This window comes from Lepeophtheirus salmonis, chromosome 13 (assembly GCF_016086655.4).
Source record: "Lepeophtheirus salmonis chromosome 13, UVic_Lsal_1.4, whole genome shotgun sequence".
Taxonomy (NCBI): Eukaryota; Metazoa; Arthropoda; class Copepoda; order Siphonostomatoida; family Caligidae; genus Lepeophtheirus; species Lepeophtheirus salmonis.
Genome location: NC_052143.2, coordinates 28,920,385 through 28,992,473, shown reverse-complemented (window position 1 = coordinate 28,992,473; position 72,089 = coordinate 28,920,385). Strand labels below are relative to the sequence as shown.

The window sequence follows — 72,089 nt, the reverse complement described above, 5'->3', positions numbered from 1 at the left end:
TAGTTCAATTATGTAGAAGTATAAGATGATTCCGTAGAAGATCTGGAGGAATTTATGTTTTCTTGGGTATATATGTAATTATTCAAGATGTCAGAAGTCACTATCACAGACCTTGATGTGAAGAGGCATCTGCATAATGAAGGATTACTCCATTTCAGACCGTGAGATCCTCCGATTTTAACCTTTTTTTTTTTTTTTTACTCCTCCGGAGCTTATTTTGACTTTCTGTAACAAAACCATTGTCTTGAAAATGAAGAAAAAAAACTCGTGAATTGTCAGAAGATGCCTAGACTCCACCAGATTGCCTAGGAAAACAAGCCACTTTCCTCGAGTGTTGAGACACAGTAGGGTCCTTTGGTGCATTTTAATATACACTGTGACTATTGGGTACACAACAACAGGCTGGAATTAGGAATAAGATCTGAAACATGATTTCCAATTGATGAGGTACGTATATTATATAACTACGACATAATAATTGTCTCTTTTATTAATTATTATCATTAATGTAATAATAATCGTTATAAAAAGTAATTATGGAGTCAATTTAATCCATTTTCTTAATAGCTTCCTTTAAATTCAATCTCAACAATATTAGCTTCATTATTATTAGAAGATTAAGTGATATGAAGTGAATTATCAAGGATTCAATCTTTATTTGAGTCTTTCTAATAGTATCTACCTACAATTGTTATCAAAAATGTATGAAGTTAACAGTAAATATAACGGAACAATTTAGTATTATTCGTAACAAAACCTAAACCCTTTTCATTTTGAAAAAATATACTAGAATTGTGTATAATATAATGTACCTATATTATTGTCACATAGATCTAATAAATTATTAAACTTTATGCAGTAAAAATTTTCATTATGCCGCATGTAACGTTTTCTACTGTTTTCAGAACTTACTTGGTTAATTCACTTAAGAAATTAAATTCACGGAGACTGCGTAGTTATTCATGACGTAACACACAACGCTGCTAGTGGGGGGAAAAAAAAGTGTTACAACGATAACCACATTGTACAAATATTGATTTCGAATACATACACTCTCTCTTTCATTGTTCTCGCTATGTATAGGACACAATATTATTGGACTTTTCATTTTTTACAACAGCTGATACACATTTTGTGGTTCTTATCTTTTAAGAAAGATAGATATAGACATAAGAAACTATCACAATTTGTCAATTCTGCAACGTTAAAACATTAACAATCTTAACTGTCCTTTAGTAAGCTCGGATTTTTCATTACTTGAGATGTATAAAAATGCTTGTAATTTTCTGTCTACAATTTATCACCAATGCTTTTCTGTATGCTCTTGAAAAAGTAAATCAGATTATATGATTTGATTATATTTCTTAATAACCCCTTATTAAAGATTTGTTCGTATATTTAAACTCTTTTAACCCTGTAACGTCTAGGTTGATCGTTGCGTCCTGTTTCAAAAAAGGATTATAAATATAAAACTAGCCATTCTTTAGTTTTGATATTTGACTGAACATCTCCTTAGTAGTCGAGCTGTCAATAAATGCACTATGACTAGGACCTCACTTTTCTTTGTTAGTATTAATTTGTCCTTGATAGCGCATGATTGAATTTCTTATCAATATTTCATTTATCTGTTTTTGAAGAATTGTGGCATAAAAACTAGGTAAGATTATTATTTAAAAAAAAATATATATATCCATATATAAACTAGGAGTGTATATCGATGCTTTTATTTTACACTTCACTTGTATGAATAAATAAATAATTTGAGTTTTCTAAATAGGACTGTAGGGTCCGGCAAAGCATTGGATTGGTTATTTGAAACAATCCCATTTGGCGTGTAGGCAAAGACTTAAAAATATTCTGCATATTTTTTGTTTAAGTTTTCAAATTAAATGCCTTCTGGTACTTTTGTACTGACAATTAGGAATTAAATGTGTGAGCCTGAAATGTTTTATGAGAAATTTGATACCAATGCCAATGTCTTTTTATATAAAGAAGATGCCTTTTTTATCAATAAATAATTCATTCATTTGATAAATGGTACACAAGTTAGATCTAAGTTCATTTATTGGTGACCTGAGACTGTTATAGCTCGAGAAGCTCCGGCTCTGGATATTTCGATCGGCTTGTTGCAAAATTTAGGTCCTTTCAAGTACCTTGCAGCTCGATAAGCTCCGGCCCGGTAGGTCCTACCGGCTTGTGGCACTGTGCATACTTCGACAGTTGCCCCTTAGACGTCTCACTACCATTCATCGCCGTCTGGCTTCAATCCAATCTTCTCGTCCGAGCTACGCCACTTCGCCTTCTATATCTACACATACTGCTACCCTTTTGAGAACGAATTTTAAATTTCTAGTCCTAGAGATGATGTATAAATATCAGCATTCAATGCACCACCATTCTCCCCTCAAGATTCTAAGATGTGGTTTGACATTTTATAAATAAGTTTTTAATCAAACAAATTAACTCGTTTTGTCACAAAATTTGCACATACGACAAGTCTCCTACCTACAGACATCCTCTCAAATGTCTCTGATGTAATTTCCAGCCTCGGCAAGTTGGAGACACCCTATGAAGCTTTGAAGACCGTAATCCTAGAGATATGCCAAGCCACCCTCACTGCCCGTCTACAAGAAGTACTCTCCAGGGAAGAACTGGGTGATGAGCACCTGTCCAATCTTCTCAGTCGCATCATGAAATAATTAGAAGAGAATCACACGTCGTTTGACCAGCAACTCTTCAGACAACTTTTCTATATACCACTGCCACATTACGTTCAGAGAGGTCTCATCACCGTCAAAGATAAGTTAGAAAGGGAGGAATTGTCAAAACTGGCTGACGAGTTATTGATAACCAACTCAAAAACTGCTCCCAACACGGTTTATGCTCTGTCTGCAACCCCTAAAAATGTTGGAGAATTGTGCAAACTAATTCAGAAACTTACTGAACGTGTAGAAAGATTAGAAATGGCTATGAGGGGCATTGTAAACCGACGACCACGTTGAAGGTCTTCCTCCCGTCCTCAAGTAACACAAAACGGCTATTGCTTTTATCATTATAAATATGGAGCCAAAGAATTTAAGTATGTGCAGTCGTGCAAATTCCAGGGCAAGAATAACATGGTAAACTCCAACGGAGAGCAGTAACTGCCCATTCTGCTTGCCCCACTAGACAATAAGCCCCTCGACACATTTGAGACTCTCTCACGCGTTACAACTTCCTTATTGACACGGGTCAGTTTCATACAAGCTGGTAGTCCCTATTGTCTTAAACAACCAAAATCGTACCTTTTTACAGCAAACAGCTCCAGGATTCCTGTTTATGATCAAACTTCTCTCGAATAAACCTGGGATTGAGACAAAAATTCGTGTGGCTTTCAATATCGCTGCAGTGATTCAGCCAATCATAGGAGCGGATTTCTTATAGTAGCATGGTCTCCTTATGGATTTGAAAAGAAGAAAGCTTAGAGACTATACCACACTCCTTTCAACAATTTGAACAATTAAACAATGCCTTACTCGTGGGATTAGTTAGGAAACCCAACTAGTTTTCAGAAATCATAAAGGAATTCCCAATTTTATCTCAGCCTCAATCAGCATTAACTCAACTCAAGCATACTGTCTCTCATCAAATTGATTGTAGACGACGCACAAACGCCAAAGCCCGACGACTTGCTCCAGAGCGCTATTGCATTGTTAGAGAAGAGTTCAACTCCCAACTTCAGCAAGCTATAATGCGCCCAAGTTTCAATTCCTGGTCTTCAGCCCTACATGTCGTCGCCAAAAAGAATGGTGGTATTTGTCCTTGTGAAGATTATAGAGCTCTACCATGCACCGCTATCCCATCCCAAACATACAAGAACTTACATTCCAACTAACGAATTGCAAAGTATTTTGTCAGATACACCTCATCAAAGCGTTTCACCAAATATACTTCTGCCAAGAAAATATCCCGAAGACAGCCGTTATAACACCTTCTGGTTTTTTTAGTATGTAAGAATGGCATTTGGATTATAAAATGCTGCTCAGACGTTTCAACGATTCATAGACCAGGTCATACGTGGACTTCTATTCTTCTGCGCTTACTTAGATGACCTTCTAGTCACCAGTCCTAACAAATCAACTCATGAAACTCACCTCTGCTTGCTTTTTAAGCAACTAAAAGACTATGGTATACAGGTGAACATCGAAATATCTGCATTCGAGGCTTCTTCTGATTGCTTTCTTGAACACACTGTTACGGGCTCTGGGATAACTCTACTGAAAAATAAATGCCAAGCCATCTGTAAATTTTCTAAGCCAGCCACACAACATCATTTGAAACAAATTCTCGGAATGCTAAACTAGTATAACCATTTAATTCCAAATTGCTCTGATTTTTCGTTCCTCCCTATAATATGCTTAAACCTGCAAAACGAGGACGATGCATTCTACTCGCATGGAATGAAGAATCTAACGCCGCATTTAAAGCAGCCAAGACAACTTTAGATTAAGCTTCAAACCTCAGTTTACCTTTACACAATGCACCAACCTCTATTGCAAAGTATGCATCCGCCGATGGCATTGGTGCAGTCCTTCAATAAAATGATTAAATATCATGGAAGCCTTTAGACTTCCTTTCAATACGTCTTTCTTCTGCTGAAAAAAAATAGTGCCTACGACAGAGAACTTCTTGCAATCTACAATGCTGTTAAACATTTTGCATACTTCATTGAAGGCAGAGATTTTCATATTTTAACTGATCACAAGCCACTTACCCCTGTTTATGTAAGAAACAGATTTACACATTCTCCCACACAACTACGCCACTTCGTATTTATTTCCCGAGATACCACTGACCTGCGCCACGTGAAGGGTGAAGACAACCTCCCTGCAGATGTGTTATCAAGAAATATACTATCTCTCTCAAACATTCATCCAAATGACTACGCTCCTATATCCAAAGTTCAAGCAACGTCAACTGAACTCGAGGAAATTAAACAAAATTCTGAATTAAAAATGAAACAAGTAATCATTGCTGGTACAGAATTCTCTTTTTTACTGAAATGCCTTCCACAACTCCCAAACATATTTATTTACAGAGTTTCGTCGCAAAGTATTTGAGCATATCCACGGCCTTTCTCATCCTGGTATTCGTGCAACACAAAGAATGTTAACATCAAGATTTATTTGGCCCAACATAAATAAAGATATCTGCCAATGGGTTAGGTCTTCCATTAAGTGTCAACGCTCTAAAGTCAACAAGCACACCGTCTCACCACAACAAGCCTTCCAACCAACGAGTGCTCGTTTCAGCCACATTCACATTGATCTTGATGGTCCTCTTTCTTGCTCAGATGGTTATAGATATATTTATTCTATGACATTGGATTTTCCTCAGCCGAATTTGTATTAGGCTATACAATTTGCCTGCTGGTGAACTTTTAACATATGCAGAACAACCTAATCTAATTTCTACTTGCGATTTCGCTCGGACCCTTCAAGAAAATATGGCCAAGCTCCGCCCTGTACTACTGCGAACTCATAAATAACTCAAGACCTTTGTCAGTAAAGATCTTCCACAATACTCTCACGTCTTTGTACGAGTCGATACCTTACAAAAGTCCTTACAGCCACTATACCAAGGTCCCATTCCAGTTTGGCGTAGGACTAGAAAAAACTGTCACTATAGACCGGCAAGATAAACAAAATACAGTCTCCATCAATTGGGGCAAAGCAGCATACATACTAAAAACACTAACAGAAACTCCTTGCCCAGCACCATTTACAAAGAAAAGTGTCGAAAGAAAGATTTGTTCCTCACTTCGATCATCACGGGGAGGGGGGGAAGTGATATAGTGACAAGAATATTATTACTCCCTTTTTTTCTTTTTACCTACATATAAAGGGGTGAAGAAAAAGAGAAATAAAACAAGTTTTTCTTTGCTTCCATTGAAAGGCGCAACATTCTAGCATATAACACATATTTCAATTAATTACATTTGATTATGAAACTATTAGCATATTTGTATTTTTAACCTCGTAACAAATTTTAAAACTTATTTTGAATTATTATTATTAGAGAAATTATATTTTTAAAATATAATTAAATGTGTGAGCCTTAAATGTGTTACAATAAATTTGATGACAATACTAATGTCTTTCTATATAAAGAAGACGATGATTTTTCTAATCAATAAATGAATTATTCATTGCATAATTGGAATAAAAGTTAAATCTAAGTTATTTATTTACCGTAAGATCAACACTTTTTACTCAAAAACAGTAAAATCTACTCGCAATCAGACCTTGATTGCACATATTGCATGCAATAGAAACTTGGATTCGGATTGGTCTGATTTTGATTTTTGAGATCCAGACTGTCTCTTGCCTAACGAAAAATTTCCTGAAGACAAGATTGAAGAAACTGAAACCTAGAAAAATTCGGAAAAAGATATGGGCTCTACTGAAAACTGTGTAAGGAAACCTAGAAACATATAAATCACCGTCCTTATTGGGAAAAAGTAGTCTCCAGAGATGTTGTACCATCATTAGTCCTTTAATTTCTTGATCAGAATGAAGAAAAAACTGATGAACTGATTATTTCAAGAGTTTAATTCTTGATGACCTTCTGAACAAAATACCTGTGAACAATAGAATGTTTATCCAATCCAAAAAGATTAAAAATAAGCCTCTAGCGTTGAAATGGGATTAGTTTTTTGGATTGCAACAAAGTTATGACCAAAGCAAGATGTGAGGCTAAATGGCATGGGGTACTTTTCAGAAATAACTCATAGAAAGGGTTTCTGCAAATACCCTGGATGTAAGGGTAAAATTATTATATCTTGGGTAAAATGTAAAGTTCACTTATACTGTGAAAAGAAATCAAAATTGCTTCCTTTGGTTCCATATAAAATAAATGACATTATTTTTGTAGTGTTATTAAAAAATAGTTTCTTATTATACAAAGATGTATTGTGATAGGTCATAATTAATCATTTAAATAAAGACTAAGAGTAATTAAGTTAAATGTGTGTTTTCTACAGCTTATATTAAAATTAATTACCCTGGATTTTATTTGTTCATATAACTTAGTGCATTAAGAGGATTTATTGAGTCTAATCATGTCACGTACATATCAAAAATGTACCATTATTTTCTTTTTCATTTTTTATGTGATGAGTCTGAGAGGACTCCATGCTCCCATTTCAGTATTTTATCATAATTATATTTATAGTCCAAAATGGAGTCCCAATATTTTCATATGGCCTTCAACAAACAAAAAAAATAATAAAATAAATAAATTATGTGCAGGAAAAAAATTGGGCGTTAAAGAGTTAATGCTTAATGAGTTTAATTAATTGTGGTGCTTCAAAATTGTTCCTTTGTTGTTTCGCTTGGATTTGTAATATTTTTCTTTTTTTTAATATGAAGACTAAGGCCAAAAACAGTACCTACAAAATTATGATATTACAATTACTATTTTATTAAATACACGAAACCTTCTTAAAAGAACTGATAGGTACTAATTTGATTTCCAAAATTTGCATTTAGTAATAAGTATTTTATAAAAAAACCTTTCATGTTTTTACTGTAAGAATATCAAGTTATATCATATTATAACCTCAAATTCATGCTGAAGAAGATTATTTTAAAATAAAAAATTATTTTTCTTGATGTTTTACATTATTACAAGAAGTTTAAGGGTTTTAATTGATATTTACGAATGAAAAATGGATGGAGTATCAAAATAATTAAACAAAATATAAAATATTATTATAATTATTTAACTGTTCATCATTTAATAAAACATTTCCTATTTTTGGGGGTAATTATTTTACCTGGTTTGCTAACCGTGTTGTAAATAAAATATTAACTTACGAAAGGTTAAACTATCGTTAAAGAAGTACTTAAAATAAACATAAGTTATTTTGAAAGTGAATAATTTTTCTATGTGGGAAAATGAAAATTTTATAGAAAACATTTTTTAATATAAAAATTTAATGGACAAATCTTAAACTTTAAGAAAAATATTTTAAGATATCTCAACGTTTCTAATTACTATTTTTTTTTTTTTAAATATATGGATTGTTCGTTTAATGTTTTTAAACACGTTAAATTTAAACTATTTTGGTATTTATGAATTTGAATTATAATTTTATGATTATAAATAACATTTTCATATTCGAAAAAAATTTACAATAATTCACAAATTTATAACATTCTGCTCTTAAAACGAAAATACAATAAAATAAAGTACTCTAAAATATCTTTCATGTTGCAAAACAATCTCATTTTGTTGTTTAACTGTTTCATTAATTATTTCTTTCTTGATTTTATAACAAGAAAAATTACACTAGATTTAATATGTTCTATTAACACCACATGTATACTTTGTACCTTAGATCTAAAATGTGCTAATACAAATGCAAGTAATTGAAAAATTGAAGGTCCTTTTTACACACTGTTTTTGAAATGACCGGATATGATATTTAAATTATTGAAAGTCAAAAATCGAATCCAGTTCATCCATATTTGGGGTATCCTTTATAATTTGGCCAGCACGTCGTACTTTCTCTTTCTATGTCGAAATTGGAGAGAGTGACAGAGGATAAATGAAAATCAATTATTGCAATCTTTCAATAATAAGGAAATAACTTTGGTATGGCAAATGTAAGGACGCGAAGTGAAGGGAAGAATATTATTGGCTGAGGAAGAGAAGACACAAAGTGAAGTGGAAAGATCTCGACTTTTCCGAGTTTTTCGGTTAATTAGCACTTTGAAGGTTCAACCCCGAGATTCTATACATTTTCTAAGGTTAAAACTAAAAGGATAGGGTAAAACCCAATGTCTGGGGAGGGGAAGGTTAATAAGCACTTAAAGCCTTTAATATACGTATATTTCTCCTAAAAAACATTGAGCAATTTCGTCATCAATCAGGGATAGGCACATGTATCCGGAATATATTTTCAATTAAGATCAAATATTAGTAGATGACATTTTAAGATAAAATTCACACCAGATGAAATATAAATTGAAAAATTAGCTGTTGTATCATTATGATCAGCGTAGACATTGATCACCAACTGTAAACGGTATATAAAAACTGAGCAGCCCTTTATTACATCTTTAATGTTGAAGGACTATAAGTTTCTCTTCGCAAAGAGCTTAAAGGACCTATGGTGGTGGTCATTTACCTTCCTTCTTAGCTCTGACCACAGCTAAAAATCACTCAGGTTAAGGTCAGGGCTGCTGGTAGGCCACTCTTCAGCTTTTATAACAATGTGGAACTGACTTACCAGGTTATACATGACAGTTTTAGCAACATGACAAGGCACAGTGTCTTGAATTCAAATGAACCTTGTATCTGGAGGGTATGTAGCTCCCAGCCAGGGTATCACACAATTCTTGAGAATGTCCAAATACACTAAGGAGGTAAATTTGAGACCGTTTTCAAAATTTTGACCTGTCATGACGTTCCCAATCAAGCCAAACGCCATAATCTTGGACGGGAACTTGGTATTCATCAGAGGAGGAACATTACTTTTGTACTCTGCCAGCAAGTGGTCATTCTTTGGGTTGTAGGCAACGTCCAAGATGCATTTCAACTAATCACTGAATGGATTTAAGATTCCTGCATTTGATTTCTAAATTTGCTTAAGCTTCTTGCGGTGGCAACTTAATGTCCTTCATCTTGGTGTTAAGAAGGTAACACCCTGATGCAGGTCTATAAGGCAAGGTCGTACTTGATGGGCCTGGCAACCATCTACAAACTGATAACCTCTTTGAAGCCTAAGCAGCTATTGGATTTGCTTCGATGGGCCTCTTGAAGCCAGACAAGAAAAGGCCAGTTCCCTTTTTAGTTTGATTTTGAATCACACTAGGAATGGAAAAGCCCTTTAGCCGCTTTCAGTTGCTTGCAAACATCATACGTGGTGCTCCAGCTATATTTTGTGACTTTTATGATTGCTTAAATATCGTTGCCGGCCTCAAACAATTCTGCAATCATTTTACGTTGTTCTCTTCCTGATTCATGTTGAAACTGAACAGATTAAGTAAAAAACAAAAGTTTTTGTATATGGTAAGTACTCTGAGGTGAAGTTTGAGTTAATCATAATATTTACACTAGATTTAAAAAAAATACAAATATGTCCTATACTTCTGAACATCCCTGAATATACAAAAAATACGGAAGTCTAAAGCGCCTGATTTCGTTTTTACCGCATGTACATGTCAAGAATAAGAAAAACATATATTTTTTTTCATATAAAATATATTGATTAGATATTGATTATATTTAATAAATAATATTAGAAAAATATGAACATGGGATTATGTTCGATTGCATTTAAAAATGTGTAACAGTAAGTACTCTGAGAGCCATAGGGTATTTCTTTTGATTAAATGTCTTATGAAATATCATAGCTTATTTTAACCATATTTTCGTTAGTTTTCAAATTTACCACAAAAGCACATACATTGTTGGTTTTTTAATAGAGGTTAAACACTGTACTATTTGTATTTTAAACGGAAGGTTTCCATCATACATAATTTTTAAGACATTTATATATTTGGAAGGAACTTTATTACATTAAACCATAATAAGAATAATACAAAACTCAACTTAAAATGAAAGCTACTGCTTAAAAAACAAAGCAAAATCTAGTAATTATGAAATATTAATGTATAAGAGATAATTAATCCAATATTACTACTCAGATGTCTATTATTTAGATATTCCCCTGATATAATTAATACTAGTCTAAATAGGATTGATTATGACAGGAAGATTTTTTTATTTTTCTATATTTTAATGCTTCGCTTTATATGTTGTATAAAAGTTGCAATTTTGTACAAGTTGTAACTTGTATAAGCAGATTATACAATTTGTAACCATAAAATCAGAGGGTTAATTTTAAATGAAGGATTTATAATACTTGGGATAAGGAAAATACCATAACTCAATATTCCATGGATGATTAACAAATGAGTGGTCGAAACTTTAACTGTTTTAATTATTACAAAAATAAAGCATCGGTTATATAATTTAATTTACAAATGCACACAGATGTACGGGGTATTCATTGTCATCTGAAAACTTACTCATTCAATAATTAGTGAAAGTCGCGGTATTGAAATTAATTCATAGTGCGATATATTAAATCATTAACAATTAGTACAAAATAAAAAGAACTTGAGCTCTGTCGCTTACGTGCAAGTCAAAAAATGTGGGTAGGGCTCTGTCGAAAAGGCCAAACTGGACCTCCTGGAGGAGTTGTAGAACACAGCACAGGTTAATTACCTCAATTCCATGAGGATCCATGCAAGAGATCTTGAGGTTACATACGAGACAATCCACAATTCTAGAGAGCTCTAGAAAAATATCATTTTGAGGGTGGAGAGCCCTCTTTTGATAATAGCAATGAAGGAACCCCATCTTCTCTCTTGCAAGACTCTTTTGGATGAGTCTCTTAAACTCTTTTTTACACTTCCCCCCTCCCCCAGCCCTGAGTTCAACTCCCTGGACTACACCTTTTGGGTGCAATTGAACGGGAACGCCTGCAGTGTCCGTCATCCGACACCGAGGGCCTGAAACTCACTTTCATCCAGTACTGGTATGCCATGACCGAGGACTACATCTGGAGGGGGCCGGGCATTATCCGCCGCCTAAAATCCTAATAAGGGCGGCTACATTAATGATTCACATCTATTTATAGTTTTAATTATAATTAGTTTTATCCTAAAAGATGAACAGGTAATAAATAAAAAATATATACTAATTGTTCCTCATTACTCAGTACCCTGTATTAATAGGAATTATTTTATGTTTTCGAACCGACAAACTTTGGCTAAAAAGTATAGAAGATGATACCAATGAAAGCTTCAATGTTGCTCAACGTTTTTCATGAGTAAACACATATCTAATTATTCGATACATAGATGATATTATTATTCTCTCCTCGAGAATAATAATATTAGGTTCAGAAATAAATAATAATATGACTTTATAAAAAATGTTCAAGCGTGTGACCTCCAACACGCCTGCAAGGGTATGATATACAGAGTGCTCAAGTTATCTATGATGCCACTTTGGCACACTCTCTTTGAGAAACACGGGCACTTAGGCATCTTATTTTTTGATAAACCTGCACAAGTTGAAAAAATGAATAATTGACGAATTTGTTTTCTCAAATATTTCGAAAATGCACGGACTCATCTTTATAATCCGTGCCATGAGCGTCAACATAACGATTCCTGGAACTCTAGGAGTCGATAAGACGTTCGCTCAAAAGGTTAGGAGGAATTTGAGGCCTTGAAAGGTTATTTTCAGCAACAGAAAAAAAATAGAAATGGATCCCTAACAATTAGGACTACTTCATATCACTGGACTTTTGCCCTCAAAGCTCTCCCTATTCGAATCCCATGTATTTTTTTTTTTTCGTGAGTTGGGTGCAATCAAACGAAAAACAAAACAATCCTCTGCAAAACAAAGCCGAACTTATGAATCAGATGAAGAAGGAATTTCAGAATTTGCCATGGGATAAAGTGACAAATGCCTGCTCGGACTTTCACCCTCGAATTGAGGCTGGAGGGGATTATATAAAATAAAGTGAATTCGAATCCCTCGTGCTTTCCGAATCAGGCTTTTGATTGTTTTATGATTTGATAACTGGTTTGCAAGAAAATTTAGATTAAAAAAAATATTTTTCGTGGAAACTTGTGCACCCTATACATCAGGGATCACAATATTCAGTGCAACATGTTTATCAGCTCAATGCTGCAAAAATCCTTCGAGATTTCATTAATATGACTACATTGTTATTTTTTTAAATAAAAAGTATGTACATGATTATAATATATTCTACACATCCAAACATTATTTTTTATTCACTGGAGTTAAGTTTAATCAATGTTACTTTTTGAAGACTTTTTCACAACAATTAGCAAGAATTGAAGAGAAAGAACATATTTTTCACTCAATTCAGACAAATTATATCCCTTGCTAAATACTCAAGTTTTATCTCATAGTCAAATAATGATATTCCCTGGTCTCTTTATAAAATTATTTTTAGATTGAAGAAAGCAAGAGTGTACCTATACAATTTTTCCATTATACAACGTTCTTAATCACCTAAAAACTTTCATTAATATTGGAATTGTATTTACTGTAAGGGCAGTAGTAAAATAAGCTCGGGTATCTAAGTCTAAGCATACTTTAAATATGTAATTGTCTCACATAATGAATTCTAAAACCCCATTTGCTCTATTGCATAGACCAGTACTTCCCAAAGTTAGGGTCGCGGAATGATTTCCAAAAAAGAACAATATAATTTCAAATGTGGCATGAAAACATAAAAAATAATGAATGTACATATATTTAAAAATTTATTCTTGACCATTTAAAAAAAATATTTATCAGAATAGAGTGCTCCACAAAAAACAAAACTGTATACGCCCTTTTTATTACCAACACTAATCATTGATCATCTGATGTGAAAGATGCGCTTATCGAACTTTTATGAGACCAAACACAAAACAGATTTTGATTCTAAAACGCTAGATAAACTCTGTGATGAATGAGTCTCCACTGCTTGATGAAGCAGCTTTTGATTTACTTATACCATTTGGCTCAACTTATCTTTGTAAAAAAACTTTTACGTATTAAATTATATACAAAAAAGTAGATGTATCGGCTAAACGTCGAGAATGATAGCAATTAGATGTGTACGAAATTAACCCTTGAATAGACCTACTTTGGATAACACGTATCCGTCACATTAAGACCTGCATTCATATATAAACTTATTTCCACATGCACAGCCTGTTTTTAAGTCTCAATTTTAAATTTAGTTACAGTAAAAAGAAAAAGGAGTGAAGGAAAAAAATAACTTCAATAGTACATAAATCGCTGATTTTATATTTACAATATATTCGATTAGTTCACAATAATAATGAGAAAAATGGCACACCCCCTACTCAGGGGTCTACTGTTGGTATAGATAGACAAAATGGACAATCTACATCTAAATCCTTTTGTGTACCTTGCATCATCTATGTATTTCCTTCTCTATGATTCTGACAGCCAAAAAATTCACAGTAACGACGTAAATATAAGGGGAAGAATCAAGTATGTATATTATTAAAACATCGACATTTCCTTCCATTGTACAAGGGATCACAGGTTTCCGATTAACATAGTATTTAGATTTCTATAAACTGTATGAAAGAATGTCCTGATAGATGTTCGTCTGTTGTCGTTGCCATATTTATAAGCTAAAAAGGAATCAATCTGTAATAAAAATCATCCTGACTTTAATTAAAAAAATGTTTGTCAATTTCCTCAAAGCTCTAATTCAAATAACTTTATTTAAGTTAATCATCTATTATTACGTGTCAAGGAGTAATTTATGAAAAGACTGTATTCAAAAACATTATCTCCAAAAATCTCTCCTGTCACTGCAAGAAAGAGTAAATATAAAATTAAAGTTAGTGAGAGTATAAATATGAATGGAAACATTAAATGGGAAACTTTTGGTGTTCTTATTGAGGATAAGGATGGAAAGGTTTTTTATCAAAATAGATTAATATATGTAATTTAGCTTTATTATTTCGGGTTTAAGAACACGAACTTGCATATGCTAACCCCAGATTTGGTAGTGGGCAGGCCTTTTTTCATTGAAGTTTCCTCATTGATGTGAGAGACAGAATATAAGATTTAAAGATAGGGAATAAAATAATGTAGGAAAATGAAATGTCTTTAAAATTGAAAGGGATTCATAAATTATACGTAAATAGGAAAAAAAACTTACGGATTACGGTAGTTAATACGTTTAAGAGTATAAAAAAATTAAAATTGTGGATTGGTTATAATCATTCGAAAAAAACCCTAACCACTATCCGAAGAAGAATCCCAAACCATAAAAGAGCTGATAAATGATATACTCAGTAAAATAGTATTTGGAGGGATACTGATAAAATAGTGGAAATGGTTGCTGATCCATCTTAACTTTCTCAAAATATAGAATGTCGAGGAACTTTTGTTTGGTCAAAGTTTGTGGAAGATAAAATACAGTATTAAAATTGTCTTAATGTTGGCCATATAAAACATTATTGTATTCAAGTTAGGGTAATAAACCTAGATTATGAAAAATAATTGAAGGTATTTATCTCAGAGAGATAATATATGGAAATAAGGACAATAAAGTTGGCTAAAAATGGCAACAGGAAACACCGTCAAATGCAAAGGTGATTCCTTTCTTTGGCTGCTCTACTTATTCAAGGTAAAAAAATCCTCGGAAAAGAGTAAACTTTATTTAATTTTTGGTAGCCTTGAGAAAAGTTAGAGTCTTCTTTGCTCTTTCCAATCGTATATGATTGCTCTGTTTAGAAATTAGATACCTTGTTGTCCTCCTCCGTGATATTACAACAATGCCACCCCAAAATATGTTTCACTACATAAGAGCAACCCTTTATGGTGATATGGCTTAACAATATAAATAATACCCTTGAATTCATAATCAAAAAACGAAACTTGAGAAAAAAACTTAAAATATATAATTTTGTAGACTGTAGTTATTTCTAAATAATAAATCATTCTCAAATAAGCATGTTTTTTAAAGAATAAGACATTTCTCCTTTTTCATGTTGTTGGGTAAATAAATAAAAAGAACGCACTAGAAAAATTCTTTCTCATTAATTAATTCCAGAATTTGTTAATAAATCCCAAAGTAATGAAATACCTACACAAAATATTAATATTAACAGATATTTTAATAGAATGGTAAATCGAAAGCATTTTTGGAGTGTAAAAAAAAAAAACCTAAGACACTTACTTTAATTTCCTTTCTCATTGCTAAAAATACTCCAATGGACACTGGATAGAGCAGAAAACCTCCCCTTACAATAAAATTGGAAGATGGATGTATCTCAATTTGTTTTAAAGTAATGATCGATAAATATAATACTCTTAATTTGAGGTGTTCCTGTTGCCACCTGATGAAAAGAGAAAAAGAAGAACGCGTGTTATTTAAAATAAAGAAAAGAAGAGTAATCCCTGATCAGTGATCATTAAGCTGGAGCTTATTTGTGAAGTTGAGAAATGTTTATTTGTGAGGGTTACAAAATTCTCCTCTTAGGCAAAGGACATTGTAAGTAAATTTTCCTGTTTTTTTAAAAAAAATTATCCATATCTCAACGTCCTCAAAGTTTTGAAATTTTACGATTTAAAAAAGAAAGTATTTTGACTTAAATATCAATTAAACCTTAGGGTTACAGTCAACTTTATAAGACAAAATGTTAGATAAATAAATTTACTATCATGTAAATTTTAAATACTTGGTTCTTATTTGTCAGAACGATCATAAGATATAAGATTCCCATAACTTGCACTTTTTGTTATATGTCTGTCTGTCTGCTAGTAAAAGAAATATTGTCCATTTTTACAACAAAAAAAACCAAAATCATTATCAAAATTTTTTACTTGTAGTCCAGAGTAGCTTAAATTATCAAATACTTGATAGTTTTTTTATACCTTTTACTTACTTATTTCGATGAAAACGTTAATTACCTACTCATCATATATACTCTAAATCTTCGTAGTAGTCGTAATTAAAAACTATTATGTGTAGTTTTAATAAAAAATTATCATTTTGAAGTAATATTATTATTTTATTATTGGTAAGCTTAAGAAATATTTTTTTTATTGATAAAACTTTCACATATTATCCAATTTTATTATTATTCTAAATCTGGAACATGAGATAATAAAGTTTGATGAATTTCTAGTGTATATATGCTTTTAAATTAAAATTTAAAAGTAATATTTTTTCCTTGAATCAAGCATATAAACTTTGATGATCTTCGACCACTTGTAGGAGTAATTGGACTTGGAAGTACGATTCATCCGATATAAGTGAACCATTATATTTTTTACAATAAGAGCTCCATGGTTAGCAAGACCTGTAATAACTTTTTAATGACTGATAGTGTCAAGAGCTTTTTGGTAGTCATCTCGATCATTTCATAAGTCAGGACCGTCTTAAGAAATTTATCTTCGAAGTGCAAACTTTGAAACATTTTCATTGATATTTCAATAGTGAAATCTTCAAAGATTTTGTATTTTAATTCATTTGAAAGTACAGAAGAGTGGTTCTTGAATTTAATAACTCAAACTTTGTATAGATTTTATTTTAAGTCTTTTTGATTTTGGACTTAATGCACTACCAATTTGTGCTATTTCAACAAATTCTTTGGAAAATTACCATAAGTGGTAGAATAATTTTTTTGATGTTGAGGTTCCGTATTTTTGAATTACGGGAAGAACATTTAAGAAGGGATTCTATTAATTTCAGGTAATTATTGGGTGCACTTAAGGCTTGAGGACTCATTATAAAAATATTGTGCAAAATAGGTTAGTTAAAGGAAAAGGTCAAATTTATCCTAACTTAATGTATCTGTTGTATCAGACGCAGAAGTAAGTTTAAAAAAACTCATTGCAATTTTGAGAATAAATTTTACATTCTACAAAATTTCCACGGTTTGGGAATGTTTTCAAATTATTTACGGAGGGAAACAAGGGATTTAACACAAATCCACATAAAGAATGTTTAGAATGCTGGAGAAAATCAAGAAATAAATACAACATGAGATATTTTTACTATCCGGGAAATGAAGAGGAAATTCAGAAGCCCCAGCGTTCTGTTTTTATGTTTCAAATATGTCAAAAACGCATCTAGGATATACAAATAATTTATGGAATAAGAAAAAGAAATGTTCACCAATCATGCCCAAAGTATGTATTAAATGTATCATTCTGCTATCGCGACATAAGATGCATTACCATATGTGTCCTAAAAGCAGGAAAGGATATTGTCAACCAACATACCCTTGTAGACGTCTTGCTTGATCTTTACACCCTCCTAAATGAAAATGAGGAGTGTATTCTTTCTACTAGACATAATAACGTCTATGACATCTGCCCAAGTGCTTCTTTGTCTACGCCATATAATGCAGGAAAAAGGTGGATATTTCGGACAAAAGTTTGTATAAAAATTAATTTATATCATAATGTCATAATTTTCATAAATGTTTTAATCTAATTTATAAATTTATATACTATTTCATATTTTTCCGAACTTATTTCTCCCTGAACTCTCATGATTTATTATTAATTAATCAGATACTGTTTATGTTTACACTGAGTATTTGATTAGAGATATTCTCTCTCTAATTAATTTCAATGTAATTTTTGGGAAATTCTCATCTGTTTATGGCTCGATAAAGATTCAATTTATACGTCATTTATTTTTGATTACTCAATCTCCGACCAGGGATAGGTAAGACAATGTTGACTTTATTTAAATTTGCATAAAACCTAAAATTACTTTTGATGACGTAAGTAAGATTTTTATGCAAAGATAAGTGGTTCCCAAACTTTGGTTCTCCACACCAACGTACAGAAGTCATTAATTCATTTTTATACAAACAGGAAAGTCATATTAATCATGGTAATAGTACAAATTTATAAAACTGTCTTAATATGTTTTTCACCATGACACTAAATGGAACATTTCCCTAAGTCACCCAGAACAACGTCGAAGCGAAGTATCCATGGAATAGATGGTATCATATCGCAGAACTGTGTCCATTATATTCCTTTCTGAGACGAAGTTGGAAACATAGACATGATCCTTTATAAGTTATATTAATACAGCAAAAAAAGGAGGGAGGAATCTTCTTTTTATAGTTAAAGACCAGTCCAAAGGACTGACAATCCTAAGGACCGGTTCCAATGATCGACAGTCTGAAGGACCGGTCCTAAGACTAGACTGGAGCGAATAAATAAGGATCAACGCAACAATATTTGTCCAGATATATTGGGGAAATCTTTAAAGGGTTATATGGAACATAATTATAATTTTTTAATGTTGGAAAGCTATATTTAATGACATTCAACTATTCATAATGAGATTCACCTCTCTCGATAACTTATGCTAAACAGTGCTGGAAGCATTTGCAGGTCCCCTTGCGGATCCAGCTTTTCCATTATACGGGTAATATACTTCTTCAGGGCCTCCACAGACGAATGATAATTGTGCATGCTTCATGCACGACCCCCTCCTAGAGATATAAATTGCATGTGTTCAGGTTTTGGGCTTGCAGCCGAAAAATCCAGGGTCAAAAAGGGAGGACATCCTGTATCTTTTTAGCTATGATCCACTGTCTAGTTGGAAGGTGTAATTTCTTCCTTGGGCTACTCTATTCATCCAGGGAATGTAAATTAAAAGTGCAAAACTAGAACCAGTACAATGACAAAATTAGATCTTTACGAGGTCACGCGGTCGATCAAAACTTCAGCGGTCGTGTGGGCGAGGTTATTAAGAGAGGCCAATCTCATTATAAATAATGAAATATGATTAAATTTAGTTTGACCTTTGGTTGACTTGTTTATGTTTGTTTAAATGGTTTTTTGCCATCAATTAAAAATAGTTTATTAAGTTTCCCTTTATTCAAAATTTTATGAACACATGCAAAAATCTACAAAGTCTATACAATTGTACTAAAATGGTCTGATATATTTTCAATATCCACGGATAACAGTTCTTTATTTATATGTGGCTGAAGACAGTAAGACTCCTCTTGATTCAGGCTTGATGTTAATGGCTGTATGACGTAAGATGTAGTATCTGAATAATTATAATCCTCATACGGAGTCTGTAGTCCCAACTCCAAATGTTCATGTTCATCTGTCATTGGATAATTATTGCTGGAGTCATTTTGGGAAATAGAGTCTTTCTAGAAATAAATAAGCGTATGATTAGTACATTTAAATGTGTTTTTTTTACTCACATCCTTTTTTCTTCCACCTTGACGGTTGTGAAGAATCAGTTCCATGACCCACTTCCAAAGAACAGAGGCTTTTTCGGGTCTTTGTAGTTGATCCTCTGAAAAATTTAATATTTTTTTCCATGCTCTGTAAGTATGAAAAAAGGGTTTAATGATATTTAAGGAAGAGAACACAATATACTGTAGCTCAACTGTATTGTATTAAATAATAAAACCTACTGAATATCTACAAAGTGTGTAAGCACTCGTTGATAATATTTCAGAGTAAATATTTTCTATTTGTAGTAGATGTAATAGATTCAAATAAACCTCTACAGAGTAGGAACAAAAAAACTAGTAGTTAAATTTTATTCCCTTTCTTTTAAAAAGTTATACTTTATTATCCACTTATCAACAGCTGAGACCAAAATATACAAGTTTTGTTTCTGTGTCATTCCTAAGTTGGCTGCAGATACCATTGCCATCTTCGTCCGGACTGCTTGCAACATCAAGAAGTACAATGCACCCTCATACAGTCAAGAAAAAAAAAAACTTCTGCAGCAACAATATGACTGACTTATGGTCTTCCCTCATGTTGCCATCCGCCATCCCTGACATCCATCTTTTGGACTTAGTAGTTTGGAATGCCTTGTAGAAAAATGTCTTCCACACCTTTACTCTAAATTGAAAATCGCTTCGAGCTGTCATGATGACAGCTCGAAGCTCAATTTGCTGCCTAACTAAACAAATGAATGTCAGAGGGACGGGCAATTAGGAAGGTTGTGAATAAAAACATTGAATTTAAGAGCGTCTTCCCAGAAATATTATAATATCGTCAGGGGTAAGGAAAATGAATGAATAATCCGTAAAATAGTGTGTTACGAATATGGGGAGTCTCTCATTTCCTGATCTCTTCGTACTTATTTCTTTATTTTAGAGTGTTGTCAAGAGGGAGTCCAATTCGACTCCTCATTCAAGACATTAATATCAAATAACATCAGAGAAGTGATTACCCGTTCTTAAGCAAAAGTTACAAAAGAAAGTATTAAGAAAACTTTTAGTAATTTCCGTCGATGTATAGAAGTCAAATATAATAAAACATTTTAAATTTCAAATACTGTGCCCCATAGTCCATATATATATATTTTTTTTAAACAATTAAAAAATTAAATAAACTTAATTTATTTTGTTACAAAAATGTCGATCCTCAATTCTACTCTGAATCTAACAAGTATTAATCCTTAATACTTTCCAATGAATTATCAGTATTACTCGAAGTCATTCATGCACTTTATACTTAGATGTACATTTTCCAAGAATGATAACTACATTGTAAAAAAAAGCAGTGTTCAAGTTGCAACTAAGTATTTCACTAGTCTCCGTTCGTGTTATCTACAAATACAAAAATCACCTACTTGAACATGAGATAAATTGAGTAGAGCCAGAGCGTCATAACAAATCCAATCACAACACCATCTTTCGGAACCATTTCATATTTTGTACTTTCAATTTTGAATGAAGATGACTCTAAGGCAGGAGACTCTTTTAAAAATATTCGGAACGTGTTAGGAGAAGGCTCTGGCATTCTAATTTTCCTTCACCACTCCTGAAATGTATCAAATTAATAATAGGGTTAATATTTTGAACTATGTTAGACATTTTGTTTTTATAACACATTAAACAAGTTGAATGCTCCTGGGCTTTCACTCATACCTTTTTTGCATAGAAACAATGGAAAATTGAGTTGATTAGTAAATTATTCTTTCAATTGTTTAAAGGATTAAGGAGTGAGTGAGAAAAAGACAGCCTCCAAACGATCTCTTTAATACTTTAAAATGCAAAATAAAGGATAGAATGATCCCAAAACAATATTTGAGGTCATTATTCAATCCATATCTCACTCCTAAGCAGTCCTACCTGAGATACTGGGTCGCCTTTGGAGTGTATTAAATAGAGAAAGACACGCCTTGCAACAAAAATAAAACGCTCGCCCATGTATTTCGTGACTGTGATTATTTAGAAGAGGTATGGTTTATAATGGCTAAACGACTCACTCACTACCTAAGAAGAGGAGGGCTCACCCGAGAGGAGAAAAAAAAAGTTTCAACGACATGGATTTTCCGTTCAGAATGGGATCCAAATCCATTGCAAAACATGATTGCAATATATTATAAGAATGGGTCTGGGTAATTTCCATTCCTGTGAACTTATTTCCTGAATGATTAATCTTATTAAGCTTATAAAGGCAGGATTTTACACCAATGTTGATTTTCAATTTTAGTGTGAGTCTAATAAGGACTTTCACATATAACCCCTCAGTATTTTTCTACACTCTTAATGAGTAAAGAATACGTGTTTACACCTAATAGTTTATAGTACGTAAATGTTCCCTCCTCAAGAATGAAATAATAAGTAGAACAGCTTTAAATGAAACATTATTTTGTTAGCAACTACAAAAAGGCATTTTTAGTATTAGTTTTATCTATATGAATAATAATATAAGCTGAACACTTCAACCTCACCCATCATTCCAATATTAATTGAGAGTCACTTTTGTCATTTTAAACAAGAGGATAATGGTTCTAGATTCTTTAAGATAATTTGATTTATGGAATACTTTAATCTGCAAAGTATATTTTATAATGTTATTGGATATAAATCGTTAATACGAACTGCTAAGTCATTCTATTGTTTTTGGTACAGTCCAGTCTGACCAGTTCTATCAGTCCTTGGGACCCGTCCTTAAGACTTTTGGTCCTTTGGACAATCAGTACTAAAAAACTGATTAAATACAGAAAAAATAAAGTTAAGTGACGTTAACTTTATAAGCTCTTAGAACTGAAGTGGACCGAACTGAGACTGAACTAGACGGGAACGCTTTTTTTTAGTCCTAAATAAGTACTCACACAACATCAAGTCATTATGGGTTTCATAAACATTTATGTGACTATTAACTTCTGTGATCTTGTATTAGAATATTTAAATTTCATTACAATTCTAAAACTTATAGAGTGGGAAATATTCTTCTTAGCTACTGTCAAAAAGTTTTAGTATCCCCACACAAATAAATAAGCTTCTACTTCCAGAGTAATATGTAAAAAATGAAAATTTGGCGAACAACTAACGTCGCTCTCCATTTACAGGGTGGACCCTAAATAATGTAAGAAAATCACTTCAAATTAAAATTATATAACTGATAAAAATGTAGAGATGCCATTGTTTTTTTTTATATATTATTAATTAAATGTCCAGAAAGTTGGGATGTTTGGCTTACCTCACATAAGTCTCTAAAGTTTTTTTCTGCTAAACATCTATTCAACCTCTCAAAATGATTGGACTTTGGTCAAAAATAGAGCCGATTAGCCCTCTAGGGTCTATTACATATACAAAACTGAGTCATTGATGGTATAGGATGTCATCAGCCGGGCTGGTAAGGTGTTCCTTATCTTTAGCAACATAGGGGTCAAAACTAAGAGCATAGAGCACGGTGGCACGATCCCGGAGAAAAACCTTCGAGAATATTTATTTTTCAAAAAGGTCACTTGCACTTTAGGAAAGAGCCATACACTTTTCAACAAGTGGTACTCACTCTTGCACATTTAGTACGATGCAAAAGTGGCATGAGAATAATTTAATTAGCTTTTGCAGCAACACCTTTTTGCCTTTGAAATCTATGGATCTGGTAATCTTATTTGGAAGTTACGGTAAGCAAGAAACCCCATCCTAACAGAAATTGGGAATGGGGCAACACTCAAAAAGAATTGGCTCGTGTCTACAGTGATGTCTTGCCAAATAGACTTTAGCCTGTAATTTCTGCAAAAAGGAACCATTGTGAATAATTTTTTTATCATCTATTTCACTGATATTCAGTACTATTTATGCAAAAAATTGGGTTTCTAATCATAGAAACAAAGTAAACATATTAGATTATTATTTTATAGTATTTAAGGTCCCTCTAGTATATAAATACTTCAATTATTACTTTGAGCATAACTAATAGGAATATGGTTTCTACTCATGATATTATTTCAATGATCCTTGATTATGAAGTATTCATATATATGTATGGAGTTACTGCTCTATAGTTGTTAATATAGCCTGAATAGGACATTTATGGTTGCTGAATAGGTACCTTTTGTGATTTATAATTTATTTTCCTAACTACCAAATGGATATATACTTACGTCATCAGTCTACATATTTGGTTATTAGGTCTGGTACAGTAAGGCGTTGTACAACAGTTCAATTTGGTACGACATTTATGGCTTAGTATAGTACGTATATCATATATTAAAATATTTGTTATAATAAAATTTTGGTGTTTTTTTTTTTTTAAGTAAGGCAAGGTTGGACACCTGGAAGACAACAAACATAAACAATTTCAAGAAGCCCCCACACTCTCAGACATTGATTATAATCAATAAAATTCAGCATAAGTTGAGAAGAATTCTTTGAAAGTTATGATCAACTGATTTTATATTCCATAATTATTAGGATAATTACTAATTCAATATTCAAAATGACCACTATTGGGCAAGAAACGTTTTGAATACTCATTTTTGAAAACAAATTACTAAGTGCAGAAGGAACAAAACTTCTCACAACTACGCAACTTCAGACTTGAAATCAAATTAAAGGTTCTAAACTACCAATTTCAAGTGGTTCATAAACATTGACATCATCACAGGATTTTGTCGATCTTTAGTAGAAAAATGACAAATTTAGCCTATTATATACATCTATATATTTTTTCAACTTTATATCTGTGACGTAAATAAAAATATTTAATTTTGAAGTCATGACTATCTTACCCGAGAGGAAGCAATGATGAATTGAATCCATGACTTTAAAGGATTGGCTTAATGATAAACTCAATTATGTTGCATAACTCACAAGGCATCTAATTATATACTATATAAACCCATCTGATGAGAAGTTTACAAATAGCAATTCAAAATGCAAGGATCTTTAAGGCATTTACTGACCAAATTTACATGAAAATGAGCTTTTTTCTCAAAGCAGGATTCACTTCCAAATCTGAAATTTATTTTTCAAAATACACGATACGTGATAATTTGACAAACTAAATTGTATTTTAAATGGGAAAAAAAATGAAAAAAATAATGTAAATTTTCCTAAATGACCAAGCTACACATTAGGGTTGTAAATCTTGTATATTTTCTAAGAGGTGTGTGTTTATAATTGAGGAAGGAACAAATAAACACTTTTTCAAGAAACGAGTGTGTGTGCACATGAAGAACGTAGATTAACATTTTTTTTTTGGTGGGAGGGGGACTCACATTTGTAAGACCCTGTTGGACTCAGAGTAGAATTAAAGATCGACAAATTTGTTTATTTCCTTCCTCTCTTAGGTGATTTTAGTCAATTTAAATAACGTCATGATTACAGCTGCTCTTCTTTCACAGATACTGCAAACTCTCAGGGTTACCACATTCATTTTTGGTTTTTTTTAATAACAAAAGTGCTAACAATTTACAGACCTATAAATAGTCTTCATTGCAAAAACCCTAATCAACAAATTAATACAACATAGTTACAGATATGAGTATATAGCAATGATCAAATCCAGTGTGGAAGGGGATGTTTAAAAAAAAGCAGATCATCTTGGTAACCCTGAAAATTGAAAATGAGAGAATGAATAATGTTCATAACGTTTCATTAGATTAGCTACAATTAGCTGTGGCAGGACAGGAAGGAAAAAAGGATATAAACAAGGACATTTGCTAGAATTATTCCGATGTCGACCCCCAATTCCACTCTAAGTCCATCAAGGACTTACAATTACCGGGTGTGGCACTTCTTTTTTGTGGTAAAATTTTTCTGGTCCAATACTAAAAATAAATGAAATTAAATAAACAAAAAAAAAAAAAAATCTTCCAAAGTGTCTTAGAAGCCGAGAAAATGCCATCTAAACGCCACCAACGAATGAGAATGGGGGAAGCCAATAATTTATAAATATGTATGACCTTAATGTAAGTATTTATTACTCAGTTTCACAGAAAATTATAAAGTACCTTGTTTGTTGGTTGAAATTACTCGTTATTAAGGATACATAAGGTTGACATTTTGGGTATAAAAAAATGAAAATTAACATGGATAACATGAATATTTAGAGAACGTTTTGGAAGAGAAAGTTTCGGTACCATGGAGTTTATTTAGACTAGTAGTAGCTGGTTTGAGAGGAAAGAAGACAAGTTTCACTTCGTATCTAGGACATAAGAAGGGACAACTCCGTTGTTAACTCTAAATTAGGGTTCAATTAAATCACTTTTTGTAAAATGTAAAATATGGAGGACTCAAATATTGTCCTCTTGATAAAAAAAGTACAAATAACAAAGTTTGAAAAATTTCTATGATAATTTATATATATATAATTAGCTCTAAATTTTGAAATTTTACATATTTTTGGAAAAAATGTAGGTGACCTTGCTTTAATATCATCTGTATCCTTCTCATTCCGGCATGTTAGAAAAATTAACAAATTTAGTTAAGTGAAACTTCTATGAAAAGTTTTTTTTTAAATAATTATGAAAAATCATTTTTTAGGTGTTTAAACGAAGGATAAAAATATTTAAATGAAATGTAGCCTTAATGCCTGTTTGTATGTTCATCTGCGTATGAGCGGGTACTGATTTCTTCAAAAAAATTCAAAAAAGTTTTTTTCACAAAAATTAACAAAAAAAATGTCAATTTTGATTTTTTTTTAATGAAAAACCTCAATATGGTCAAGTGTTATAAATAACAAAAAAAAAGGGTAGAATAAAAAAATGCAATGAATGTTTAGTAGGAGCTAATTTTATAAAAAATTATCTCGTGCAATGTTTCAAAAATTTAAATTAAGGCAAAATTCTAACAAAGGATTAATACCTTATTTCCTTGCTCGAAGCTAATCTAACAAACGAAATAATTGCTTAGCCACTCTTTTCCGAAAAATTCTTGAAATTGTTGGGTTAACCATTAGTGGGGCTGTTTTTGGAACTTTTTCGAAATTCGCTAACAGTAAATTGTAAAAGTTGTCATGTAGTAATAAAATAATCTATGGGAAATTTCATTGCCCTACGATGTCAATCTTATGTAGCACATCTAATTCAAAGTTTGAAAGGCGACATAGGTTTTTTTATTTCGTCCATAAGGATTAAAATAACTCATTTATCCTTATTTTGCATAAATTATTTATAATGTAGATTATTCTAAATTTTTTAAGCTACTCTATAGAGAGAAAAAAGAGAGTAACATAAAAAAATTGAACTTTTCTTTCTGAAGAAGTAAAAAAAAAGGATGCATCTTCTTTGCGGATCATCATTTTTCTTAACTTTTCCTTTTTTTTTTTTTTTTTGTTCCATGGAAAGATTTTAGAAATAAACTTTGACAATACAATAGGTTAAGAAAATGTCTATTAATGTTATTCTATACAAAATCAATATTCACAAAAATTTATATTCACTAAGCAAAATGTTTTTGCCTTTTTCATAATTTGACCGAAATGTGTGACCTAAAGAACCTTAAGATGACTTCTTTGGATTAGGAAATTTTGGATAGGTAATTTTTATACCACATGACAACTTTTGCGCTTGAAAAATATTTGAAAAAAGGTGAAAATCAAACTGCTCTAGTGACCATATTATTTTTTTTCGGTTTTTTCATTTTTACAAACCAGTAGATCATATTTTATACAATTCTATTGATTAATATATGATAAATACATGTGGAACAGGGTTGTTCTCTTTTAAATAAAGATCGAAATATATTGAGGGGTAAGTGCCCTTGTCTTCGCAGGTATTTTTTACTTTACTATCCTGGCTACGAGTATTCGGGTGTGACTAATACCCAGGCCTACTGTAGTTGAGACCAGGAGCTTCAGAATATTTCATTTCAATAATACATAAAAAGCACTCCATAAAATTTCTTTTTAAATACTATATCTTCCTTGTAAATATTTAAAATGATTCAATATTTATTTCCACGAAATATGATGACTTCAATACATTGAGTTTTTTACATGAACATTATAATTTTTTTTTAAATTAACATTGTTTCATTCAATTAATTCTTTGAAATATTTACATTTTTTAATCTTTGATGTTCAATCATTCAAATATTTTTATAAAGACTTCAAAAAGATTTCAATAGCTATGATTTCATTTTGAAAATAATATGAAATTCTATAAAGTATATTTTTTTTTTTTTCATATGTTCATCAAAGGAATGATTGTAGCAATTCAATTTATTTATTATATACCTTATCATAAATTTTATTTAAGTAGAAATATATGTTTATGAAAATGTATTCAAAATTTGATGAAACTTTTAAAAAGTAAATTCCAACATATGAATATGATTTTTTTTTTTATTCTATGTGAATCATTTTTGTTCTATAGTATCTATGGTACATTTCATGTCATTTTTTGGAAATTTTTGACATAGTCATAATTGATTTTAATCATTTTTGCCAAGGGTGTTTATCCTAACGAAAGGGCACTATTTGAGAAGTTTATTCTAATGCGACCACAAGGACTCGTTTCGGAGGTCCTCAAAGTTTGGTCCTTTTCCAAAGATACCCAATTTTCAGTGGAACATTACTCCATTTAGGTGCAAACGATTTCAAAAATGTTTACTTTACAACACTAAGAAGAGCAAAATCTTTAGTTAATCTTTTTTTATTAATGCATAATATTTATGCAAAAACTACCATAAATACAATTTTGCAAATTATTTTGTTAGAATTTTAACGTACTGTCACCTACTATGACTATGCAAAAACTCTAGAATGGGATCTCAATGGTAGGGCTTGAATTGGAAAAAGGTATATTTGCCAGAAAAGTAAATTTCTTAATTTTCTTCAATATAATGGAGGATTTTTCTTTTTCGTTTACCGAATGTGGATTTGTTGACATTTTATGACCAAATGTAATATTTACATTAAAGTTTTAAGATTATATTACCTTTAAAGGAAAATAGTAAACAGTATGAAAAATATATTGCTTGGGGTAATCTATCGTCTCATATACATATTGAGCTAGACTCTTAACAACATCCTATATTGATCAAATAATTATGAAATAATTCATTTTGATGACTGATAAAAATACATATTTGATATAATTATGTATATTTATAGTTTAAAGGGTTGGTAAGGAAGGATATAGTCTGGGAGCCTGCTACGGAAGATTTCATCCCATAAGGGTTAATCCCTGAAATTACATATGTCGTTTAGATTACTGATTTTTTTGTCAGTCTGATCCCCCTACCCTCCTGGGAGAGGCCTCCAAAACCACCTAAAAATTATGCTTGGATGAATTTGGTGAACCATAAGATACATTGACAATACTTGCACCAATGTATACTAAGACATCATAAAAAACAAGATTGACTAAAAAACAGTCGGAAACTTGAGGGAAGACATCCCCCCCTCCAACAAGGTACACCAAAAACAATAAAATTTACATTTTTTTTCATACCATAAAGGTACATGGAAAAAACTTGCATCTACACACGAATTGCACTCCGGATTGCTGTCGCACCCACTGTATTCTCAAGATCTGGTCCGAAGCGATTACCGGCTCTTCTCAGAACTCAAAAAAATGTTCCAGGGAAAAAGATATGGATCGAACAATGAGGTGATTGCCCAAACTGAAGTATATTTTGAGGTACTTGACAAAATGTACTATAAAAAAGGCATCAAAATGTTATAGAATCGTTAGACTGATTGTATCCCTCATGAAGGAAACTATCTTATGACATTATTAACCCACCGGATATTATCTCAGAGTATTATATAAAACCAAGACCCATAACCAATTTATTTTGGGTGAACTCTTCCGTGGCAGGCTTTGGGACTAATAGAGCATAGAACTAAACATATTTTTCTAAAACATTTCGATAGCCCTATTTTTTTTGATTTTCCTCATTTAGAGTTATTATTAACCTTCTATGGATAGCTCTCAAATTTATTTGGGAAATTGTTCTTTCGTGTGCTAAGGTTGAAACTACTCTTGTTATTTTCAAAACAATGAATCAAAAACAATTTTTGGTTTTAATTCTATAATTCAAGCTAAGCAAAGGCTTGAAAGATGTTAAGGGGACTCCACTCTATAAAACAAATAAAATAATAATTATTTTATATCAGAAATAGTACGACTAACCTCAATGGATAACGCGCTCTGGAGAAATTATTTTACTATATGTTAATAATTTAATTATATAAAGATACGAATGTAGATCACCCAGAGTTGACTATATATTATGAGGAAATGTATATTAATTTATTTTTGTTACTAATTACAAAGAAAAATGTGGTATCATGGCATATGAATGATTAGACATGCAATTAAAGATAGGAAAAATCCAATTTTTTTTCGGATCAGGGTCTGTTCAAATCTTTTGACCTAAATACTAATAATTAATCCGACGGATACGTTTCTCGATTTTTATAAAATCTTAACATTTTGAATTTTAAACTTCATTAAGATATAATTTATAAATGAAGAATAGATTTTCAATTTAATAAATACTATAGGTAGATCGAAGCGGTAATGATGGCTTCCATGTGGTGGTAGAAGGCCTGGTACCTGCTCTGGATGAAGTCCTCTGTCATGCCGTTTCAATGCTGGATGACAGTGGCCAAATATTAGTTTTATAGGTTGAGTGATTGAAATCAATTCATATTTCGATATATTAAAGCATAAACAATTTACTTAAACAAACACTCTCTTGTAAACTCTCGAGAAATTAGTATTTTTGGTTATTTTTTGACACTTTTGATTATTTCCAATACTATTATAAATTTGGTGGAAATCTCCTGCATTATTTACAATGCTCAGCACTAGCATACATTTAGAATTGAATTATGGAGCCCTGAAATGTTCACACAGAGTTTGTATTCCCACATGAGGCGATAAAAAAAATAAAGAAAGGGTTGGTTGAAAAAAAATATTTGCAAAAGCCAAAGAATCAATTCTAGCAATCCTCATTCCATCCAAAAAGGATCAAGGACTGGGACACCTTAAAAGTTCCCGCGTTAACTATCAAGGACAACACGTCTTAACTAAAAGACACATATAAATTGAAAAATATTGCGAGGGACATGAAAGAAAGTACACGACTTCTTCAAACGTTCTTTGGACCCTATCCTCACTTTAAACAAAATGTATTAAAAGATCACATTTTGTCTGGAGCCTTTTTTACAGAGGCTATCTGGAAAGATTTTTTTTTTTTTTGTTGCCAAACCGAAAAGTGACATTTCTTTTCCTAAGCTGTTATCATTATTTTAAATTCCTAAGGAGGTAACTTCCTTTTCTACTACATACGCCTTTTCCTTGATATATACGAAACCTTGTTGAAAATTAACGTGTGTTCATAAAATACGGAGTGTAACTCGTGTTGTATTTATGATATTTAGTACTTTTTTATTTCTTCCTATAAATATCCTGAGATAATTGTTGATGTCAGAGTAATATGATATTTGTTTGTAAATCTAATATATAATGATATCTTATTCCTTCACAACTTCTCTTTCATTCCCTTGATTATACTGGAAACCTCTTTTGAGAGTTTGTGTCTATTAACATTGATGCAACAGTATATAGCAAGTAAATTGATTGCTGGGTAATACAAGCTAGACAAACATGAAAGCTCTTAATAAATGTTTTCAAAATTAATTACATAATTAATTCATCTATTCTGAATTGTAGGCGTTTTTTGTTTTTTTCATTTGTCAAGGTATTCATATTTTTATGGTTTATACTTCAATATTATAAATCCAGTTGCTGACGTAAATGATGCAAAAAAATGTACAACTGGTTTTAAAATACCTCATTGCTTTTAAACTACATACAAACACAAATTTAAAAATCTGTTAGATGTATAGCAGTTAATAGGAAGCTCACGGCTCAATTTCAAATATCCTTGGATTGTATTCATTTCAATTATCCTTGTAAAGACTATGGAAAACTATTTACACCTGAGAATCATGCTTATAGCAATCATCAGGCTCTGCTTATTCTGAGATAATAACAGTTCGATCAATTTGAAAGTAGTAACAGAAAAAGCAGTCTCTGCAATTAAATTTTTTGGATTATCCAGTAGAAAATTTAATGCTCCATAAAAAACTAAAGTAATATAATTTGCCATTTAAATTGTAAGGCTCTTACCGCGAATAAACTGATACAATTTAAACCAACTTTTAAAATTGGGTAAATTAAGAGGAGTTCTCATCGATGTAGGTACTTCCTATACTGCTTTCACGAATCTAGATATGAACATTTCAACTTGGATGTTTGCTATTAGTAAGATATTAGATGGTTTGTATATGATTATTCATAATTTTAAAAAGTTCAAATATTAATATTATTTTATATGTTGTGTTTTCAACTTTTCATGAACTTTTTGTTGGTCTTTTCAAAGTATGAAGGACTTACCAATAGTAAAAAATTGTCTTTCTATTCAGAAATAAAATAAAAGAGTAAATTATAAATTTATAAATCCCATTTGCTTTTCATTTAAAAGTGCTCAATATGGAAGCGAGATGTTGCTGAGAAGGCTGACATGTCGAGGGGAAGGCCTGCAGGTCCATCATCCTAGCACCGAGGCCCTCAAAACCACTGTCATCCTCCACTGGGACATCATGATAGAGAACTACATCTGGAGTGGGTGCCAGGCCTTCCAACACCACCTAGAAGCCATCACTATCGCTAAGGGCGGCTACATTAATGGCTAAATGAGCTCCGAAACACATCTATTTACAGTATTAATTTTGTTGAAATTATATTGTTAAGTATGAATTATATCATTTTGAAGTTTATAATTCTTAAATGTTCAGATTTTAATGGACCACTCGGTATGTAAATTAATCAAGAGTAATAATTCAAATTTGGAAGCTCAAATATGTTCAAATGATTTATTTCGGATTAACAGCAAATACCCCATATTCATTATCAATGGAAGTATGCTAAAAAAGTGATAGTGGATTTAAAAAGCTTTACTTTCGATTATACTCCAAAAATAATAATTGAGAAGATTCAAATTTGGAGATAAGAGACAATTACCTTTTTAAGCCATAATTTTGGAAGCCTTCGGAAATTATTTTTTATTAAAAGTTTTTTAATCCCATTGGAGAAAATAAGTATTTGGTACCTTGCCGATACTTTAAGTTGACAAAGAAGAGAACTTGATATAATTTTATTGATAAGTTTATTTTAAAAGTGAGAGACATTATTATGGGTGAAGTAAAAAGAATTAAAATCCTTTTTCAATAGATGGCTTTTGTAACATGTATCTTATGTTGTATATGTACGATCAGTTTACACTAGAGGGTGTTAGAACATTACTCTTTCACAGTATTATTTGAGCACACGCCTAAAATGTACAGCAGCGAATAAAAAAAATGTGATATTTTATATTTTTTCTTCAAAAATAACGTAAACCCAAGCCAGGTGGCTAAAAATGTAAAAATATTTATGGCCACCTTCTGTAACAGTCAAATAACGTGTAATTTTGGTTTGGTCGATTCTGTTTTGGTATTTTTGATCATAAATATACTCCAACCTTCGGTAATTTTTGAAAATGTGGATAGAATAACGGAAATTGTCGAGTCATGTAGGCACTGTTTTTATTGACAAGCAGAAAAACATTAATGGATTTTTTTTTTAAATAACTGATTTGGTACGGATTTCTTTTTACTAAATCTTAATAAATAGGAGGGAGAAAAATGAGAAAAAAAAACAAAAGCCATCCCACACTTTGAGCATGGTGGTGGAAACATTATGTGCCTCTGCTAAGGAGAGAGAATAACTTCAATGTATCAAACAGAGGATAGTTCCTCCTCTTTGAACTCTTGGGCAACAACCTCCTTCCCTCAAGACAGGGTACTGAAAATGGGTCTTGTAACAAGACTTCCAACTCAACAATGATCCACAACATATCATGAAGAAATACTTTAAAGTCATAGAGTTTCCTATCCAGTCTCCGGACCTAAATCCCATAGAAAATCTGTATCAATGAGAAAACTTACAAAATTGGCAAGGAATCAAATTCTTATTTCCCCCCACTATAAATAAAACCCTCAAAATCTTATCTCATCTAAATTACTTTGTCGAAATCTATGATCTCCATTGTATTCATTCCCATCTTACCTGCTAATGATGCTCTTGCCTTTTCATCTCGTTTCCTAACAAAAAGCTGCACTTTTATAATTTAGTAATTAATTAATTATGATTGAGTGAATAAAATTTATTCATATTTCGATATATGTATTAAAGCATTAACAATAAGTTGCAAAAAAAACTCTGAGCTATTAACCTTATGTACCAGTCGAGAAAATGACAATGAACGGTATCCATACGCTCCAAGAACATCATCTACGTTGTCAGCAAGTCAGAGACGTTAAACAGGAAGAAGGGCTCGGTCAAAAAGGCCAAACTGTTAAAGAAAACAGCCCAGGCCAATTCCTTCAATTCTGTGATGCCCCATACAAGACATATCGGTGTTTCACAACACCAGACACCTATCAAAAAAGTGGGTGGAAAGAGACTTTTGAGGGTGGAGAGGCCACTTTTGACACCAGCAATTAAATAAACTATCTGCTCTGTTGCAAGATTATTTTGAATGATTCTTTTGCGTTCTTTTAAATGAGTCTTTTAGAAGGGAAATCTTTATGTCTTTATTTATATCCTCTGATTGAAGTGCGACAGCAGGAATAACTTATATGATCAGTCCCTTTTTATATTAAGTTATAATCAAACAATTTTTATAGTTATTTGGCATTTCGATAAGTAAGTTCCCTAGATTAACTGGCCAATCTAGAAATCAAATTTTAATTGAAAGGGGGGTGGGGGAGGGTTGTAACACATGAAAAAGGATCAATCAAAACAAAAGGAAGAAAAATTGACCCCTGACAACAAAATAAACACTGAAATGTTATGTTGATTTATTTAAAGCCTTTACACAAATGGTGTTTTTATACACAGAAGGTCCCTCTATAACGCAGTGTTTAGAATAACTGCGACTCCCTGTGACGTGCGGTATATTCCCCCTATATTGCATTTTTTTTTAAATATTATGATAATAAATTATAATTAATTGAGACAAATAAGGATTTATCCAGTTGTTGATTAGCTCGTCCGTATTATGTCGATATATTCATATAATATTTAGAAGTATATCATTTTGTGGAGGGGGGGAAGTGCCTTTTTAGTATTTGATTTGATACATAGAATTAAAACTTTCGGTTCTTAGTTTTTAATGAAGCTTGTAATTAAATAGCTTTCTGAATAAACATTGCTTCAGTTCCGAATACTTCAATTTTTGCAGTATTGAAATTACCGTATTAAAAATCAAGTAAATATCTGACTAAAATTACAATTGACAAGTATTTTGATAAACATACATAATTTTCATAAAATAAAATATTTTTATTCTCCTATGCATATTTCAGAAAAAAAAAAAGAATTGCACAAATAGATTTTGAATAATAATTTCTCCCATTTGAGGTATTTTAATACTAAAAGAATCTCTATACAACATGTATGTCGCTTCTTTCTAAAAACCACGATAAATAAGGATCCTCTGTATAAGAAATCAGATGGATATAAGTAGCTTAAGTATTAGGGAGGTATAAATGATCTAATAAGAACTAGACTTTAATAATAGAACTTTTTTGCAAATAAAAAGAAGTTGTTATATGTAAAATAATGAACCCTTATCTAAGGGATTAAATTGTAATGCGTATTGTAAGATATTCCATTATGAGAACATATTAATATATAAACGTATATCTCGATTATATATGTATATTTGCCGAATATCATTTTACTATTTAAATTTAAGGTATATATATTTTAAACAATGTATATAAAGGCTTATTTCAATCCCTTCATCAATCATTTGTGTACGTTTCATTTATTCCAACTTAATAAGAAAATCATTTTTTAGATAATTATGTTTGTCAAATAAAAAACACTTAATTTTCCTTCAATAAAAACAAACAAATTATATGAAGGGGTTTCCAATAGGAGGTGTTAATTTGATATTAATTGAAAATGCAATTTTTTTGTAAAGTAAATGAATGATCAATGTTTATTTCAATGTAAAGAGAAAGGTAGGCCATTAAGAATGGAAAACAAGAAATGTCCGCCACAGCTATGGCATACAATACGGTATCCTTTTTATGAAATTTTCCATCACCAAATTTCAAAATAGCTGTTGCTATGATTTGCGAACTTTTCCCATAAAAGAAGATTTCTTCTGTGGCACGTACCACCATCTTGTGAATGTAAAAGTTTTGGAATACCTGATTCCAAAGAACGACAAGGAATGGACATCCCTGATTTTTTTCAACACCATGAGCTACATCAGCTATGTTCTCATTTGTTTTTGAGATACGTGAATGGGTTTTATTCTTCAAAACACTAACCTGTCCCAACAACTGAAATTTTTCGATCAATTTCTATATTGCAGTCCAACGAGTTGGCCCACGTCAACCCCAAATTGTTTTAGTTTTACGAACCGTCTATGCCAGATTTTCCTCATTTTTATAGTGAATTTTAATACATTGAATGCGTTGTTGAAGCGTGTATCGTTCCATTTTTACTCATGGCGTAGTTTGTACCTGTCAAATTTAAACAAATTGGAGCATCAAAAGTGACATCTACCGAAATAGCAGCCTATCAAAATAATACCTCTTTTTGGAAAACCCTTCATATCTATAGTTTATAAATTTAATAACGAAGCATGACAGTTAACAATTTTTAAATACAAAGTGCACAAACTATCTATGACATCACTTAGGCGTGCTCTCTTGTGAAAACGCTGGAATTTAGCCAGCTATTTTTTTTTTTTTTTTTTTGTTAGATAGTTTAATGTAACCTGCATCCTGCGCCAATTGGAAAAGAATGGAATCAATTTACGAAATCTCTGTCCCAAATATTTGGAAAAGGCACGGATACCCCTTTAAAATCCACCCCGAGAGCGACAACATAGAAATTGTTCAAATGTTGGGACTCAGTGAGACGTGCTTCTGCATGGTTAAGATGGTGTTTGAGGTCTCTAAAGGTGATTTTGAGGAGACATCAATGCGGACGAAGGAAAAGGAAGAATTCATAATAGTCGCACACTGGAATTGTCAATGAGGACCCAGGAAAGTTCTGAAGATCGACTACCAGAACAACTGATGGTTGGCTTTCTTCCCCGATGATGTGCCCGTTGTCATGCAGCAAAGTTCCCCGATCACGTCTTGATGTTTGAGGTGGTTAGCTCTTAAGACCACGTCATACCTCCTCATGTGGTCCCTCAATGCCTCAGGGTCAACACTGATGCCTACTTGGACGTTCTAAAGACCTAAATGAGGCCTAACATGTGGCAACAGGACTTGACTCCCTTTCACACCTCGAAAAAAAGTCTCTCAAATGGCCCAAATACATTATTTGCGACTTCAACTCTGTCGGAACTTGATGCCTTGAAATAATCTAAAATCTGTTTCTATTTTTTAAATCTGATAACTTATTACAGATTGGACTTTATTTGAAAAAAAAAAAAAAAAGTACTTTTAACTGCATTCCTTTCTCTCTTGCTGCTGCTGTTATCACAATGGTGTCGATAGCCCCTTTTTAAGGGTTTAAAGCCCCCCAAGTGTTTCTAAATCCCTCCTCCTCCTCATATATCTATTTAGAAATAAACCTATCCATATCGTAATTATATTACTGTGTTCATAATTTTTCGAGCTAATCCTTAGTTGATGAAAGCTAGCATCGTTCTTCATCACACATATGACATGAGTATTGGAAACCCAAGAAACTTTATGTCTAGGAGACCAGATAAGTATGATTTATGATATAATGATGGAAAACTTAATACTTATGTCTTTGCATTGGTCAGCTCTATTTGGAACCACGACATCCATACAATATTTTTGTAAGTCTAAGCAGTATTGCAATATTTTAATAGCTACAACTTGAGATGGATAACTAAAATCAAGTTTAATAAAGCAATTAAATTCCTCTATAAGTCTCTTGCTAGCAGAGATTGGCTGAAAATATATAAATTTCCTTCTTCGTAGAATGGTATTTGCATCTTCATACTGCATCTGTATGATAACTCGCAATTGATCTGCATCACTTTTATCAAAATAAACCACATGATACCTGCTATAACATCTTGGCAGAATTTGAAAAAAACAAATTGAAGAATTTAATCTTCTAATGGTTGCTGCGGACTAGTTCATGCTTCAAATATTTTCATATTTCCAACAATTCCATCACAAGATGATTTACCGTGACTTTTGGCAAAGATTGACCAGGAACATCTAACACTAAAGTCATAAAACGGGGAGCAAAGGTTCAAAAAAAGCTTACAATTCTTATACTTACCACCGCCACCATCAAAAATTGAATGTTCTTACTATAGGTCTTTCAAAGATAAAGAAACATTTAGGGGGCTTTAAACTCCCAAAAAGAGACTATCGACGCCATTGTGATATCAACTGTAGCAAGAGCGAAAGTTCCAATTCTAAAAAAAGAATGAACCAACTATTTTAACGTTATGTCCAACTGAATAAATAAGTAATATACTATAAAATTCTCATTTATTTTCAAAAATTTGTCAACTTCTTATCAATATTATAATTTACTCTAGTTCAGTTTTCTTTTTTCAGTCTATATGAATCATAAAATAAGTTTAGGATATAAAAACGTAAGTTAAATTGCCCAAATTTCAGGAGAAAAGTAGCCTAACTTTGAGATCCCATCCTGGGAGCTATGATAAAAAAAACTCGATTTTTGGCAAAATTATATCCCTATTTATGTATATCATGTTTGCAAAGTTTCCTATTCATAAGAGTTGCCCAATTTTTTTACTGCTGATCAAGTATATACTTGTGTATTTCAAAAAAAAATTGATGTGTCACTGGTTTTCTAACATGAATAAACATTTTAGCTTAAAATAGAGCCCCTAGCCAAGACCTACACTTAAAAGTAATCAAATGTTGTAATGCCATCAACTTCCCAAATAGCTGATGAATAAAAATTTACAACTCAATTTCAAAGAGCCAAAGGAATGATTTTTTACAGGACTCCATGTACAGATTGTGGCATATCATTCAACACCAAGAGACATACAGTTTTAGGAATGTCTTCTGTTATATAGTCTGAGAGGTTTTATTAATTTAAACTCGAAGCAAGATGCACAGTGTTCGAATTGAAGATTTCTAAGACGATGGAATGTGCTTAGGACTAGGGGTCTGATATTATTAGATATCATCTCTAACACTCTACTATACATTTTTGGCCATTGTGAAAGATACTAAAACATTTTAAAAGGAGTTTGTATAAAATAATTTGCTATTTCTTTTAAATATATATTTATGTTTTAGTGATTGTTTGTTATTTTTTAGTTCAATGTTTACGAGAATTGATCTCAAAATTGATGAATGGACTTATGAATATTTATGTTCATGAGCCTATTGTTTTATGTATTTCTTTTTTAAATGAAGGATATTGTATTATGTATAAAATCTAAAAGAAGCTCTTTGCAATAATAAATTCAAGTATCTATTCGTGTACAATTTGAAGATTTAACTATAGATATACTTAATCTCAATTATCCTTATGGATAGATAATATTTTTGTAATCCTGGATTTAAAGATTAGTAACTTTTTAAATTCTAAATCGATAATACAGGAATATCCAACTAATACTTTGTTAAGAAATCTCAAAAAGTCAATACATTATTTCGTTGCTAACTTTATTTTTTATTTGTTTTGTTAAAAAATGATATCTAAATATGTATAAAATATGTTCTAAAAAGCATCAGCATTTTATTCTTGTTAATTGACACCTAAAAATGATTTTCTAAAGTTATTATCATTATTAGTTAATTATTGAGAAGGAAACATTTAAGTATAATGTATTAACTAGTGCATGTGTTCATGAAAGACGGAGAGACTTAGGGGGAATATTTCTTTTGGAATTATAAATGTAAGTCTTTGTTGGAATAGCATTAAAATTGATGATGGACATCAGGCTAATTTGTCCTACATGGCCTTGCAATATGCAAAGTGTGATTTGTGTTTAATTTCTTCCTTATATGGCAAATCTACAAATTTGCCAAAAAGTAGAACAGGAGAAGGCCGGAGCAAGACATGTGGTATTAGAAAATTAAGATACTTGTTAATATCAACTACCTGTTATATGATTTTGCCTGGGGAAAATGAATTACTACTACAAAGAAGAGCACCTTCTACATTTCAAATAGCATTTGTAGAGGGCAAATATTGTAATTATATTTAGATTCATTTATATTTATTTTATTATGTATATTTAAATCAATTTACAGCAAAGATAGGGGATAATTCTTCATATAGAACGAGATGTTAACAGCGTTACGACCAATAAATAAAAATGTGAGAAAGAGTATGGACATAAAATATTGTTCCTTTTTAATCAGTTTACTTAGTTTTTTCTTTATACATCTTAAGATATTTTAAAGAGTGATGTAGTTTTTACTTCTGGGTGGTTTTTTTTTTTTTTTAAATCCATGCCAGCTGTAATATTGTGACGTTTTCAGTTTATAAACCAAGGTATTCTAATTTGATAAAAAATAAACCGTTATTTTCTAATTCCAAATTAAGTTGTCAAATATATATTTACAATATGTTTGGTATAAATGTTCATAAAGTATGTTGACAAAATCAGCCATTTTGAATGGATAAACGTCATATGACGTTTTTTCCTACAATTTTCCTACAATTGAGAATATGAAAATAAAAAATCAATTTTTAAAAAATTGTTTGTTCTTCTAAGATAGATTTCTTTTACAAAATGTCACATGTTAAAGAATAAATTATCTTTCAAAATATTGCGAAGAACTTTCTCCTGAATTGTTTTTTTTTCCATTTTTTTCAATGGTAAAAACCATGGAGCACGCCAAAAAGACATCAAACCTTTTTATCTGTTAAAATGCAAACGTTTTGAACATATCTACCAACAAAAAAAAATAATTTGAGGTTCGAAGGATAATTAAATTCGAAATTAGGAAACAATGATTTCCATTTCCATACATGATACTTAATAGCTTGCAACCGCGTACTTTGTCGCAACCCGATATTTTAAAAACCCTCTTCTCCAAGACGATCAAAATTTGGAAAATATTTTAAGGATAAATAACAAGAACAGATTGATACTGGACTGGAATTGGCCTGTGCCGATTCTAAGACCCATATTAAGAACCGATACAATCGTATATAAATCGCTAAAAAATGATCTATTTGAAATTTGTACAATATGAATTCAAATTTGTATTGAATCAATAGTATAGTGGAAACTTTTTATAATAAAATAACTAAATGAAGTAATTTTTTGTATGTGTAAAATTCACAAAAATTGTCCAAGGCCTACGGGATCCCAAAAGATAAATCCTAGTTCAAATCCTTTGAAATATGAACATTTACTATTTCAATATTTAATGAAGGTTAAATGATTTAAATTAATTCACATTTCGATATAGTAAAACATTAAAAATTTGTTTAAAAACAAAAAAATAGAGCTCTCCAGCTTACTTACAAGTCGAGAAAATTACCGTTGAACTTGATTGACGAATTTACATTCGCGCACTACAAGAAGACTGGCGTCTCCAGTATCATCATCTACACCCTTAACTTGTATGAAATGTTGGAGAGAAGAAGGACTCAGTCAAAAAGCTACAACTGGGCCCAAAGGAGCTTAAGAAAACAGGCTATGCCAATTTTCTCATGTCCATGAGAGTCCATGTAAGAGATCTCGAGATTTATCACCAGACTGTCCAGAGAGCTATCAAAAAAGTGGGTGGAAAGAGCCTTGTGATGCTGGGAAGGCCTTTATGTGATACCAACAATGAAAGAAACCTATATACTCCGTTGCAAGACTCGTCTTTTGAGTTCCTTTGATCTCTTTATTAACACTTTTGGCCATCATTGACACTAAGGGCGATTACAATAATATTTAAGAGAGCTCAGACCACATCCACTCATTATTTCAATTTTGTTGAAATTTTATTGTTAATTAATAAATTATATCTTTTTAAAGTTTAAAATTTAAAGTGTTCAGATTTTAAAGGACCGCTCAGTATAATAAAAAATGGGATACTAAGCATAAAGTTCATAACATGTAAAAAATAAAGTTGTGATTTCAAATATAAACGAAGTGTTTTTTGGAAATAATTATGACGTTAATTATTATATATATTTCCAAGGATCTTCTTTAAAAAAACAAATATGAAATTTTTGAAAAAGTTACAAAAAACAACAAGAAATAAATTACTTATAAATATTTCATATGCTTTAAAGAATAAAAGTGTTTTGTTATTAAAAACTATTCTATTACTCTATCTTAATCATTGTGAGTGGGTGTACAGTGTGGTACATTGATTTAACATTCATTTATTTTTAAACCGTATATTCACCAAAACTAACCATTCGATTGAAATGTGAACCAACACCAAAGGAAAGCTGAATAAAAAAAATGTTATAATTCAATATAATAATATTTGATATCCATAAGACCATCAACTTGACCTCCGAAGTAGAAACAGATCTTGATGACAGTCTCCTTTGGCATTTCTATCATTCCTCCTGGATCGTTTACATCAGCTCGAAATTTCTGTTACAGGAGTATCTGTAGGCGTGTGGCTCAACTGCACCCCACACAAAAAAGTAAATGGGTGAGGCTAGTGAACTTGGAGGGTAAACACAGAGTCCAACAAAGTCGAAAAAAAGTTATAAACTGATTTTGAGATCAGAACGCTTTTCTGTTGATTCGTAATACCTCCACACCCTTCCAGTTCTATCCTGACTACTCAGACAAAGGACTTGTGCAGGCTTAAGAAGTTTTTGCAAACTCAACATTGTCTTGTCTAGCACTGAACGCAACAAGGACAATATATTCCACGATTATTTTTTTTTGTACATTTAGTAGTTTTAAACTAGAACGGGTCATAGAACCCTATTTTTAAAATGTATTTCTTCCTTAATAATGAAATTATCAAAATCATACTAAAAAAGTAAAGTTACTTTTAAATGTCTTTTAAAGTGTAAGCGCAGATGATTTAGTTACTATTTCAAGTAATAGTGATAGTACCTGGCGTAAATGTAAAGTGTTTATGTTTGCAATGCCAGGTTAGACCTATTCATTAATGTAATTTTTTGAATTTTGATATTTGAAGTTGTGAAAGCTCAAAAATCATTTTTTTAGGGATCTAATTATATCTTATACCCTACCTCATCGGCTTTAAAGTTTTTCCAAAAATGCCTTTTTGATGATTTTACATAATTTTTGGATACCAAGGTAGAATAAAACACACCACTGAATGTCAAAAAAATACATAAAACTAAAATATAACAATTTTAAAATAATACTTCATTAATATTTTATTATCAAAGTATCAAAATAACCCAGTAAAAGTAAAAAGAAGCATCTAGGTGCACGGACTGTAGAACTAAAATTGTTTATTCCCTTCTACCCATATTATTTTATCTTAAACCTATATAGCCATTTTTTACAGAAATGAAATGTCAAAATTTTGCAAGATTATAAATTTTATCTCAATTTCTTAATTTTTAATATTTTTCTAATACAAATTTGAAAATCAGAATGATATCAATTTATATAATTTACGTACTTGGAACGGAAAAACGTACAATTACGAGATATTTCTAAACTAGTTTACCAACTTGATTGTTCTTATTTATGAATTGAGATTAATATAATGACTTGGCAAAAGTGATTTACACTGCAAATGACTTAACCACAAAAATTATGAAATGTGAAACAATATGCAATACTGCTGATCGTTTAGGACTATCTGGCAATACATTAGCAGCCTTTGATTTTGCCATGTATAAAATCCGGCAGGGCTAACTTAGATATTGTATTGTACCTACATCAACAACTCGTCGAAATAGGATCTTCCTTCACTTACTGCACTATACAGGGGTATCAAAATGTTGAAATATTTGCATGGATCCAACACGGAAATCCTCAAGGAAAACTGTTGGGAGTGCTATTAATTTGCAACTCAATAGTTGAATCCCAATCCAATGCACCAAAACATCTATTAGAGACATATAAATTCACGGATACGATTACTACCCTGGTTATAACACCACCTCCAGGAATAATGGAATTCACATGGGAGCCGTTAAGCTTATATAAAACCAACAAACATCAAGTTATTTTGTCAAGCAAGTAGACAGGATGTACCAAAGGTAGTTGTTGGCTCAGTTTGGAAAAAGATGTTTAGGAAAGTTCAGTCTCCAGAAAATCCCTGGTTTAAACACTATTAAAAAAAAGATAACTTGAATAAAGATGTTATAAAAAGTCTCACTATTAAAAGATTATACCTGAAAAGAAAAAGGCAAAGAAGATGGATAAAATTTTGAAATCAGACACATTTTCAAAAGCTGATTATCAAAAATGGTAGAAATAACTATTTTTTCACTTCTCCTCTATATAATCACTGAAGAAACCAGGAGCAAATCATCAAGCACGATGGATGGCAATCTATATATACTCCCAAAAGATGTTTTTATTCATTGAGGAAAGGAAATAAGATAAAGGTACAATAAAAAACCTGGATATAATGAACAAATTCCTAACATTCTTTGTTAAGTCAATGTGGATGGCTTTAGCATTTGCAGCGGATGCTCCTGTTAATTACGTAAAATTTATCGGGCATGTTATTGTTCAGAAAAATTGACAATGATTTACCAGAGGTATTTATGAAGAAGCCTTCATAATCATATGTGGTATTTTACAGAAGAGTTGGTTCCGCTAACTCTATTGAGCAATGTTTTAGATAATGATCATAAGGACAATAAAGCCCGGAAATTATATTCGACTAAAAAACCTGACAGCTTCAGAAAATAACTTCTAGATTATAACTGAAAAAACTAAATTAGATTATCTTATGGGTCTAGAATTACATCATTTTTTAGTCTTACTAAAAGATTAGATTGGCTTTAAGAGCCTATTGCATCATGGTCAGGAAATGAAGACTACACGAAATTACAAATGTTATATATAATATTCGGGTATTGCAGAGTGAGGAATAAAAATGATGACCGACTATGCAAATATAATAACTAAAAATACCAAGCAGAGAGAGTATTTCCTTCAAGCCGCATAATATAATAGGCAATGAATTGATTGTTTGAAAAAGAATGTCTTCAATAAGAAAATGGATAATAAAAATAAATAACTTTTTTTCTGATTTATATAAAAATATGTATCATTCTGATTTTCAAATTATGCAAAAATAAGAAATTGGGATAAGTGTAGAATCTTCGAAAAATTAATCCCTTCTCCGTAAAAAATGTCTAAATATAAGAAAAATAAAATTGATAGATGGAAGTATACTATTTTAGGTCTGACGTCCGCGCACCTGGATGTTTCTCTTTACCTTCATTCTACTGGTCAATTTTGATACTTAGATAATAAAATATAAGGAAAGCATTATTCAAAAGTGGTTATTTTATTTTGTTTATTTATTTCGACCAGGGGTGATAAACAAAGCCTATAAGGGTCCACTTATATTGAATGCTGGTAAAATATGAACATTATTATCCTCAATAATAATGAATCAGTTAAATTACAAATATTAAAAAAAAAATAATAATAACGTGATTGTGCAACGAAAAATTACTAATAAAAATGTAAATTGCAACTGCAAAAAGGTATTGTATTCTAAAGACTTGTCGATCTGTAAAAGAAACTATGCTTATAAATGTCCATATTTTATTTTGGATGGTAGATGTTATTGAGAGTTGAGAGTCTTTTTATGAGGAAGAGATAGCCTATATTGAGTATCTAGAGTGGGGGAGATACGTTTATCCTTTTGTTTAAAATTCGGTGGAGCGTAATTATATCTTGAATAGTACGTCTATGAGGTGAAGTGATGAACCCAAGTCTTTTGATTTTTCATTCATATATCTCGTTATCTCCAAATGACGGAAAAAAAGACACAAACCCGACTTGCACTTTTTTTATGGACTTAATCAAGAAGTTTATTGAGGGATTCCAGATCTCAGATCCATACATTAAAATCGGGAGGACATAAAGTTTTACCATAAAGGAAGGGTAACGAGTTTTGAATCTTCTTTTTATAATTTCACAAGTAAATATTTTAGTTTAATATCTTACATAGTATTCAATAGCATGTTCTATCTATACTTCTTTTTTTTTCCAAAAACGACGCAAAATGATCAAAAAGGCATTTTTTGGAAAACTTTAAAGCGAATGAGATAGTATATCAGACATACTTAGATCCCTAAAAAATGGTTTTCGATTTTTTCACAATTTAAAGCATGGAAAAAAAATGCAGATGCTTATCAAAATTCAAAATAGTATATTTTTGAATATGTTTTACCCAGCATTGCAAACCTACAAACTGTATATTAGAAATAAAGAAAATAACGAACTAAGAAATGCTCTGGTTTTTCATGAGCACACTTACATATAACTATGTTCTCTCCTCAAGAATGGACAAATAAAAATAACAGCTGAAAAAATAAAAATTAATATGGTGTTATGACTGATGAGACAAGTGACACTTTAGTTTATAGAGAGCTACGTTTCTGAACCTTAGCTACATACGCTCGATCCTACACATAAAAAACCAGCGAGAATTCCTGAATATGACTACATTGTTATTTCTTAGATCAATAGTTTATATATAAATCAGATATACATACTGTTTAAACACTCAATGGTACATACAAAATGCCTACGATATTTTATTGCTATGAAAACATTGTTATTCATTAGATAAAAACTATGAATATAATATATTTTCAAACATTTTTTTTTTACTCACTAGATAATAATTGAAGTTGAATTGTTGCTATTTGGTAGATAATTTTTCAACGAATAATTAAGATTTTTCCAATACAAAAAAAGATGTTTCACTCAACTCAGTCAAATTTTATTAAAGCACTCAAAACTTAACTTCTGTATAATGCTCTCATAGTGAAACGACATAATTCCCTTAATGACAACATTCTTTTAGATTAAAGAAAGCAAGACTAGAACGATAATTTTGAAGAGAAAAATGCCGACTATTATTTGGACGGATTACAGAGATGGAAGTATCACTGGGAGTAATAAGAAAACTAAATTGAAAAATAAAATGAAAATCAGAAAAAATGTATTGAATCTTTGTTAGATTGTAAACTTTTCAGATGACCCTCGTATGATTAAAACTTTGCAACAAAACCTAAGTGTTAATCTTCATCAGTACTTTATATTTATTGTTCTTTCTTCAAGTATAAAAAAATGATAACAGCTTAAAAAAATTTAATTTTTTTTATAAATGGCTTTAAAGGCCAAACTTCTGTTTGTTGAAAGTTTTAAGGAGCATTTTCTGGCTTACTACATAAGAAGTAATTTTAAATAATGGGTTTAGCTAGCGGGCGTTCAAACACCTGGCTTATGTTACATCGTGTTATTTATATGTGACTTAAATCATCTCTTAATAAATATTTCTTTTTTAGGTAGGTAGTGAACTGTGGTTTAATGTTTTCCGCAATATTAAATGATACCCACTCGACCCGGTTGACTAAAAATTACACTATTTCAATTTGTATTATTTCTCCAACTATGTATTCGATTTTGTACACGTAAATATCAAAGTTTAAATGCTAAAAATACTATCATCTGTTCAAGATAAGGCGAAAAATATATTATTTATCAAGATTAATCTTAAGAATAGTAGATGGGGATATAGTTTTTTTATGTTAGGTATAGTTAAAAAATTATAATTTCATTTTTGTAGAAACTTCTTTGCAATATTTATTACTTTTAACAAATTTTTTTTGGATGAGGATAAGAGTAATATATACAGGGTGGTCCAAATAAATAGAGAAAAAATTTAAAGGCTCATAACGAACGAAGTAGATGGGGTAGAACCAAAGAAGTTTTATTCTTTGAAAGCTACATTTTAAGGTTCATTTAACCATGGTTTAGTATTGGCCGTAGCCCGTCCTGCTGAAAAATATATGTCGCCTTGTTGGATTTCTTCATGGTCTTGGTAATCTATGGGACCACATTTTTCATAAACACTATTAAGTAGTCGGCTTCGGGTAACCTGTATCCAAAAAGAAAGTTAAATTTGAGGTATTTTTTCCCCAGTTGATGTCACAACCAACAACATCATCACAGAGGTCGGATGTCTGGCCTTGGTGACTGTCCTGAGGCTGCTGTCAGGCTTGCCAAAGCATAACCCCCGATCACATTGCTTGTTGTAGACAGGACCAACAGTCTTTTCATCGGATAAAATTTACCCGGTTGCTGTTCTGCTTCAGATAATTCAAGAGTAGTTAACATCGCTGTAGACAGAGTTCTTTTTGATGTTGGGACAGGAGTAGCCACTCAATTATTCTAGGCGACCATCCTCAAGTCTTTGGGATGGCCTTGCCCACAGTAAGCCGATGCTTCTTGGCGAACTCTGACATCGTTGGGCTGACCTTAAAGGCATCCATGAAGCCTGCAGGCTTCATTTCGGTGAGTCTTACATTCTTGGGTTTGTCCTTCATGTTGTCCACATCAGCAAAACGATAACCGACTCGACATACTGTGGCCTTGCTGACGTTTAAGACCTTCATGATGTGCGAGTTGGTTCTCCCGGTGCGGATTACTTTACCTACGACGGCTCTAATTGCCTCTATCACGATATATACAGATTTTTTGTTTACAAATGTACATCACTCAAAGTCTCAGAATTTACGCTATTCAGAAATACTTAGAACTTTAAGATTTAATCAACCACATCTATTCAAAACTGTATTTTTAGAAGGTCTCATTACATTTTCTACACCGACAAGTAATTAATAATTGAATTGTGGATCGTCTGGTGAAAGATTTTATTAAAAAATTTTATATTTCGGAGAAGAAACTTGAAATTGTGCTTCAAAATCAAATATCAAGTGTGATTCAATTCTATCTAAGAAAGAACTCATTTTTTATAACGAATTTCTTTCTATCTCTTTCAAATTTAACTTCTAATCACAATTCACCTTTATTAATTAATAGAAGGATGACCTGTCTATTAAAGTCCTTCGGAGGATGACATTTTTTTACTTTAAAATATCACAAAATACAATTTTATTCTTTATTACTCATAAGATTCGTATAGCTACGATTAAGAACGAGGAAAATCAGTATTTTCTATCGCAAACATATCTCAAAATAACAAATATTCTAAGATGACTATGATTCCAAATTACAGTACATATGTTTCTAAATCTACATCGTTTCTGCATGTCTATACCCTGCATTGCAAAGTCAAGGGGGTTGAAATGAAATAACGAGGTAGGTCAAAATTTTTGAAAATTGTCTTTGCTATTCATTTGATGTGTAGGATACTGAGGTTATTACCTCCACCAAAAAAGTTTGTTATATTTTTGCCTCGGTTTGTTTGTAAGAAGTATTACCGACAGTTTAGAAATCGATTTTGATGAAACTTTATAGGAAAATTCTTAAGGTTACAAGTACCAACCCAATAAATTTTGAGAAGTCTAGGTCATGTTTACATTTTTTTTTCAAGTAGCCTCACACATAAACTTACTAATCAATTTAGATCAAACTTTCTAGGAAGTTTATAAATATATGCAGTAAGATGTAATTAAATTTGGAGAGGCAAGGTCATAGGGCAAGGCCAGACAAAAAAAACGTAAAATTGACTATTACTTTTGAAAAAATTGAGGTACATAACTCAAATTGGATGTTATTAATTTTGAGAGACAATCATGCTAAGGGGTGATTTGCACTCTACCGAGTTCTCACTCTCGTTCTTAATTAAACTTTTACAGGGCATTATGATCCAATCGGCGTTTGTGTGGGCCGGAAATTTTGTAATGATAGTCTAACAGTTGTTGTTTTTTTTCCAGCAAACTTTATTGAAGTTTTGGTCATCATGGCGACAGATGCTCCATATATATAGAAGATTGAATTTAGAGAGGATGAACAATTTTGCGACAAAACGATATTTTTTGTCCATAACAACATAGAGATTTAAAATTGGGAGGTCTCTAATGTCTCTAAAAATCGGCATCGTGTCTGTCAATAAGATTTAGCATCTTATCATGTCTTCAGTTGATGAGTGATCATTGTTGTGACTAATTTTGTGTTGGTCCTGATGTATTTGGTCCAGTCCAGTCTTAGGATCAGTCCTTGGGATTTTCCATAAAATATCCATTTAGATATTTGTACATATTTTGCAAAAATATTATTGCTTTTCATTATGATTCAATATAATACGAAAATTTATATTGTTAATTAGTTATATAATTTATTACTTTATACAAAGGAATAATTTTAAAAACAAACACCTTCATTGACGTCACAAGTGATCGATTTTACCTTCTTTGTCCACCAAAAAGTGGGACTGGAGTGGATGGGGCTGGACTGTTGTCCTTGGTCCAAAATAAGGACCTACACAACACTAGCTGTGACTTCATTAGGAAGAAAATATGAACGCACGTAGTCCAGATCATAATCAGGTAGATTACTTTTTCTTGTGCTTCCCTCAATGTAAATCAAATTGAACATATCATCCCATCAATGATTGCCTCTATGAAGGAAACAGTGGTCAACATGCGAAATAACTACCTCTTCAAAGCCTGATTTTCCTACAGTGCCCCGATCCAGGCCGTGAGGGATGCTGGAGTCACCTTTTATCTAAACAACTATACCAACAACATGACATCATTTTCGGTCTATTAATAAACTTGTGAACTCAGTTAAATCAATTGAAAAATATTGAATTTTCTTTATCAAACCATTTCGTTTATGAGCATTCTTTAACAAAAAATGCTACTATTTTTCATAGTACTTAATAAAATGAGATATTACGTATTCTATCTAGTTTTTTATTATTGAACCATTCGGTAACAACTTTGTTTGTTCGTTATTAGCCTGGGATCGAACATGGCTATATTTTTAAGTTAAACAACACGTTTAAAGTTATGTTGAATATCATTTACACAACACTTAAATATATTTTCCAGTGAAAAATAGTTTTACCAACCATAACTCCTACATATTTAATAAAGAGTTTTACAAGTCATAATAAGCATTGCCGAGAGGCTTACATTTTATGTATATTAATATATTATTCATATATACGAGTACATTTGTATAAAAAAATGCTGTCGTAAGACAATCTCATAAATAAGTATCAAATAGGGGAACATATAGAGCTATTTAACGTATGAACTTGACATAAATCCACCATAAGTGTTTTATTTAAATTCATTCATTTTTGTATATGTAAGTGTTTTTTTTAGACAAAAGAAAGTTCTTTTTAAGAGCTTATTACACCAAAAAGTTATAATTTTTTTAATGTTCCTTTAATTGGTTGGATGGAACTGCAGTGATGATGTATAAATACACGTTATAGCTACAGTTGTAAGTCTTAAGCATTTCTGAGCATGCATTTTTTGTGGTTGTTGGCAACATTGTGGAACGACGTAGCCCAATAAATAAGGAACTTGGGAGAAATTAATCTCAATATGCGTAGGTTTGATAATCGATATTTCCTTGGGAAGAAAAATATAATTAATGCAAATGAACTTCAAAGACTATTCCTGGGGTTTTACTTATATTTAATCAGTGCAACTCCATCCGATCAATGAAAGGAATATTAAGCAGCAAAAAAAAATGTATTCTTCAAAATCCATTCACCAACTCGAAACAAGAGTGGTTTCGTTATAGACTAGTAACTCGCTCATTATAATGATACCGGCAGTGGATCAAAATATTAAGTTGGAGTGCGAAATAACAGACATAATATTTTCAATTTATGAACATTGATGGAGATGAAGCTGTATTATGGACTCATTGTAAAAACATTAGAGAATTAATCAAAATGCTGACAGCTTTTTGATTCACTTCGCTTGTTTTATTGTCTGATTGATTATATATTATTTTACTTTCAACGCTGATAATGCCTGTAAGAATATCCTAACACTCGCCCGAGAAATCCCAGGTAACCTTTTGCATCTATTTTATATTATTCCTGATCTATATCAAAATATTTTCTATTAATTTTTTATTAAATTATAATTATTGTTTTAAATGGACTGCCAATATCATTATTATTATATTTTTTTGGAGACAGTGAATGTGTGTATTGCCATTTTTTTAAAGTAAATAAAAAATTACTTTAGAATTCAAAATATTTATACTTTTATATTCAAATTATCAAGATGACCATGATAATTTTCGATTTCCTTTAATTTTATGCCCCCAAAATGAATACAATTTACATCCCTAATCCATAGTATTATAATTACTCACTCGAACCTTAAATATGCTTTGGTCTCCTGTATCTAATCATAATCTACATTTATTTCTCTATGAACGACTGTGAATGGAATCAACGCAAATGGATTTTAAGATAATATTTTATTCAGAGTGCGTTGTCCACTGATCTACGTCGTTTCGTGAATTACTCTATGCCAAATTTTTTATACTTCAATTAATTCCCTTAAAATTATCAATTATTTAAAGATGTAAATGACTGATTTTATTCAGAGACACCTACACCTATATTTATCGAATAAAACAATATTTTTATGCATAAATATATGTTAAATTAAATATATTAATTGATATTTAAATGAGATAAAATTGTCGGAGTGTTGTCCTCCTAAAAATGTCAGACATCATCTTAATTTTAGTTGCTGAAAAAATTTAATTATTTTTTTTGTTTAAGTTTAGCTTTGATAAATTTATACTAGATCATACATCAGTTCTTATAACTTTATGAATTTTAAAATGCAAAATCAAAGACGACGACATGTTTTCTTTTAATGAAAGGTACACCTTTTTTTTCCTCCTCCCACTTTGAATGTGGTTCAATCAATTAAATTGTCTATTAAAATTTATCTGAGATAGAGAAGCAGCTCAAGACTAACAAACAAATGGTTGGATGTTATTTGTCAACAGTGTGATTAATGAGTATTATGTGGCTATTGGTGTGCCTACAGCGGAAGACTTCAAAGATGATAAATGCAGAAGGTTTACAAATACATCATTTGGTAGCTAAGAATTTTAATTTTGAATTAAAAAGAAAGAAAGGCACTCTCCAAAACAATCTTTATCGTTGTCAACTTCGACTAAGGTAAACAAATATTTCAAGAATAAAACTCATTTTAGAATATATCTTACAAGATAAGTCCATATATTTTAGTACCATAGCCAGGATAAAAGAAGACAAAAAAGTGTAATCTTCTCGAGAGTAGGATCCCGAATTCCGTATAAGGACATGTGTGAGAAGGGCAACGAAATCCCGACTGAAATGCCCCTACCACTAAGATTTGATTTTGTGATGATCGGCTCCTGGAATTTCCTTGAATCTTTGCTTATTCTAATCTGTCTCTCACTACGTGTCTTTAGGGAGTGATTTTGTATATAAGGAGTTTGAAATAAAGATAAATAGGCTGAACAATTCAAACTAGTGAATTTTGGTGTCAAAGTGAAATTATAAATTTCCTTTCTCTAATCTTAGGTCGGTGTTGATAGATGGAGGTATGCCGGTGAATATAATTGATCCATCAACAAGTACCACTTGGTTATCGGTAATTGGCCATATTGCGTATCGTTAAATAATTATTATTCATGAATCCTACATTGCCAGATGATATACTATCCTTCATGAGTTCTAAATTTGTTATCACGTACTCTAAGAAGTGATTTTTTTTCCACACAAATGGAATGCTTTTTTTATATGACTATGAATTAATAACAACGATCAGAGTAACTTTGAATCTCTTACAAATAACTAAATTAAATCCTTCTTGAGAGAAGGATGCCAAATTCTTATATATAAAACAAAAAATGCACTTAGTCTAAGAGTAATTTTATCATAATATTCTTTATAGTTTTCATTTTCATTTATGTATTACACCCCTGTAATGCATGCAGTTGATTGACTTAATTGAATATGAGCAGTATTGTACTTTCACTGCGTGATTGTAGATTTAATAAGCTTAATCAATCTATTAAAATTAAATTTAGTACAAACTAATTATTCCTAGACCTCTCTGTCTCTTTGGAGATATAATTCTTTTCATGGAGATGTTTTTGTGCTGTGGTATAGGATTATAAAATATTTATATAAATGTTACATAAAAAATGATATGTATACTTTTGAATGCAAAGTTCTTAAGTAATGAAGCAAAATAACATCCCTTTTAATAATGAGAGATAGTATGGCTGTTGAAGTAAGAATGGGGTGGATGAGGTTTCGGAAACACTGTCAGTCACTAACACACCTTTGAGTTGTGGGAAACCTGTGTTTGCCGTAAAAATTATAAATATCAAATATTGCTTTGATAACCTATGTCGAAAGATATGAAAAATGATTGCACAGAAGTATTCACAAGTCAATTTGAAAATTTTTGTTTGAAAAGGAATATCGCCTCAATTAGTTAAAATTGTTTGATTTCAAAATCAAGGAGGAAAAAATCAATAAGAGGTTGATATAATAATTATTTTAAATTGAATGGATTACCCAGAATTATTTTATATTTGTTTGTCTTCTTTTAAATACAATATGGTTTCTAATCAAAGAGCTTTAAAATTTTGTAAATACATAGGTCTCGTAACATTTCAAGCAATTACATGAGCTCCTCTTTTGTTACCTTTTTCATCACCACTGCACTCTAGACATAATTCCTATTCCTGGCAGTCCAAATTATCATCTCTGAGTAGATGTTTGATCTTTCAGAATACTAAATGGTAATTCAGGCTTAGGTTGGGACTCTACGGGGGGTTGTTTTATGCTTGTATATCAATTTATTTTTCGTGTTCGTCTACAAAAATGTGAGAGGTATCCAAATACTCAAATAAACGAATTTTTGTGGCAGACACACATCTGCTCTAGATTGTTGAGTCCTCAACCGAAGGTGTTAGTCATTCACGTTACGAATATGGATTTTGTTGAGGCTACGTGTCGTCCAGGAACGTCCTGTACGACCTTTCATCTTATTAGTGAAAATATTATCATCCATGGCTTTAGTCCAGTTTAAAAAAGTCTGTTGAGTGTTCTGGATCGGTGTTGGAGATTTCGGTGTAGATCTCCGTAACTAATCTTCCCATCCTAAAGTAGAGGTGATCAGAGCTGTGAAAACAAAGATTAATCATAGTTCAGCGGTGAAATGAATATCTCGTCGATATGAGATGAATGTAGCTTGATTTTTAATACCAGAATTTAAGATAACTCAAATCTGCACTTAAGGGCGTGAGAAAAGCAATCATCAAGGAGTTTTTTGCTCCCTAAATTGTTTTTAACTCAATCTTAGAAATTTTATTAATTTATTTTTCCATCAATAAATTTCTACTTCCAAAATCAATAATTTTAACACAATATGGCTTCTGATCTAGACCTCCTAGAAGTTCATATCTCTTATATAAATAAAATCCAGGGTATTTTTACTATAAATAAATTTTTGTCATATTATTTATTTAACAAGGTGTGTTCTGCAAAATGTAAAAAAATTTATTCATGTTACAAGGAAATGATAAAGTGACGTTATATGTTTGATTGCTTTTACACATATTTATCTCACCTCTGCACAAAGCAAAACAAAGGCAAACAGTTTTGGATTATTATGTTGCAATTCGTTTTCGATATCGTCCCTAAAAAGTTAATTAAAGAACTCATAATGTCTAGTCCCGTACCAAACTAATTTTTATTTCTAGTTTTTGCTTATTTAAAACAACTTTTTACTAAATAAATAATTTTATTTGAGAATTAGCACCCAGGTAATTCTTAGAAAAAGAAATATACTTTATGTATTTAGACTTTACACAGAACTCCAAGGTTAGTTGGAGTAATTGTGTAGATCTTAAGGTAAATAAATGAACTTAGATCTAATTTTTATTCCAATTATGGAATGAATGATTTATTTATGATTAAAAAAATAGTCTTCTTTATATAAAAAGACATTAGTATTGTCGTCAAATTTTTCGTACAACATTTAAGTCTCCCACATTTAATTCTACTCTTAAAATATAATATCAGGAATAATATTAACTAAAAGCAGGTTCTAAAATTTGTAAAAAGGTTAAAAATACAAATATACTAATTATTTCATATTAAAATGTAATTAGTTAAGATAGGCGTAAAATGTGAGAAAGTTGCGCCTTTCAATGGAAGAAAAGAAAAACTTCATTAGCTTTACCCAAAGTGACGATTCAAATTGCGCACCTCGGCACCTCGTAAGTGGTAATGGTATACCACATTGTGAAATCCAACCACTGATGAATTGTACTAAAAATAACTAAAATATATTTATTCGATGTCCTAATTCAAATCAATAGCTTGTTAATGTTAAGCCTAAGCTTAACATTAAGAAATTTATTTTTGAATTTAAGATCCATAATGCTGGAATTTCCCTCCAACAATTTTGAGGAACAGGATTGTCATCCATCAGAAAAATTTCCAAAGGATATGAAAATTTCTGTTTTCTCGTGTAACATTAAATGTGTCATTGAGTTAGTTCATTATAGAAATAAATTTGTTGCAATAGACTATAGTAGCTATTGCTTTTCGGATGGTTTTTGACTCTATTTTCCATAATCATATTTTGAAATCTTTGAAAAGGTTATGCCTAATAAATTTTTCAACCCAATTAGGGCTCTCCTATGAGAAGGAACTTCCACCAAGACATTGGATGATCAAGACAGGGATCCAATCCATCTTAAGGGAAATTGTTGTCATGGATGTCCAATGGCCATCTCTTTTGTTTGTAGTTTCAATGAACAATTTACCCTGAAACTGAAGTGTAAGTTATCTGCCTTTAGAATGGTTTTTAGAGACTTCAGAAACCTGCTGGACCTTTATGAAAATGATATCTTTTTGTCGGTAGAAGAAAATTAATAATCCCAACTTTACTTTTAAGTTGAAGAAAACCTCGGGGTTGGAATTGAATTTTAAAAAGACTGTAGGTCTTCCTCTGAGCCAATGGAAGCCTGAAGAAAACTCAGAAATTAAGATTTCCTTGATCAAGGGTCAATATCTTTATCTAGTTTAAATTAATATAAAAGAGGAAAATATTTTCCAGACGTGTATAAATCTAATCAATGCCCGTTTAATTGCCTTTATATTATATGTTATAACTGCATCATTAGAAATGGAGTCGTTGGCCTGGGAAAAAGAGAAAGAATGACTCTTGGTTTTATTCCATTGCAAATATATTGTGGCACACAAGAGACCAAGAAGTGACCTAAGCGTAGGCCTTATTCAGTTAGGGTTGATATTGCCACAAATATACAAGAAGGTTATTATTGATCTGTCCTTAAACCCCGAAAATGAGTGACAATCAGTAATTTCCAATAGCTCAGTGTATAAATGCATTATGATTGGAACATATCTATCGAATTCTACATTATGAGTATTGTCCTTTACTTGAGGGATTTCTCAAGAAAAATATGGATAGCATCTCCAATATTTGACTCGAGCTCCACAGAAGACGTGATAAGGCAAAATATTAAGAAGTACGCTTTCGTCGGACTGAATTAAAACCCTGTAAAACTAGAATCGGAAGCTATAAGTAAATAAATTCTTACGATTCATAGTATGAAAATCAATGAAACAACTATACTAATTCATGGGAAATTTCGATATCCACTACTTAGATCGGCTAAACTGCATTTATAACCTATTCCATAGATGACATATAACCTCGCAATTGATTCTGACGCAGCAATAACGTGTAAAAATATTGATGGCCTAGTATATTTGCCACCAATATAAGATAAAAATAATCATACAATCGACTACAATTGTCAAAGAAGGAAAGAAATTTGTATTGACAGTTTCAACAGAGTGTATTTTCTTTGGTACAATTTGCAAGGATTGTGGGAAGATATACAGTTCAGTCCTACATGCTTTCGTGGAGTGTCAAGGAGTATTTGAGCAGTAATATTTATTCAGGCATAATATTGAGTTGTTAGGCGTGGTGGTGTTGCCTTCCAACCACATGATAACCCATACTTTTTTATTGATTTCTTTGAAAAGGAATTATATCCCTCAATCCGTGCTGTAAATTATGGATTAATATTTTTCGATTGCATTTATAGCAAGTAGACTTACTTTTGGCAATGAACTATAATTTGGGGAAATTTGGAAGGTAATTATTGCATCAACAGCAAGATATGCGGCTTTCTTCTTGCGTATTCCTTGCGGAAATCTCTTAGATTGGGAATTTGCCTCCGATTAGGTCTGATATTTTTTTTTCTTGATAACTTATATATTATCATAAACTAAATACTATTATGATATATATAAATATATTATGATAGATTCTGGAAAAGTAAAGAATTAGATGAGCAACGTCTATTGTGTCTCTTTTTCTTATTATAATGAACGTTTTATGTTTTTTTGTTTTTTTTAAACATAATTTTTTAGAAGTGGCTGAGTCGTGTATGTTACTTGGTTGTATGTGTATTTTTGATTTTACAAAGTAATTTTAACAATTATGAGTTTGTTTAATTTCTCTCAATGTTTGTATATATTTTATGATTTTTTTATTTTTTTTGTGACTTATGTTTAAACAAAAATACAACTGTGATGTAGGCTATAATTGAGTCAGATTATTTTAAGCTAAAATGTTCATATATGATTTTTATTTTGGCATTCCCTCTTAATTTATTTTTTCATAATGTATGAATCTACGTTTGATATATATTTATGTGAAATAAAATCCATAAAAAATCCAGGATCAAATATACTATAGCTCTTTGTATCTTTTTTGATTGATTGAAGTTTAGAAAAAATTGAAATATTATTATATCAAAGGCAAATTCAAATATTATTTCATCAAAGGCAAATTCAAATATTCGCTTTGAAGCAAATTCAAAATGCATCAAATCAATTGTATCATTCAAAAATTTTGTTAGCAAATTATATTTATATAAATTAGGGCCAGTGCGACGAGGAGGTGTGGCCTCCCATGGGGTATCAAGATTGGAAAAAGGAAATGAATTATTTGATAATAAAAGTACCTTTGGAAATAAAATTAATCCATGTTTTTTTGAAAAATATCTATTTAAGAAATAAATTCATATATAGTTTACTTTATACAAAACTGCCATGAAACTAAATATCGACAAAATCTAGGGAAATAGACTCAAAAGGGTCATAAAAAAACCTTAAAAAGGTTATTCGATATAAAATAAATTATTTATGTAGAAATATCTTCTTGTTATTTCTGAGGAAAATGAAAAGGTAGATATCGTATTTTGTAAAAAAGAATCACCTCATATCAGAGTCAGGAAAAATGACTAGATAGTAGAAAAGTTTGTCAAATATATTCAAACTTCCTCGGCGTAAAATTTTATTACCGACCTGAACTCATATAACTAATCAATTTGTTTTATGAAAATAGTACATATAAATAATTTGTATTAGTACCTGGCATTCCATTTAGTAATCTTGTGTAGGCTAGAAAACAAATTTTACTTTAATAATATAGAAAATAGCTCTTGAACATTACTTAATTGTCTGTAATGTTTTTTCTGAGTCTTTACCCGATTTCTTTTTGTAGATTATCGAAAAAGAGAAACTATTCGCCTATAAAATCATACTCCACAAAAATGATACAAACAATAGGAAAGGTCCATACGGCAATGGGGCATAGCTCTACACGTTCCTTCACCACAAATCGACCAAATATTACTTGTATCAGAAATATGCATATGATTTACATCAAGATGTACCCCTTATACACGCTTGATTGCATATGCAAACGCCTGCCGTAATTCGTTAATAAGACTATATCGAAATTTCTTAGGTCAAAATATGCTTATTATTTTTTATCATGTATTACAAATTTTGAAAGGGTTGCATTCAGAATAGCACAATTGTAAAAATAATAATTAATCATTTAAATATTCGAACGGTTGGACTCTCATACTGATTTTTTACAATAATGTAGCGGTGTACAGGGTGGTCAAGGTAAGTTGGGAAAATATTTAAAGGCTTAGAACGATGAAAATAACATAAATTATTATATATGATATAAATTTAATGAACTTCTACTATTTATAAGGAGATAAGCCTCTCTTGATAATATCGGACATATAGTACCAGGAGATTTGGCAGGGTCGAGTGACCTCGTGCAGATCCATCTTTACCATTGTGGGGGTTTTTCACTTTTAATTTACATTCCCCAGATGAATGGAGTAGCCCAAGGAAGAAATTACACCTTCCATTAGTATAGTGCACCGACCCAAAAGGAAAAAAAGTGCAGGATGTCTTGGCCACAAAATGAACTCACTTTTGGAGCCCAAATGTTCGACCTGCAAACAGCCCGAACCTCAACCCATTTGAGTTCTATGTCTGGCAGAGAGTGGAATAAAAGACAAAGTATCATTTGTCTTTTGGCATCCCAAAGAAGTAAAATGGCCCGTAAAATGGCAATGATTGATCCGCACAAAAAAAAAAGTTTTTTAATCAACAATTCAATGCTTTCGTATTTAAAAAAAAACAACACTTTTTCCATATTTACCCTATGCATTTTTCGTATTTTCTTAATTAAATTCAATATGAGGTATACATTTTATGAAGTGTTAACTTATTTAAAAAAATTATTGAACGTTTTGAAAACAAACTTTTTTTTTACTTTGTACCGGGTGCCTCATTAGTAGCTAGATACTTTTTAAACCTTAAGTTATGGATTTAGGAATGAGTGATGAAAGCTTATGTGTCATTCATATACATTATTTTGTCATATTTTGTCTATAGTTTCTGTAAAAAATTGTCCCATAAAATATAAAGAGTAAAAAAAGTGTAGTATGGAACGACACAGCTCAATAGACAACGTGCTAGGGAGAAATTTTTATCTGGGACTCAATGTGCGTTCTGCGTTGAATTGTCTTTCAGTTATTCCTAGAAAAGAAGATATTCTTAAGTTTGATATGGATTTCAAAGACGATTCCTATGTCAGATTGACTAATTGTAATACCATAATGTTTACTTATATAATTTGTCAGTGTAACTCCGTCTGACCAATTAAAGTAACATATAAAGCAAAAAAAAATGATTAAATTCACAAAAATAAAATGACCAACTAAGGGAAAGAGTTATTGTTCGTACTTTGCCTGGAGGCCTTTTTACTTCTTTCAAGTAAGAGATATGTCAGAGAATTTGATCTTGATGTGCCCAAATACCAATGGATCCAACTTTGGTAAAGGAAAATACCATTGACTCAGAGCGGTGCCCCTCCCAAACGTCCAACTTCACACAGGCTTTCATTATCAAAAAGTTAAGGTCTAGCAGATTTGAATGAAGGATATGTGAAGTGACCATCATTAACTAACCTAAACCCGTTCGACTACAACGTATAGACGAGAATTGAGCAAGAGACTTGTAGGAACAGACACAGTAATATTTTAAGCCTAAGCAGATATATTTAGAAGGTATGTTCCACTATCAAAGAGTTTAATAACTATTGAAAGCTCTTTTTCCATCGATGGAGGCTTGCATCGAGGCTAAAGGAAGAGTTATTTAGCAATAAATTGTAGAATATACTTAATAATTTAAATCTTAAAACTTATTAATTCAATATGAAAAGGAGATGGGAATTGAAGTTAGAGTATAAAAATAAGTTATAAAACAAAACAAATCGGAGCTCTCTACCTTATGCAACAGTCTAGAAAATGACACTTGAACGTGATCGACAAAATTCCATTCACGCATTTCAGGCATTTGGACGTCTCAAAAACCAACTTCAACCCCTTCAGCTATTAAAAAACGTTGGAGAGGAAGAAGTGCTCTGCCTAAAAGGCAAAACTAGTACCAGAGGAGCTAAAGAAAACAGATCAGCCAATCCCCTCAAGTCCATGAGGGCCCATGCAAGAGATCTTGGGGTTTCACAGCAGACAGTCCAGAGTGCTATCAAAAAAGTGGGTGGAAAGATCCCTGTGAGAGGGGAGAGGCCACTTTTGACACCAACAATGAAATAAACCCATTTCCTCCGCTTCAAGACTCTTTTGAGTAGGTTTCTTGATTTATTTTGAAATTTTTTTGATAATTTTGCCCCCCACCCAGTAAAGCTCTGATTACCAACCCTCTCGAGTAACGCCTTTTAAGGGTTTTTTTTTTTTGTGCCTCGGTACAACTACATTTCCATCAATCATCATTATATAAATATAACATAATTTTAATTTCTGGATATATCAAATTCAATATTTTTCCAAATATTATTTACAAAAAATTTATAAAACTATACCTAGGGTCAATTTATCTTCTCTTAAAAAAACTTTTTATTAATATTTATTATCTTTCCCGAATCTTATTTGTATTTAACGCATTATTTTTATTAAAAACATTTCCTAAGAGTGTTATCTTTTAGTTTGATGGACGTATCTGATAAAAAAGGTTAGTGAAACAAATAATTTTGTATTATTCACTCTATTTTAATGTTTTAAAAGAAGTGTTACATTTCTCCAATTGAAGCCAAGTATGCCATGTTCTGTCCATTAACTCGTTGCCAACGATAATCCAACTTCATATTGCCATTTCTATAGAAAGCTATGTCGTTATTGGCAAAAGACCCTGGCGAACAATTTTCACAGGCCTTTATGAAGGCCCAATTTGTAACCCCAATCATTTTGGCCTCTGACAGGAACATGTGTTAGTTATGGAGCCCCCGGTGCGTATGGATTTTAATCAAACATTTTGTGGCCTGGCGGTGTCTTGATGATGCCTTGTTGTCTCCTAATCATCAATGATGTCTGCCTTTGTTCGATTACTAGCTTCAAACGGTTGAGTTGTTTACCATAGAGGGCAGAATTGAGCGTTACATTGTAAATCTTATTTGTACAATTTTTCCTTTTCAGGGGAAAAACGTAAAATATGGTGAATGTATTCCATTAAGACCTCCATACTCGATGCACGATAATTGAATTACTACGTCTTTATCTCTCTTTCGTGCAGCTAGAGAGAGAGAGACACATCACTACTTTGTTGTTATGTAAAATATAAGAGGCGTTTTATACATTGCAAAAAAAAAAGGTCAACAATTGTATACAAAAATACTTTTAAGAACATAGGACGACTTTAAAAGCGGCTAAGCATTGAAAATAATTTAATAAAGCATAAAAATAATAATATCTAGTTGTAAAAGAAATAATGCAATTCATTCAATGAAAAAAGAAGAACTCCCAATAACTTTTAATCAAGAATAAATTTAATGAACAAATCTTTTGCTTTTCTTTCTATTGGTATAATAAATATAGACTTTTTGGCATGTTAAAAAAATAAGAGCTGAAAATTAAGGTGGTCACAATGACGGCTTGAAAATGTTAGGGTATTAATATGCAATGTCTTAATGAAGAATTCCTATTTATCTAGTTTATTGACTTAATAAACAAGGATTATTTTACAAGGATCAAATATGTCATAGAAAGTGGAAGTGGCCTTTTGCAGTTTCAAAAGGAAGAGGAATATTAATTTCTAAAACTGTTCTGATTATTATTTAATTTTTGATCAGGAAATATTATTTTATTTTCGTCATTATATTATATACATTCTTAATTTTTGTGCTCATAATAAATCAAATATCCTCAGCAACTTTTCTGATAGTCATTCGAGGGTTTTCAAAAATACTTTTCTTCATTGGTTCAACGTATGTTGTTGACGTTCTTGGGCGTCCAGAGATAGACTTGCCATTGGCATCTTCACAGACATCTTAGAAGAGTTTGTACCGATTGTAAAAAAAATTATTTTGTAAAACAGTTTCACTGTAGGCCACTGTTAACATTTTAAGTATATTGGAACACTTAATTTCATTTTTTACTGAAAATTTGATGCAAATTCTTTGATACATTTTTTAATTTTTTTGCAATAGCAATAGTCCCCGAACACCCAAGATACTTGTAACTTCTCACAAACAAACTAAACTTAGTATATAGTCGAAGCAATCAATATATATTTGTGGTGAGTGTATAAACATAAAAAAATAAAGTATCCCAAATGTACTTTTCCGCGAAATTTGAAAAGTCGTCTAACTTTTTTAACACACCTAGTTTATAATAGAGTTTGTGTGTGCGTATGAATCTCCTACATGAGTTCCGAAACCGTTCGGCTTTGGAGGCTGAAACTTTTCATAAAGGACTTTTTGAACATGGTCAAATTTAAAATTTAAAAATTTTATTATTTTCCTAAAACACAAAAATTGTTTTTTAGAGCTCAGGATGTGTAGTTAGGGGGTTTAGTTAAATATACTATACGAATAAAAACGTTTCCTTAATTTGTTCAAAACCAAAAAAGATAATGGGAAAAAAATTAATTGGTAAAAATTGAAGTTCCGATATTGTGTGGTTCTATAGAGTTGATTTTCAACTTATAGAAAAAATAAAGTTTGTATAAATTTATCTTAAGATTCATTTTGATAGAAATTTAATTCATAAAAATAAATGTTGTACAAAAATATCTGTCATATACTCAATAATTTTTCTTTTCTTTTTTTCATCAAACGTCAATTTTCAATTTTTAAGAAGAAATACCACAAAACGATACATTTCAGAAATGCAACTTTAAGACCCCAACTGTTTAATTTAGTATTTAAATTTTTTGAAACATTTTATGAAATATTTTTTTTTACAATATTTGAAAAATAAACCTGTTATGGAGATTTATTTTTACGACATTATTCTCATCAACTTTTTTTTTTTAACTAGAAAAAATAATATTGGTAAGTTCGTGTACCTCCATAGGATATGTTAGTCAGTAATTTTGTTTGCAAAAATTAGTTTCAACCAGTTTTTTGCAATTTTCTTCACCAAATTTTGATTGGCAGTTTCTTGATGAAAATTATAGATGGACATTTTATCTACAGTAACCTACAGCTTATACCCGTGCTTCGGTGCAACGAAGCACGGGTATAAGCATTAATAAAATTGCATTAACCATAGTCATTTTGATTTTCCCCTCCCTCATAGGGCCGAACAACGTCGGCTAACCTTTTGCTAGTAATTTAATATAATGAAACCCATCCATTTGATTTTTTAAATTCGATTTCTCTGTTTTTCCCTCTGAATCTCCTCCCGTCGCTTCTCCAGATACAAACCGGACAACAACATCTGTGAATAATCTGATGACAAAGACCAATTGTAGCAGTTATTTATGAAAACTACCCAGGATCCGTTTTCCTCTACATCGGATCGCATAAAGAGTTGAGAGGACGCTCACTACTTAACTTTAGTTTTTTACAGTTTGAATGACGGATTGACGTTGTTATATTCCAGTGTAGAATGTCTACGTTCACCCCACATTCCACAAAAAAGTATCCTTTTTCTTGACTTCCGAATACCTTGCATCTTTGAGCACTCCTAGAAGATATATATATTTTTTTCTTTTTCAACCCCACAGAAAGATCAAATGTTCTTCTGTGGATCTTGGAGTGACTTATTCAGGAACAATGAAAAGGTGGACATTCGAAATTGGAACCATTTCTTTCCTGTGATGATGATTGGATTCAGCAGGTTTATTTTGGCCGTTTGATATAATCGGGTGAAAACTCGGAAGATTTTGATCCCAACAATATTAAATTATTAATATCCCAATTACTAAGGGAAGAGTTGACGGATTGAATAGGCCAATTACGAGAGCGTCCAAAAGATTCAATCACTAGTACGTGTGCTCATTAAGAATGGAGACTAACAATGAGGATTCTCTTGGAAGTTATGAATACAAGTTGGACTCGTAGTAGAATTATGAATCAAATTGTGTTTATTTGTTTCCTTTCATGACAACTACCTTGCAGCTGATTTAATACAACGTCATGATAATGAAGCTTCTCTTCTACAAAAGACTTTTTTTTTTCATCCAATTTTCAGGATCCCACGTTCATTTTCTGTTTCTTTTATTTTGACATAACGACAAGACATATCTTAGACGCCGCCAATGGGGATAGGATCATGCATTACAGCATAATATCCTATTTTTTATGTCATAAATCGATACAAAACAATTTTTAATACAAATAACTTTGATATATTTCAAACATCACTGTATATATATCACATTTAAACCTATTCAAAACGTGATTACTCTTTTACTAATAAACATTTGAAGAAGTTTTATCAATATTTATTGGATATTTGTATATTTTATTGTATAAAATTACTAGCAAAGTTTTACCCGGTGTAGGAGGGAGCAAGAAATTACATTGTCAATGGTCAATATTATTTATTTTTAATGTTTAGACACCTTAAATGCGGGAAAAAATTATAATATATAAATAATCATGAATTAGAAAAACAGAATTGTGTTGCAAACTTTTTATAAATACAAATATATATGCATGAAATTTTTTTATAGGTGATAAGTCCATTTATTATTCTTGCCAATTTGAAATTTCATCAACCTATCTAGTCTCCAATATTATTTGTGTGTGAGTTTTGGGTATAGAATATGTCCCCCTTATATATATATCCTCCCAATAAATCAGCAACACGTCTTAGCCTGACCAAGTACAAAGGAGACACCTATGCAAAGTTTCTGCTTCCTAGGTGGGCACCCATAAAGGACACACACACACAAACTGCATTTTATATAGATACAGATTAACTATGAGATGGCTTCGCCTTCAATAATTAAAATTAATTATTTCAATTTGTCACCTCAATGAAAGCACAAGGCGTATATTTTTATGTCCAAACAAATTCCCAATGTTTGCTCATGAACATCTATCAAGGAAATGGAGTTTTGTACACAAGTTAATTGATTATGCCATGACATGACTTTCCTATATCAAACACTCACTACTCATAAAATATTTAGGAATATCGTTCTTTGACAAGAGTATCAATCAAAGCACTTTGTGGTGCATTAACGAAGGATATTTTATGATTTTCATTGCATTTGTAGCTATTTATATATATATATATATATATCCAAACAATTTAGACTGTTCCTTTTTTGGAGAATGTTCCTCCTTTTTGTTTAACAACTATCTATTAAACTAGGTTTACAATCTGATATGTGATGTTTGACAAAACAGAGACACCCCAAGTCATTGAACAAATATTATAGCCCTTAAAGTATTTCACAAAATGCAATTTGTTTTTACTCTCCGTTCGTAATATACACCCAGAGATGAATAGAAATGCTTATTCCTCCTTTGAAAAGCTCGTTAATTATTATTTTTGATCAAACAGGAATTTAACAGCTTTATTCAAAGAAACATAAATTGTGTTTCAATTGTATTAAGAGGCCTAACAATGGCCTATTTTGACATAGAAAAAGGTTGATCTTATCTACTGTCACATATTATATTTTTTGAATTTGTCATGCGTAAAATTTAAACAAGAGGTTTTGTGATGACATTTTATAAAAATCATCGGAAAAATAATGTTTCCTACAAATTTTATTCAAAAAGAGAGTCTTCTGCTCTAATAATTGCCTCAATATGAGGCCTAAATCCCTTGTAGACCTTGATTATGAAATCAAACTCGAGCTGAGTCCACTTCCAGATTCAAAATATTAAAATTTGTAATACTAGATAAGATCAACCCTGTACCTTTTTTTCTTGCTAAGATAGCCTGTAACCCAGAAAAATGGCCTGAGAAATCTCAAACATTGCCAAAGTCATTTCGTTTATTGTCCCGCAGAAAAAGGAGGAGAAAAATATTGACTCAACAATGAGACAGGCTAATAAACATTATAAATTTATGGTTTTACTCACTGCGTTTTTTTTTAATGATGAGCTTGCTTGATTGATTGTAGCCACTTTGTAAAGTTAATGCATTTAAGTATCCTTGCTTAAGGCTTGTTAGTACATATATCCAAAAGAAGGATTCGTGTGTAGTATTAATTAACTTTAGTTGTTTTAGTCATAGAAAATACACTGGAATATAATTTAAATATAAACCTTGTTTACACAATCTTTCGAATGGTTTTGAAAATCTTAAAGTTTTAAAAAAAATTCAATAATATAAATTTGTAAAAAACACGAAATATTTCATAAATTAGAAACAAACTAACTTTGCAAAATGACTGACATTATCAACATTCTTTGAAGACATGTGTACCAACCTAATACAAAAAAAAATCAGAATTAAATAATAATCAAATTTGAAATGAGAAAATAACGGCGTTATTTCAAAATGAAGTTAACGTGTGAAAAATAATACAAACAAGAGAATATAATATAAATCAACAAACGTTTAATGATATACTCATGATATAACTTTAATTTCAAATGTCATATACTGCAAAAAAAAAAAATTCAATAAGTCCATTATTGCAAATATTTGAATAATCAGCATTGATTCTTTTATTTTCGCTAATTTTGGTAGCAAAGTCATGACAACGTTCGTTTATATATTATTTATATTCAATTAGCAATATTTGCATTTTAACTGTGTTTACATATATGTAGACCAAAAGTAGGGAAGACTGGGATAATTGTTGAAACTATCCTTGGTCTTCCCTAACGTTCAATAATGCAAAATTCGTAATCTTTTTTCATCAGTTAAAATTCCAAATGGTCATTAATCCGGTACACGTTATATGTAGGAGTATTATACATAAGATTTTCAGTCTCTGATTTGAGGAGTTTAACAATTGTTTGGCTAAATAACTTTATGGATACAATTGCAAATACCGGGTGGTCCATTGAAATCTGAATTTCACTAATACATTTATTAATGAAAGTTAAGTGATTGAGATTAATTCATATTCAGGTATATTAAAGCATTAACAATTAGAAACAAAAAAATCTTGGCTCTATAGTATATGTACGTACAAGTCGAGAAAATTATATACTCCAAGCAGTTGGGCACCTACGCCGTCAGCAAGTTCAAAACGTTGAAGAAGAAGAAGGGATCTGTCAAAATGACCAAACTGGATCCGGAAGAGTTAAAGGAAACAGGCCTTATCCCCGCAAGTCCATGAGAGCCAATACAAGAGAACTGGGGGTTTCAAGAAAACTATAAAAAAAGTAGGTGGAAAGAGCCTCATGAGGGTGATTAGGCCAATTTTGACACCAACAATGAAGGAAACCTATATGTTATATTATAAATATAAAGGAAAAAAAAGAAATACTCATTTGAGAAAAGGAAAAACACGATCGTTATTCCAGGTTAATTAGAGTTCCATGTCTTAGTGGGCAATGCCATTGAACTCAATGTGCATAAGTTCGATTTACAGTTCCTCCTAGAGAAGATAAATACGTATATAAATGGACTTCAAAGACAAATTCAAATAGAGTAATTTAAATACTATTATCTTTACTTCAACTTAATCAGTACAACTTAATCATCTAACAAATTAAAGGAACAAATAAAAAAAAATTTAAAAAACTGGTTTCAGTACTGGTCTCAAGACCATGAATGATTGCAAAAACCATATCACTAATATGATCATCTTTCATAAAGAAAATTTCTAATTTCATAAATAAAGATTTGCCTAGTGAGCATACATATTAAGTAGGGTACGTGTAATCAAACGGGGGTATTTTTACGTTTTAAAACTTTCCTTAAGCTTTTTAATTGTTTGCTGTCTACTATCAATACATTACATGTATAAAATTACAATTCCACACAATTACGAATAATTTAGAATTAAATTGAATCCTCAAATGCAAACATTAAAAACATTATAAAAAATTGTCTTTAGAAATAGAGATACTTTATACAAAAATTTACAATTCTAAGCACGCGTTATAGGTATTAAATGTTGTGGTATCACATACAATGAAATAAAAAAATTAATTGCATATACCTAAACAGACATTGACACAGAGTGAGGGTATAATAAATGTTATAGAACTATTCACAAATAAATTGTACTTTTCAAACAAGAACTTTTTTTGAGAACGTAGTCCTTGTTCCCATGTTTTCAAAAGACAAAATTGAATCCGACTGATATTTTTTTTTCACCTTTACGATTTCTCCTTCCTTTCACTCTCTTTCCTTTTCTCTTCCTCACCATGGTTTAGCTTTTTTATATATACCATTTCCTTCATGGCTTTTGATTTACACACTTGTTCATCAAAAGCCCTTCATTAAAATTATTCTTTATCTTTATAAATAAATTTATATTATATATCTATGTTTTTTTATAAAAAGAAAAATCAGCCCATTGACACACTTTTTTAACAGCAATTTAATTCGACAAGAAAGTGAATTAACGATATACTTTGATACATGGTTGTTTTTATTACTTTAATTGTTTAAGGTTGTCTGCAACTCTTTTTGTATAATTAATGTAGTATAATTGTAGTAACTTTTTTGATGTATACGATTCATAGGTTATTATACTAGCTGTCGTAACCGGAATTGTACGGAGTGTTTAGGCGTCTTCGAAAAGATAAATTTTGCTTTAACAATATATAGAAGATAGCTCCCAAATAAATCTTTGGGTTAGTTTCTATTTTTCATGAGGTCACTCAAACGTAACTACTCAATATTAATATCAATTTAAATGTTCTCGAAACAAAAGAATAATGACACTCTACAACAAAATTACACTTTTTTAAAGGACTAGAACAGCAGCATATGCTCTACTTGGTATAACTTTATTGCCTGATTCCAAATATGGCCTTTTTTTTCTCTGTGTGCCTCACGGGCTTAAACTCTTTTGAATGTTAACTTTTTTATCTTGAAGATAGAAATAAATTATGTAAATATATTTCAAAGCCTAATATTAAAAATCTACAAACATTTCTAAAATGTTTGTATCATGTTCATAACTGGAGTTATCTTTGTTTAAACTGAAAACAAGATGGTTTTTTCAGAGGCTCATAGCTTTAAAACGAATGAATTTAAATTAATATTTTATATTTGATAGTTAAAATTCGGAACTTTAATATAAAAAAAAAGAGCCATCCCAAAAATGCTCTATATCATTGTCAATTTGAGATAAGGCCATGACAATATTCCAGGAAAAAAAGTTATTTTTTAATTGGTCTCATAAGAAAAGTCCATATATTAGTATGCCATAGCTTAAAAAATAGAAGAAAAGAGAGATAAACCAAGACAGAGACAGAGAGAGGGGGAAAAAAGAAGGTACTACAGCTTAAAAAGTGTGAAATGAAATCCCTCTTGAAAGAAGAATCCTGCATTCGGGATCGGTGCTCGTCAACAGAGAAAAGTGCATTTGTGGGAAGGGATCCCTGAGAACAAAATCCCTGCTGAACTGTCCTCAGCCAAAAGCATATCATTTTTTTTTTTTTTGATTTTTTTTGAAGATTTGCTCTAAAGGCCCTCTTGAATGTCTGATTTTTTGAATTTCTAACTATTACAGGTCTGCAACGAGTTATCTGATTTTCCTTGGTGTTTAAAATAAGAGTGAATGAAATCAAGTCATAATATATTGATTTCTATATGAGGGATGCTCAGAGTACAAAGTCAAAAGTTAATTATTCTTTGGAATATTCATTCTATGATTTCCTTAAAAGACTTAGGACTTTATTTATTTTGATGTATCACCAGAGTCTCAGATATTGATGAATCAAATAATATATTTTTAGCCAATGACTAAAGTTGTAATGGTGGAATTTTTCATGCTATTGTGTAAGAAATGTGTTTAGTGTATGGTTTAGGTTTCTTTAAATCTCTAGTTTCATTATATATTATTAAATGTATTCAACAACTTATTAAATCGTTAATTATACTTTTTTTTTCTGAGTTGAAGATATAAATTAATTATTATAATGGAAGGAATTAAATATTTGTATTTTATATCCTACTTTTCTAGTCCCTAATTGTTCAAAAAAGAATAATAATTGTACAAATTTAGACATTTCATTGAGATTTCAATACATATTAGTATTACTTTGATTTTATTCAAATATCAGTGTTTATTGTTGGCATCAACTTGAATTTTATTAAAGTGTTAATTCTTATTTTATTCATAAAGCCATTTGATGGAGCTGAATCAAGATTTATTGGTGTTTTTTCTGTTTTATGAAGTAAAAATATAAATGTTGAGCCTCTACAATAACATCTCTCTTATGTGTGACCTAATTTATGACGTGAGTGAAAGGGCTCTATAGAAGTTGATATTCTATATGGATCTTCCAACTTTTTAATCTTTGTTACTAAGAGCCGTTCTCCAGAGATTTTTGGTATCATATATCACGGGTTCCTTCTCCCATGATGATTACATTTCTGCTCATTGATAACGTAAAGAAATGTTACGTAACAATTTTATCAGCAATCCTTCCACCTACCATCAATCAACAACATTGATAGCGATCCAAGACTCATCTCAATTTCATTATCAATCACAGCCTT

General features: G+C 31.2%; 1 protein-coding gene across 2 annotated transcripts; it reads right to left on the bottom strand.

The window, feature by feature from the left end:
* Positions 1-19,460: 19,460 nt before the first annotated feature.
* On the bottom strand, positions 19,461-69,715 carry LOC121128699 (uncharacterized). 2 transcript variants are annotated; one of them, XM_071893045.1, is made up of 5 exons: positions 69,574-69,715; positions 67,535-67,884; positions 21,215-21,405; positions 19,824-19,947; positions 19,461-19,769 (listed from the first exon to the last, which is right to left on the bottom strand). In XM_071893045.1, exons 3-5 carry the CDS (start codon positions 21,382-21,384, stop codon positions 19,521-19,523), a joined length of 543 nt encoding a protein of 180 aa, XP_071749146.1. In that variant the 5' UTR covers positions 21,385-21,405; positions 67,535-67,884; positions 69,574-69,715; the 3' UTR covers positions 19,461-19,520. The 2 variants fall into 2 exon arrangements, with proteins under 2 accessions (XP_071749146.1, XP_040580223.1); XM_040724289.2 differs by lacking the exon at positions 67,535-67,884.
* Positions 69,716-72,089: the final 2,374 nt, after the last annotated feature.

Bases quoted from the DNA above. Each gene is read 5' to 3' on its own strand.
- LOC121128699 (XM_071893045.1), bottom strand. From the start codon at position 21,384: ATGCCAGAGCCTTCTCCTAACACGTTCCGAATATTTTTAAAAGAGTCT. The intron at 19,948-21,214 runs GTAGGTGATTTT...TCATACTTACAG, and splicing joins TCAATTTATCTCATGTTCAA to AGCATGGAAAAAAATATTAA. The intron at 19,770-19,823 runs GTGAGTAAAAAA...ATTTATTTCTAG, and splicing joins AAGGTGGAAGAAAAAAGGAT to AAAGACTCTATTTCCCAAAA.